We start from the raw sequence: 72089 nt of genomic DNA, 5'->3' as shown, positions 1-72089 counted from the left end.
TGGAAAAATGTGCTCATAAAAGGGAATGAATACACCCCCTAAAATGCAGATTGTTGTGTGTTACGTAGTCTTATGCTCTGCTATGTGTTCATAGTCTCAGTGTAATTTCTGCTATGTTAAAATAGGGGTTGGAAAATATGCTCATAAAAGGGAATGAATACACCCTTGCTATGTTAAATAGTTGTGTGTTCGTACCTTTTTGCTATGTTCATTGTCTGCTATGTTGAAAAAATGCTCATAAAAGAGAACGAGTATACCCTTGTTATGTTATATGTTCGTAGGGGTTCAAAAATATGCTCATAAAAGGGAACGAGTTCACCCCTTAAAATGTGCTCATAAAAGAGAACGAATACACCCCCTAAAAGTGCTCATAAAAGGGAACAAATTCACCCCTAAAATGGAGGTCGTAAAAGACCGTGGGTTCACGGTGTACGGTGTTCAATTTCCCAGGGGCTCGTGAGTTGAGCGATGTTGTCCGAAGGTGTTCCAGATCGATCCATTTTCTACTACTGAAGCCACATATTGAGGTACTGTTTCGACCCTCGGAGCAGACTACGTGCAACGAGTAGGTCGTAAAAGACTATGACCTATTTTTATCCCCTAAATAACATAGTATACACACTTGTTACCCCCCACTTCCGGTTCTGATTAACCACCCCCACACACACACTTGGTTGCGTATGCCAAATCCGATTTAGTAGAAATAACACGCATGCGCAGAAACATTTACATTTCCGATTCGATACGCCCTTTGAACCGATTCGGATAAAAATAGACATATGGGAGTTTTCGGACATGCTGATCACGAATATCATATTCATTTTTACCTGGGTCTTATAGTTTATGTGGGGTACGCCCTTTCTATGACAATTTTAACCGATTTGGATGAAACTCGGTATATGGGGGTTTTCGGATATGCTGATCACGAATATTATAATTATTTTTTACCTGGGTCTTATAGTTTATTTGGGATACACCCTTTCTGTGACAATTTTAACCGATTTGGATGAAACTCGGTATATGGGAGTTTTCGGACATGCTGATTACGAATATTATATTTATTTCTACCCGGGTCTTATAGTTTATGTGGGATACGCCCTTTATATGACACTTAAAGCCCAATCACTCGTAAATGGAGCAACATATCGCGATGTTGTTTCCACATTTAGTAATAGTTTATCAACTACTACAAGTTCCAAAAATTATGACCATCGAGGTCAAAGGTCAAAATACTTAAAACCTAATAACTCGGAAATGGAGCCACATATCGAGATGTTGTTTCCACATTTAGTAATAGTTCATCAACTACTACAAGTTCCAAAATAATGATCATCGAGGTCAAAGGTCAAATATTTAAAATCTAATAACTCGAAAACGGAGCCACATATCGAGATGATGTTTCCTCATTTAGTAATAGTTCATCAACTACTACAAGTTCCAAAATAATGATAATCGAGGTCAAAGGTCAAAAGACTTAAAACCTAATAACTCGAAAACGGAGCCAAATATTGAGGTGGTGTTTCCATATTTAGTAATAGTTCATCAACTACTACAAGTTCCAAAAATAATGACCATCCAGGTCAAAGGTCAAAACTCGAAAACAGAGACACATATTGAGATGACGTTTCCTTATTGAGTAACAGTTTATCAACTACTACAAGTTCCAAAATAATGACCATCCAGGTCAAAGGTCAAAACTCGAAAACGGAGCCACATATTGAGATGACGTTTCCTTATTTAGTAACAGATCATCAACTACTACAAGTTCCAAAAGTGTTGACCATCGAGGTCAAAAGGTCAAACTCGTAAACGAAGCCACATACGCAGCGAACTCTGGTTTTCATGAACGTATTTAACATAGCGTATATTTCAAAAAATAATCAGTCTTGGGTGAGGTTATGAGGAACACTTAAAAATCACTCCCTCGAATTTTGACAAAGTCCAGAAATATTTAAATTTTTAAAAATCAATATTTCAGTTATTTTTAACCGCAGCGAACTCTGGTTCCTCAGTTAGTAACAGATCATCAACTACATGTACGAAAATATTGACTATTGAGGTCAAAAGGTCAAATAACCCGTAACAGAGCAACGGATAAATTTGTGTGATCTCTTCAATTTTGTACCAAGCAGAAAAAGAGTGAAGAAGGAATAAATTTGAGTGGCTTATTTAGTTTTCTATTAATGAGAAAGAAATCAAAGAAACACAATTTTACCTAGCTCAGAAATTAACTTATATGCCACTCAAATTCATTTATTCTTCCCTTTGACCTCTAAAATAATAATAATAATGACTTAAAATTTAATTTTCCATTTTTTCACACACTCTCTCTTCATCTCTACTTAATTAAAAACTATCGTTTCTACTAATACTGTATTTACCCATATGGAACTGTCTCAAAATTATCTATTCGTTTTCTTTTACTAGATGTAACCTGATAAATTCTAAGATGTGGATAAAGTTAACAGATGCTTATTGTGCTAGCCAGATAAAACAGAAGATCGAGAGAATCGAATTTGTATCCAGCAGAAGTGTTATTTAAAGCAGGGGAATACAAATATTAATCTTGCTGCTCTTGGTGTAAAATGCAAGCCGAAGATCGCAGAAGAAAGATTTTGTTTTCTAATTTCTGGAGTGGGGCTAAAAAGCTTGTTTGTTGTATGAAAGGTATACTCCAATATGGATTTTGTTTTTTAAAGCATAACGGGTTTTATTGAATCGACGCTAACTGTTGGTTAGAATAATGCTTGGTCCTCTCAATAAACATAACGAGAGAGTAGTATTTTTTGCCATAGTGGTTAAATCCGTATGTATTCGAAAATGAAAGTCGCAATTCGTTTCTTTTGTTTTACGTTAATCTATGTACTAATTGATCTACTCGCAGCAGGATTAATTAAAATTAACCTCCTTCTGATTGATACACAAATAGACCACTCAAATTTGTTCCTTCGTTACAAAAGGCACATAAATTCTAAGCTAGTTAAAATGGTCTCTCTTTGCTTTTCCTTCGTTTATTTGTAGAGCACAAAAAGTAGCTGGAAAATCTGAATAGGTTTCTTTATTTGAGTAATACAAAAGATAAAATGGTCTTTCTAAAAAAGCCAACAAATTTTCTGCTTAGTACAAAACTGAATGGGTCACACAGATTTATACCTTTGTATATTTGAGTACTACAAAATTAAATAAAATGACTCTTCTCCGTTTTCTTCTGTAGAACACCCAAATTTATTCCTTCGTTTATTTTAATAGTACAAAATGTACATAAATAATGAGCTATTTAAATTTTACCTTCTTCGCTTTTTAGTGCAAATTTTATTCATTCTTCATTTTTTTCTGCTTAGTACAAAACTGAATAGGTCACCCAAATTTATTCTTCCTTCGGTTTCTTTTTTGTCGTTGGTACAAACGTATGTATGCCACTCAAATTTGCGCAATTTTTTTGTAAGTACATTAGAAAATAGTCCATCCAAATTTTATTCGTTCTTCATTTCTTTTTCTTATTTTGCTTGGTACAAAACTAAATATTCTACCCAAATTTATTCCTTCATTTATTTGATTAGTACAAAATGTTAGTTCCTTCCCTTTCTGCTTGCTACAAAACTAAATAGGTCACACAAATTTCTCTTCGTTTGTTTAAATAGTCCAACATGGTCTAGAAATTCTGAGCTAGTTAAAATGGTATTTCTTCGCTTTTGTGGTTATTACAAATTTATTCCTTTGTTTATTTGTGTAGCTTTTTTCTGTTTGGTACAAATATTACAAAAAATGCATAAAAATCTAAGCCTGTTATAAATGGTTCTCGTTGGAACGAAAGGAAATAGGAATGGCAAAAATGGTATAAAATGGTCCTTCTTCGCTTTTTTCGAATGAGTACAAAAATAAAATGGACCACCCAAATTTATTCCCTCGATTATTTGAATAGCACCAAAAGGTATAAAATGAACCTTCTTCACCTTTGCTGGTAAGTAAAAATTTATTCCTTCGTTTATTTTAATAATGGCCCTTCACTTTTTCCAGTTGGTACATAAGGAAATAATCCAATCAAATTTTTCTGGTTCGTACAAAACTAAACACTCCATCCAAATTTGAGTATTACAAAATGAAATGAAATTCTGCGTTAGTTAAAAAATGGTCCTTCTTGCTACAAAATTGGAAAGCTCACTTAATTGGACTTCTGAGCCAGTTAAATTTATCCGATTGTTTGTTTATTTAAATAGCATAAAATGATTTAAAATACGCAGTTATTTCTCGTTGGTGCAAAATTGAATAGGTCACTCCAATTCACCCCTTCGTTTGTTTAAATATTAGAACATTGTCTAGAAAAATGGCATTTCTCATTGGTACAATATTCCCTCGTTTATTTAATTAGTACAAGAAAAGTTAAAACAGTACTTAGCACAAAAAGGCACATACATTTTGAGCTAGTTGAAATGGCATTTCTCGTTGGTAGAAAATTGAGTAGGTTCCCTTTGTTTCTTTCAATACTACAAGATTATATAAAATTCTCAGCTAGTTAAAATGGCATATCTTTGCTTTCTTTTTTCGTTAGTCTAAAAATAAATACTCCATCCAAATTAATTTTTTCGTTTATTTAAATAACCCAAAAATGTACAGAAATTCTGAGCTAGTTAAAATTGTGTTTCTCCTTGGTACAAAATGGAATAGATCACTTAAATTTATCCCTTCGTTTGTTAGTTAATATGGCATATCTTTCCTTTCTTTCTCGTTAGTACAAAAATAAATACTCCATCCAAATTAATTTTTGCGTTTATTTGAAAACCCAAAAGGTACAGAAATTCTGAACTAGTTAAAATTGTGTTTCTTTGATTTCTTTCTCATTAATACAAAACTAAATAAGCCACTCAAATTTATTCCTTCTTCACTTTTTTCTGCTTGGTACAAAATTGAAGAGATCACACAAATTTATCCGTTGCTCTGTTACGAGTTATTTGACCTTTTGACCTCAATAGTCAATATTTTCGTACATGTAGTTGATGATATGTTACTAAATGAGGAACAAGAGTTCGCTGCGGTTAAAAATAACTGAAATATTGATTTTTAAAAATTTAAGTATTTCTGGACTTTGTCAAAATTCGAGGGAGTGATTTTTAAGTGTTCCTCATAACCTCACCCAAGACTGATTATTTTTTGAAATATACGCTATGTTAAATACGTTCATGAAAACCAGAGTTCGCTGCGTATGTGGCTTCGTTTACGAGTTTGACCTTTTGACCTCGATGGTCAACACTTTTGGAACTTGTAGTAGTTGATGATCTGTTACTAAATAAGGAAACGTCATCTCAATATGTGGCTTCGTTTTCGAGTTTTGACCTTTGACCTTGATGGTCACTATATTGGAACTTGTAGTATTTGATGAACTATTACTAAATGTGGAAACACCATCTCGATATGTGGCTCCGTTTTCGAGTTATTAGATTTTAAATATTTGACCTTTGACCTCGATGATCATTATTTTGGAACTTGTAGTAGTTGATGAACTATTACTAAGTGTGGAAACACCATCTCGATATGTGGCTCTATTTCTGAGTTATTCGGGTTTAAATATTTGACCTTTGACCTCGATGGTCATTATTTTTGGAACTTGTAGCGGTTGATGACCAATCGCTAAATGTTGAAACACCATCTCGATATGTGGCTCCGTTTTCGAGTTATTAGGTTTTAAGTATTTTGACCTTTGACCTCGATGGTCATTATTTTTGGAACTTGTAGTAGTTGATGACCAATTGCTAAATGTTGAAACACCACCTCAATATGTTGCTCCGTTTACGAGTGATTAGGTTTTAAGTGTCATAGAAAGGGCGTAACCCACATAAACTATAAAACCCGGGTATAGAAATAAATATAATATTCGTAATCAGCGTGTCCGAAAACCCCCATATACCGAGTTTCATCCAAATCGGTTAAAATTGTCATAGAAAGGGCGTATCCCACATAAACTATAAGACCCAGGTAACAATGAATATGATATTCGTGATCAGCATGTCCGAAAACTCACATATGTCTAGTTTTATCCAAATCGGTTCAAAGGGCGTATCAAATCGGAAATGTAAATGTTTCTGCGCATGCGTGTTATTTCTACTAAATCGGATTTGGCATACGTAACCATGTGTGTGTTTTGGGGGGTGTTTAATCAGAACCGGAAGTGGGGGGTAACAAGTGTGTATACTATGTTATTTAGGGGATAAAAATAGGTCATAGTCTTTTACGACCTACTCGTTGCACGTAGTCTGCTCCGAGGGTGGAAACAGTACCTCAATATATGGCTTCGTTTACCACGATGGTCAGTACTTTGGGACATGCAGTAGTTGACGAATGCTATGTTACACAGGGCTTGATAAGAGGGAACGAGTACACGCTCTTATATTTTTGCTATGTGCAAACAGCGGTTGAAAAATAAGCCATACTCTTTTATTAGCTCTGCTATGTTACATAGGTGGATGGAAAATGTGTTATCGATCTGCTATGTTAAAAGTGCTCATAAAAGGGAACGAGTACACCCCTTAAATATTATCTGCTCTACTATGTGTTCGTAGTCTCCACTGCAATGTTAGAATAGGGGTTGATAATAAGCCATGCTCTTTTATTAGCTCTGCTATGTTATATGTGCTATGTTAAATAGGTGGATGGAGAATGTGTTATCGATTTGCTATGTTCATAGTCTGTGTAATTTCCTGCTATGTTAAAAGTGCTCATAAAAGGGAACGAATCTTATGTATTATCTGCTATGGTATGGGTTCGTTGTCTCCACTGCAATGTTAAAATAGGGGGCTGATAATAAGCCATGCTATGTTCATAGTCTCTGTGTAATTTCTGCTATGTTAAAAGTGCTCATAAAAGGGAACGAATCTTATGTATTATCTGCTATGTATGTGTTCGTAGTCTCCACTGCAATGTGGACTGTTCGAAAACCCCTATATCCCGAGGTGCGCAGTACGTGAGTCCAGTGGGCGGGGAGCGGCGCCGGCCAATCAGCGCAGCATGACCCGAGGTGCGCAGTAGGTACTCTAAAATGGAGGTCGTAAAAGACCGTGGTGTGACGGTTCAAGTTTGGCGTGGTCGTGGGCGGGGTCACGGGTCCGGCGCCAGCCAATCAGCGTGAAGGGGCGTGGCCGGTCCCTGCACCAGCCAATCAGCCTGCAGGGGGCGGGGTCACGTGACCTGCGCCAGCCAATCAGCTTCAAGGGTTTGCGCATGCGCAGTAGGAAAAAATCCCCAAGTGTCCCCACAGTAGAGTACATATGTATGTTCTGCAGACACTTTTCCCCTCCACCCCTAACTAACAAAAACTATGAAGCCGCCACTGTGCACTTTAACACAGAGGGATAACCCAAAGTGAGATTGAATATGCTTTTATGACATTTAAAATCATAAAAACTTACATCTAAAAACTTATAACTAACTTACATCTAAAACTTATAACTAACTTACATCTACTTCTTTTCTATCTTATAATGACCCCAAGCTAGTGTATTTACACCATCTCGTAGTATATATCTTTTATCGTCTGAGGAATCTAATGCTAGCTTATGAACGGTTATGCTATATATATCGTGCTTATAACTTCTAATGAGGTTTATGTCTTTATACGTTTTAACATTTTTAAATAAGCTTTCTTTATAATCATCAAACTGCAACTCCTTGGCAACTACACATTTAGTTACTCCTTTAGCTTTTTTCTCTTCTTTATTTTCTACTCTATAAGCATACATCTTTGATCTCAATCCAATAAACTCTGTCATTATCTTACCTTTATTCTCATCTTTCATCTTACCTATTACTTTTTTGTTTATTAGTGGTAGTCCATATATGTTATTTTCCTTGTATTCACTCGTGTCAAACTGGTCAACTATTTCTGCTATATCTTTGTAAAAGTCTTCAGTCTCAATCTCATATATAAAGCTATCGGTGTCCATATAACATAAATCTATATTGTTTCCATATTTCGGCTTCATCGTGTTATAATGAAAATCATACATTAACAGTTTTGATAGTTCTAATACACTCATACCAACATATATTGACTTATTAAACGTTAATCGCTCTTTTTTCATATGTATAGCACACAAGTTCTCACTAAATATTGTTCTGTAATCAAAGTTAGGTTTAGCAATTAAAGCTTCTACCCTCTTAGGATCACATTCTAATTGTATGGGCTGCCTCTTTCTAATATTTTCCATTGTTTTTTCCGAATACCGAGTTATTCATGAGCTTATAAAAATCTTTTTCAAACTCATTTTTAGCTTGCGTCCTCATTTCTGTATTTAAATCAATGTATTTCTTTAGCCAGTTTGATTGTTTAAACTCTAATACCCTATGCACTTTCTTCAATCTCATTCCAAGTGACATATAAAGTTTTAAGTTTCTATAGTGAATTACATATCTTTCCTTATTGTAAAGCGTTGTTAATAATTTCGATTGTTCTGAGCCGGGTGGACACATGTTCTCTGTTGCTAATGGTAAATCAGAATGCTTGTTATGTAAATGCTTTGGATATTCTAAATCTACTTCTAATATGTAGCCAGTTTCTGAGTCATCTGGAATGTTCTTTATATCTATATATGGTTTAACCCACTTAAAGTCTTTATAAGGCATGTATTGACTCATCGCCAATCCATATAAGTTGTTTGCGTCTAGATATGCTAGGTATGTTGAACACTCATCCTTATTATAATCTTGCATATATTTGTTAGCTTTTACATATCTTTTACTGCATTGTGAGATTCCTCCTCGTATACCCTTTTCTAACATTAGTATTTTATCATAATCAGTCAGCATTTCTAAGTTAATTTTAGTCATCTTTAACATTGCATCCCACGATAGGCCTGGTGCTGTATAATACCAAGCAGGATCTAATCCATATGCCTTTAAACACACATCTCTAAAGTTTTCAAATATATCTGTTAACTGGAGGACATCCGTTTTGTTATAATGTTCAGTTAAGTCCTCCAATAACTCTAGATTGAATTCTTTACAAACTCGTACATGAAACTTATGACGTTCAGGACTCATTTTTTCTCCTGTTAATCTGTTTGTAAATTTGTCTGGAGATAATGGAACAGGTTCTTTCAATTTTTCAAATGAATCAACATAATCATATGGATAATCACCTTTAGTATTAACTAGATCAAGTTTATCAATCGGGAAAAACTTTAATGTTTCTCGAAATTGTTCTGGCTTTAAATTCTTTGTTAGCTCTGCTAAACTCTTTGACATAAATCTAAATGAATCAACAAATCTTAAATTTATTCCATCTTTTTCTGGTCCTGCTTTTACATATTTTTCATATGTTATGTACACCTTGTCTCAAAAAGGTTGAGCGCATTCTTTACTGGTGTTTTGAGGCAATAATTTTCTAAGTCCAGCTTCGGGTATCTTCGGGAAAAAGTAAGCCAGGTTCGAACCTCCAAGCCAGCCTTTGCAATTGGGAAAAAGTTTGCAGATGTGTTTTTCTTCTTTTAAATATAATAAGACTTGTTACCAAGTGTTTAAAAAAGCAACATTGATTGAAATACTTAATGATACAATATTTCGAAACCTTGTCAGCACATGCTTGTTTGTCATTTAGCTCTCCATACGTAATGGAACATTTAAATACGTTAAAGAATCTTTCCATATGTAAAAGAATGCTCAAAGTGAAGAAATAGAACATAATTATCGCCTGAGTACTAAAATAAAAGTCAAAGTAGAACAGAAACGGCGTTTGTAATGGATATGAATGTCATAATTATCTTGAGATCCGTTATACATCGCTAGAAGGTTGTGTTAGCTCATTGGTAAGCTGTCGGATTTCTAATCATAAGGTTGAGGGTTCGAATCCCGTCTAGGCTAATCCTTTTTTTAAAATTATATTTTCCGCAATGCATGAAAAATTATATAAAATAATTACATTAGAATACATAAGTTGTGTATATATAACATAATCATTGCAGAACATAGTAATTATTATGTTTAGAATATAACATCTGAGATAATTTTCACAGTAGGTCGGTATTATATATGAGGATGTAAATACAAGTTAAGAAACTCGTTCAATAGCAATAAATAAATTATGTAGTGTATTTATTTGCAGCTATTTGTCATATAGAGGGTAATTCTCAACATTCATAATACAGAATGTCATTTATGTTCTTGAAAAGTTATTCGATGCATAAACAGAAGGTATAAACAGAGAATCCAAAGTCGGAACGCTCGCAAAAAAAATTCATGAACCCCAAAGGTCACGTGAGCAGACTGGAATTGTCCTTATGAAGCATGCCACAGCAGAAAGTCTTTACATAGATTTTCAATTCAATTCCTGATATATGCTTTTGCAATGTGGAGGTGGTGATGCCTTGAGTCGCCCTCTCTCGCTCGCTCGCTCGCTCACTCTCTATTTATACAGAATATAAAAGTGGATTTATGTGTGTATTTCAACATAATTCTGATATATCTAGAGCAATTTTAACTATATTTCTTACAGTCTGGAAAAAGAGTACTGTCGGGATACATATCAAAAATGCTAGAAACGGGTCGATATTAGTATCGAATCTATAGTTTCGTGGTCGCTTAGGTGAATAGTTCTACTTTCAATTCAAGTCCAATTAAGCTTCCATTAGCACCCAGGGTGGTTACGTAGCGACATAAAGATATCGAAATCATTCGATATTAGAATCGAATCGTAAGTTTTCAGCGCCGCTAACAGTGCAGCATTTCCCATTAGTCCACATTAGTCCACATTTCACATTAGTCCCATTGCCTAGAGGGCAACATATTTGCAGAGTGCAAAGTTTAAAACTTGAATAATATTTTAATTTTTTCCGTATGAAAAAGTTATAAATCAAGAGCAAATATACTATTTCACGAACAATCCTCTTTTACTATTCTAATATGTTTAATAATAGCGTAAGAAATCTAATAGTAATTCAGAACATGTTTCACAGTTGTTATTTTTTGTTACATAGTTGTAGCTGTAGCATGTAGTGAGTGGAATTTAACTGTAATAAATTCACTAATTAACCATATTCGAATTAAGTTTTATTTTTAAGTTCGGGATGAAGGGGTGGAGAAATATGTAGTTATTGGGGGCACCGAGCTTTTCTACATTTTACTTTCAAGATCTCCATTTTTCTTTTGTCATTTGTTCCTAATAAAAAAAGTTCAGTCACTTTTGGATTGTCATAGGATAGTAGGAGTTGGATTTTGGGATGCAGCCTGTGAGATTCTAGAGGAGCTAACTGCTTGAAAAAATATTTTTGAATCATCTGTAACATATGAAATAAGGATATGTATGATAAAAAATTGAAAGTAACTATGTCTGCGTAATCATCACGGTCAAATTGCAAAGTCAAATGAATTGACGCTTGGTATATAATCAGGCTCCATTCCCAAATGGGAAGTTACCATACGCGTGTCACTTTCATTATAATACATATCCTTAGGGGGAGTAGAAGTCCGAATTTTTGCGAAAAATTTAGTATCTTACAAGCCGTTCAACTGAGAGCTGAAATTCAGCATATAACTCTTTATTAAAAATAAAGAGAATATGTCCTGGCATTTTTTAAAATTGTCTTTTATGAGCGGGGGGACGGGGGTGCATTTTCTATATATTGGAAATTGGTAGTGGGTTGATTTGTAAAAATAATCGAAAACGATTGATATTAGTTGAGAAACAAATTGAGTAATGCAAACTAAAGTTCTTTTTGAATTTTATACCCACTGCTTTCTATTTATAATTGCTGAAGCTGGTGTTTAATATATGGAGCGTTCCGAGCATAAGGCAATCAAGCCATAAAGTTAGAGAAAAATGGCCATAAAATTTGTATTCTAAACTTAATTACATGGGCATTTTCAATTAGTACGGCATGCTTAATTATATAGAAAATTAGTTTCTCTCTCTCTCTCTCTCTCTCTCTTTTTTTTTTTTTTTTTTTTACCTTGGTCTACTTTTCCTTGATTTGAAACTTTCAAATTTCACCCTATTTTCTACTGAAATGTGTCTGTAAGGCAACAAAGAAATAATTATATATGATAAATTTAAATTCATTTTAATTTGGAAGATGAAAAACACTTTGCCATTATATATCGTAAAGGTCAGACCCACCAGTATTGTAACAGAGAGGTGCTTGAGCCATTGACGGTAGAAATTCAAACTCCGATAAGTGATAATTTCACAGTCTTGTTTTATTACAAGTGTAACCTCTTTAGTCAATGGAGAGGAGAACGTGGGCCATCGGTCAGAGTTGATGTCGATGGGTTTTGGTGGGTCGGAGTTGGTCGCAATGGTTCAGAGTGGTTCATAGTTGGTGCTGGGTCAGAGTGGATCACGATGGTTGATGGGTCAGAGTGGGCCAATGGGGCATTTGGGTGGTGGGTGATAGTGGGTCATGGTGGGTCGTGGATCAAATTTTCATTGACCCACACCATCTCTGGTTAAAATTGTACTAAAGATAAGAGGCACTGAAGATGCATGTCGGCTATTATGCTCAAATTTTGCTCATGGATAGTACTCCACCAGGAAGCAATAAATCTGAAACGGTTCACGGTATCACCTTCTAGAACTCGAGATGTAGGGGTTTGTCTGATTGGCTAAATTAAGACGTCAATGATTTATCCTTCAACAACCAAGCTTTTTATGATCGTTTCCGTGGGGAAGTCAGGAGAACACGTGCCTAGTAATCGTAATATTGATAGTTTGCGTCCACCCCGGGTATTTGTTTTGTGTTTTTTTGATTCACCTAAATATAAACAAATCACACATATAGGCATTTTGACATATTTTGGGAGAGTAATTTTGTGGTTCGTTGTCGTTTCATCGCGTCTCTGCTGCTGGTGGTAAAGTTTTCAAAATGGAACTTGGGCCACCACGGATCGTCGCTGCGGGGCCACCAATTTCTGGCGAGAGGTCAATAGTTGACCATCTGTAGTCCACCGACGCTTACAGCTTAGAATAATGAACGATGTCTTTGCCTTGTAGAGTTCATGACTACCGACGTCGGCAGTCAATTAGCTTTTAGTATTCCTTTACTAACCATCTATTGTTCATGTTTGTACACGGTGTTGTAATAATAATAATAATAATAATAATAATAATAATAATAATAATAATAATAATAATAATTATTATTATTATTATTATTATTATTATTATTATTATTATTATTATTATTATTATTATTATTTGTAGTAATAGTAGTATAATTGATGATAGAATAATTATTGTCTATGTATTGTCTAGGTAGGACTACACACAGGATTTGGCTCGTTTTGGTTCGACTTGACTCTAATCCGAGTCGAGTTGGAAGATATTTTTCGCGCCGAGTCCAAGAGTAGACCTCAAAGATGTCTGTTTCGAGTCGAGTCGAGTTTCAAAGAAAAGTCGTTCGTGCCCATCCCTACTAATGAGAGCTTAATCGGAGTTAAGCGAAATTGAAAGTCTCACTATTTATCTAAGCGACCCCGAAAACTATGAATCTAATATCGATCATTTTCTAGCAATCTTTTATATGTATCCCCCTCCCATTCACCATAGGTAACCCGACAGCAATCTTTTTGAAACTATAAGAAATGTGGTTAAAATTACTCTAGACCAGTGGTTCTCAATCTAATTCCTATCACGATCCCCTTTTATCACACGCTCTTGCCAGCAACCCTTTTATAATTTGTTTTATAATAAGCTTGTGTGAGATTTTTAACATACCTATTTCTATAATAGTAGAATCCATTTTTTTGTTTATAGTGAACAGTGCCATGGAAAATCAGTGCCCGGGGCGAGAGTATAGTACGATGTCACCGTATATATGAGTGACGTCAACAGACTAGCTACGAAGCGCCACCATGGTTGGCACGAAGCTCAATAACATTTTCAAAATAAACCCTACCTTTCCTTAATTTTGAGCACATTTTATTACGTTTTTCCTTCTATTTTACACATGTGTACATGTACTTTCCTAACATGAGTAACACACTTCCTCCGAAATGTATGGCCCCTTTTTTCGGCGCCCGGCACTGACAGTGGATACAGTAACTGTATTATCTATATTCCCAATGACAAAGGTGCTGGTTCAAGATGGATGTTAAACTCCTTCATTGAAGAGGCCATTAACGTATCCGATCTAAGCCCACAACTTCTTGACTAAATAATAGAATGATCATGCGACAAGTCTTTGCAACTGGTTTTTTGTAACGAAGACTTGGACAAGTTCTGCCTGATGAGGAGAGAAGAATATCCTGGTCTGGGGATTGCTGCTTTAAAAGTAATAATTCCATTTGCTATATCGTACTTGTGCGAAAGTGTGTTTTTTTTATGGTAAACATTAAAACAAAGATAAGAAATCGCTTATCAGTTGAAAAACAAAGATAAGAAATCACTTATCAGTTGAAAATGGTTTGATAATGTTCGTCATGAAGATTGAACCGGACATTGCTGCACTAGTGAAATTACACCATGCTTAGGTATCTCATTAGGTTTTAATTTTAATTGTATTTCAATGTGCAGGTTCTGTTGCATGTGTATTTTTCTAGTATTTCTATATACAGTTCTCATTAATTTTATATCATACCTCTTTGATTTAAATTCATTTTTAAACAACTCTACTAACTAACTAACTCTATGGCCTATGGAACCCGGAGGTTCAATGCCGCGTTCACAAAAGCTCTAGACTGACTTCTATCCTTAGCCAATTGGATCCAGTTTCTACTTTGTATTCTTATCTCAGCGAGATCCATCTTAATATTGTCCTCCCATCTGCGCCTAGGTCTTCCTAATTGTCGTTTTCCGATTGGTCTTTCAGTCAAGATTTTGAAAGCGTTTCTACTTTCTTCCATTCTAGCTACATGACCTGCCCACCTAAGCCTTCTAGACTTGACGACCCTAACAATGTTGGGTAAACCGTATAAATTATGTAGTTCCTCGTTATGAAGTTTCCGCCATTCCCCATTCCCGTTCCTCTTGGGTCCGAATATTCGTCTAAGGATCTTGTTCTCAAATACTTTCAGTCTATGTTCTTCCCTCAGAGTAAGCGACCATGTTTCGCAACCATACAGAACAACAGGCATGATTATCGTTTTGTATATTTTAAGCTTCAAATTTCTCGACAGAATTCGCGACGACAAGAGACTTTGAACCGAATAGTAACACGAATTCTACACCCTTTAAAAATGTTCAGGAGACTTATTTTTTATTGTTCTTTACAGTGTGTTTAAAAAATAAAAGTATGCTTATGAGAACAAAATTAAAAATAATATTTAAAAATAATTTCTGGTATTAGATTCTAACTATATTTATCTCTTCCGCCTATCTTCGCGATCCCCTAGGGGCCGCGACTCCCAGGTTGAGAAACCCTGCTCTATGCATACATGAGTTATGTTGGAACATACATACATACACTTTTATGTGTATAAATGCAGATAAGAGAGAGTTGAGAGAGAGCGATTAAGGAATTGCCGCTCTCAATCTCTTCACTTTACTTTTGCGATTCGCGTATTTCTTGCGTGACAGTTTGGGGCTAGCTAGTTTTTTGTCTTGGACCACGATCCGAGTTTCGATATGCTCTACCTAAATGCTGTAATGCGAATATTGAGAAGTTATCTGCGATGAAAGTAGCTGCAAATAAATACATTACATAACTTATTTATTGCTATTACACGATTTTTTAAATTTGTATTCAATATTCACACATAACACACCGACGTTCTGTCAATACCTCAGATGTTATATTTTAAAGATAAGAATTACTTATGTCGTGAAATGATATGAATATATATATTCAACTGATATATACAACTGATGATATGAATATATATATTCAACTGATATATACAACTGATGAATTGTAATGTAACTATTTTACATAATTTTCATGCATTGAGGAAAGTAGAATATCATAAAAGAATTTCACCTGAACGGGTATCGAACTCACGATTTAAGCGCTCGGTGGTGTACCACTGAGCTAATATGACCGCTTTTCGGAAGCTGCTTCTGAAATATAACTGAGCTCATACGTAAATGCTCTTTTCCGTATGGAAATCGCAATGACGAAACGAGAGTGTGAATACATAGTCTCGAAATATTGTATCATTAAGTATTTCAATGTTACTTTTTTCTACACTTAATACCATTTCAACATGTCTTATTATATTTAACAGAAGGAAAAACATATCTGTACATCGTTTCCCGATTACTAAGGTTGGCTTTGGAGGTTCGAACCAGCAGCTTTAGTTTACTGTTTTCAGAAGATACCCGAAGTTGGACTTCGAAAGTCTTTGTCTCAAAACAGCTATCATCATATCGCTCAATCTGTTTGGTATATGGTATATGTTTTTATACGTGTAAAGTCAGTATAACAATTCATTCTTTAAACAGCTTTTTGTATGTATTAATATTCCTTTATAAAAACTGTTTTTAATATTATTATTACGGCGCACCATTTTAAGATTTCTTTCGCGAGTCGTTGACCAAGTCGTTCCCCACCAGCGTTGCCAGACTTACAGCTCGGAATTATTCCAAAACCTGATCGAACTTATGCTAGATTCGGTCAAATTATCCTAGATCCTCATAATTACTAATTCAGGAGTTTAAAAAAACGAAGTTGAGATACGATAACGTAACTTAAAATACACAGAGAGCAAGAATGCATGGATAGAACTCAATACTTCACGCACCAAAATTTTAACTCAACTAAATTAATGCAGTCGTTGCCAGATTCAATGGCGTATATGTCGTATAAATGAATGCAAAGTTTTTGTTTACATATTTTGAAAGAAAATTACTTCGCAGCATAAGCGGAGTTGGGAATCGTCTGCTGGGGGGGGGGAGGGAAGATTTTTGGTCGGTCTCGGAGCTGTCATTTCAGGAATAAATATGATCATGAAGTCAGAAATAAAGATGGTGAAGTTGTCAAAAAGTTGGGGGGAGAATGGCCCCCATAGCTCCGCCCATGCGTAGGAGTTAAAGGATTAGAAAACCCTGGGTGGAGCCACAAAAAAGCCCAAAGACGTTTCGAACTTACTTCGAAAAATAAGACTGCCTGTATGGTTTACCGACTGTATGAATCAATGGAAGAGGATACATTTCTGCCGTTCTTTTTCTTCCCACGACCAACTTCTTTCTCATCTCCAGGTTTTACGGCTTTTTGATAAACTTGCTGAAATTGTGGTAGATTTGGGCAGGATGCTAAAAGCAAGATGCTAGATGCTAGACATGCAAATTATGCTAGATCTAGCATCATTATGCTAGATCTGGCAACGCTGTTCCCCACAATAGGCGTGTCGTGCAAGTAACCAATCACACGTCAGGTACTAGCTTTTACCTATTGCTTCCTTCTCACAGCTCAGAACATTGGTAACTATGGATAGACGTACAGCAGTAATTACTTTATGGGAGTTGGAAGGTTATTCTGCAACTGCAGCTAGCAGGCGAGTAGGTGTCCCGGCCTCTACAGGAAGGCGATGGGTTCGGAAATATGGTGCTACAGGTCAGCCTGATAATTTACGATCTCCTGGTCGTCCGCATGTGTCAACCGAAGCCCAAGATGCGAGATTAGTAAACGAAGCCCGGTTAGACCCACTAAGGACGTCTAGACAGCTAAGGGAATTTTCTCTCTTTCCTGGTAGTAAGCATACAGCTCTGCGAAGGCTTCGTCATGCTGGGTTACGTGGCTGTGTTGCTGCCGTGAAGGAAAAACTCTCAGGCGACCACAAAATTTACCGTCTCGCGTTTGCACAGGCGAATGTGGGTCTCAATTGGGAAAACGTAGTTTTCTCAGATGAATCCATATTCACAACATCAAAGGAGGGACGCCGTTTTGTGTATCGTCCGAGAGGCACCCGATATGACCATGGATATGTGGCTGCTTGCAATCGCAGTGGCCATGTATCTATTTTATGTTGGGGTTGGATTTCCAGTCGCGGAGCAGGACAGCTTCATAGAATTGAAGGACATCTGGACAATGCTCAGTACTTAGACATTATCAGTAATATCATGGTGCTATCTGTACGAGTATTTCAGCCTGATGGTGTAATTCAGTTCCAGCAATACCAGTCGCCAATACATACTTCCCGTGTGATTCAGGAATGGTTCGCAGGGCACCCTGAGATTGATTTAATCGACTGGCCGCTCGTGGAGCAGACCTCAATCTCATGGAAAATATGTGGGCAGAAGTGAAGCGTACTCTAAGGGAAAGTTGGCCTGAGGCAGATCCACCAAGAACTCAGGATGACCTGTGGCATCTTGTTTCCGAAGCATGGCTGGAGGTAGGGGAAGGAGATAGATTTGTCACCCATGTAATAGATTCCATGCCCAGAAGAATGGAGCGTGTAATAAATTCAGAAGGGTCTTGGACACAATATTAATGTCCCCGCCTTAACTCCCGAAAACAGCCCTTTTCAGGGCTACCTAAACGCTTCTGAAAATATTTCTAGAAGTAAACCACTCCTTGTATCCGATTTCTGTGCAATCCTACCAACAAAAGAATGATAATTAGCTGTAGGCTTTGAACTCAAGACCTCTTTATTGGCAAGTCCGTACTCTACCAGTGAGCTAACATGAACACGCAAACCCAATCTGAAGAAACACGATTTTCAATTTCTGGTATTCGATGACAATGATGCTCATATACTTGGCAAATGTTGTATTCAACTTGGGATATTCCGCAACACACACACACACACACATAAACAAAGCGAAAGAGAGAGAGAGAGAGAGAGATGAATATACAAAAGCATATTCAACGTATTCGAATGAGACTCTAAGTAACGACATTCCGTTCTAAAGTGAATTTGTGTTTCTTCCCGTGACGTTAAGGGGATCGGGAAAAGTTATGTGTCTTGAAGCAGGATACGACTTTGGATACTCTGTTTATACACTTTCTATATCCGTAGGAATATATTGTATTTCACGAATGTAAATGACATGCTGTAATGAGAATATTGAGAAGTTACATCTGTATGATGCAAATAAATACACTACATAACTTATTTATTGCTATTAAATGATTTTCCTAACTTGTATTTACATCCTCGTATATAATACCGACCTACTGTGAAAATTATCTCAGATGTTATATTTTAAACATAATAATTACTATGTTCTGCAATGATTATGTTATATATACACAACTTATGTATTCTAATGTAATTATTTTATATAATTTTTCATGCATTGCGGAAAATATAATTTTAAAAAAAGGATTAGCTTAGACGGGATTCGAACCCTCAACCTTATGATTTGAAATCCGACAGCTTACCAATGAGCTAACACAACCTTCTAGCGATGTGTAACGGATCTCAAGATAATTATGACAGTCATATCCATTACAAACGCTGTTTCTGTTCTACTTTGACTTTTATTTTAGTACTCAGGCGATAATTATGTTCTATTTCTTCACTTTGAGCATTCTTTTACATATGGAAAGATTCTTTAACGTATTTAAATGTTCCATTACGTATGGAGAGCTAAATGACAAACAAGCATGTGCTGACATTGAAAAAAAAGGTTTCGAAATATTGTATCATTAAGTATTTCAATCAATGTTGCTTTTTTAAACACTTGGTAACAAGTCTTATTATATTTAAAAGAAGAAAAACACATCTGAAAACTTTTTCCCGATTGCAAAGGCTGGCTTGGAGGTTCGAACCTGGCTTACTTTTTCCCGAAGATACCCGAAGCTGGACTTAGAAAATTTTTGCCTCAAAACACCAATAAAGAATGCGCTCAACCTTTTTGAGACAAGGTGTACCTTTCCTCATTATTAGCGATTACTTTAATTTTCTGTGTATCATAAGCTAACTCCTTAATAAACAAATGCGTATCATAGCCAGTTAAGTTGTGAAGAAATACAGGAACAAAGTTGGGATTTTTATAGTTTGAATTGCAATAACTGTGAGCTGCACCTCTAAACTTTCCAGTTAAATGATCATGATCTCTTACCTTTGCTTTATTATTATTTATCTTATACAAACATTTTTTTAAGTCATGCTTCCATTCTTCTATTTTTTCACTCATATCATCTTTATCCTTGTAGAATTGTATTTTCTTCTTCAGTATATTTATTTTTTTCTCAACAGCTGGTGGTAAGTCATTCAAGTTTTTCTCACATATATGACAAGTATCCGAACTGTTATAAACTTCTATTTCCTCCTCACTAAGCGGGGTCATATTAACTACTCTGTTATATATTTTCATAATTTCTATTGCTTCTTTTTGTAACATTTCAATAAATACTTTCGCAGCATCTGGACCTATATAACTAACAGGGGCTTTGTAGTCTCCATTTGAATACTTGACATAGTAACAAAAACTCATTGGCTTATGCTTTTGATATTTTACTGTTTTACTACAATTATGCTCTATTTTTAACTTACATAAGATGCATTCAAAGTCAGCAATTATCGTAAATGGAAATCTTAATGAACGATTATAGTCTTGAAACTCTATTTGATTGTCGTATGGTTTTGGAAGTTCTATTCTAACAGCCTCATGCTCTTTACAATATAGCTCATGGTTTTGCAACTGCTTCTCATTTCTAAAGTGCCTTGTTAAACATCTATCACAAAAGTATAACTGCTCAGTATGTTTTGTCACTTGACTTCTTATTAACCGTGATAGGTCTTTTATCCAACAAAAATGATTGTTTTTTTCATCTTTTACATATAATAAATTGATATGAGTTTCCTGCTTATTTTTTGTGATTTGAAGTGGATATACATTATAGTTCTTGTCATAGCTGTAAACATTGATAGAAATATTACTTCTTCTTTCAAATTTTGGAATATCTTTTAATTGTACAGCAAATTCAATGTTATCACAATACTTCTTTTGCAACTCATTAACAAGCTGTTTATAATGTGAAGGTCTTTGATACTGAGAACATCTGTCTATAGGTTTTAAATAGCTTGCAATAGAATACAAGAAACATTTGTTGTCTTTATTTTTAATATTAATCACTGCTTTCTTATCTTTAATTGGTTTAGGAAGTTCAATATAGGAAGAAGCTCTTAAGGGTACATACTTGTTTAATCTGATTTGTAAATATTTAATTTGATGCAATGTCCATCCTGATCCTCTACCTTCAAATTCTTCCATTTCTCTACGAAGTTTTTGTTTTGCATGATGTATATATTCACTTAAGTCAGTTGATTCTAATATTCTCTCGTTTCATGTTTTAAAATTGCGCTCCTGTATTTCTTTATCTTTAATATAGTCGCAAATGAAAACAAGGTTAACTTTAACAGGGTGAAATTTTAATTCCTCTTTGATTTTGTTAATAGCAACTCTTCCACTTGTATCTAAAAATTTTATTGGGTCTTTATATCCTGCTGTGTTTTCGACTTTAATGGTTTGTAAACGCTTCTTGAGTGCTGTTTCTTCTAATTCAACTTTGATGGGTATACGTGCTGGCTTCGGTTCTTCAAATACTTCTTGTTTAAAGGGGAATATATCTCTAATCTGCCTTCTGCTTTGTTCATCGTCATGTTGTTTAAGAAGGTCTATCAGTTCTGCTTTTCTTAATCGGGAATATCTTTTGATTCCCTTCTCTTTACATTGGCGTCTTAACTCTACTACAGTAAATTTATTATAATTACTCATCTTATTTATTATATAGAAAATCTTCGTTAGTACTCTTTACCGGGTTATTTCAGTTCATTTTCATTTGTCCTAATACAACGCTTAACATTGTACACCCCTGCTATTGTCTACATATTACGCGTTGTATTAGAACACGGCTTTTATGGGATTAACCCATCAAAGTCACATATACACATTTAAAACTGAATCATTTTTGTAAGCTTACTCATCATCATCATCATCATCATAATCATCACTACCATATTTGTATTCATCATCACTACTCAAATCAGATGTTTTTGTTGCATTATTATTAATTCTTTTTCCTTTAACAGTATTTGCTTCTCTAGTAGTGCTGCTAAAAGTTTAAGATCATGATGAATTAGTTCAAGTCTATCATGTAATAACTCAAATTCTTTCTCCATATTTGTTATATAGAAAACCAACAAAAATGAAATAAATTTAAAAATCTAAGAATAAAAACAAACATGACTAGTGCTAAGGAAATATTATCTTACAAACCTATATTTGATTGTGTATGTAAATATTTAGATATTGGTGGTTATAATGATAAAGACAAAATAAATTTTAGCGTGTCCATAGGTATGTTAGATCATTTGTTCAAGAAAGCCACTAAAGAAAACAACTCATTTCTTACACAACACATTCTCTATGCGAACGTTATGAACTTGTCTGATGAAATATTAGATTCACTGACTGATGAACAATGGCTATCTATAGGCTATGATGATTATGAGGAGGAATATAACTATGATCACATTACAGAAGATTTCATACGCAAATATCTGCATAAAGTTAATTTGAGTGAAATATGCTTATGGAAAAATTTGTCGGAAGAGTTTATAAGAGAATTAGCTGATAAAGTTGATTGGGAGATTATTTCAGGAAGCCAAGACTTATCAGAAGACTTTATAAGAGAATTTGCAGATAGAGTTGATTGGAAAGAAGTATCGTATCACCAAAAGCTATCTGAAGAATTTATTAATGAGTTTATAGATAAAGTTGATTTTGATGCTATATCTTACAAAAACGAACTCTCTGAAGCCTTTATACGAGAACATGCAGATAGAGTTAATTGGTGGTACATATCTGGAACTCGTCAATTATCAGAAAACTTTATAAGAGATTACGCTGACAAAGTAGATTGGGAAATGATTTCAATGTCTCAAAATTTAACAGAAGAATTTATTGCAGAGTTCAAAGACAGAGTTCGTTGGCATAACATTCCAATTTATCAAGACCTCTCTGTAGATTTTATATATATATTTAGACATTACGTAGATTGGAGAGCCATAATAAGAAAATATCATAATAATCCTGATTTAGGTAGTATGCTGAATTTAGCGTTCGATGTTGCAACAGATGGTTTGTTTAACGCTTGAAATTGTACTTTGATGGTTTAAACCATAAAAGCAATAGTATATTTAGTTTCTCGTATTTTTTATACTTAAATGTCTCTTAACTGAATAAACCTGTCAACAAGATCTATATCACTTAAATCTGTGTTCATATGCGAACCGTGCCAAGTTATTCTATCATCATTTCTTTCTTTAGCTCTGTTGTATAAGTTGATAGAGTTTGGATCGTCGACGTTAAACAGAATACTCGTACTTGGATACTTAAGTTTGAGTTGTTTAATCCTACTTTCGTAATTGCATGTTTGTACTCTCCCAACCCAATACTTATATCGTTCTATTCTTTCTTTTTGATCTCGTTCTTCTTCGTCATAGTAAAGGAGTATATTTTCAAGTTGTTCTTTAGTAAGGTTTTTCTTGATAATGAATAGCCTATGTATCTTTCCTGGATCTTCTGTATATGGTGCTGCAACTGTTTTAAGATAATCAACTTTGCTTTCTAGTTCTTGATTGTACAATCGTAATTGCACCATTTGTTGTTCTATTTCTTCTACTCTTGATTGTAACTCTTCTTGGTCTTCTCTATATTGTCTAAAGTCTTTTGTGTAATAGTCGATAATGATTTGATTGCATTTAAGGTAAAACTCAGGAGAAACCCATCGAGATATATCCAAAATCAACTCTTTACATACATATGTCCCTCTTATTTCGTTCCATGTTTCACCTTTACCTCTTGTTACTTTTCTAATAATTTCATCGGCCCGAATTCGGTCCCTGGAAATATAATCTATTAGCTCTTTTGATTCTTTGTTTTCTAACCATTTTTTGAATCTTTTCCCACCATCTTGACACAACTTGGTTGCATTGAAGTACCCAGTGTTCTTATCTATAATCAGCTTGAAGTCACCAAAGACGCCGTACCAATAGTTGTCCTTGATCTGTTCATAGCAAATATCATTTAAACTAAGAGAACTATCCATAGTACTCATATTTATTATATAGAAAATGTTGATTTTTAACTTCATTTTCGTGGGGTCCACCAGCACTGGACCTCTTTCAAACATGCATAATCACTGCTTGTACCTTTTTTGGCTCTATATAATACGTTGAGTTTTGCTGGCTGGGATGTAGGCAAGCTAATTGTTATCAAAATATTCAAGTAGTTTATAAGAAATTAACTCTTTAGATTGTTTATTTCGTTACCAGCTAGTTTTACTGTGTAAGATGAGTTTCTGAAGTGGCCAGCTTCCCGGCCACTTCGAAGTTTGTTGTGTTGCTAATTTTTTGATAATTTCCACAGCTCGAATACGAGCGCTAGAAATATATGTTATGGGGGTATCGTTTCGTTACCCCCTTATCTCATTTAAACCAACCTTTTATGGCATAATAACCATAAAAGACAAACATCTATATTTACACTACAACATTACTCTTATCTATCCAACTATTATGTGAATCATCAAACCCTAGCCATTTGACATATACTTTATCACCTTTCTTTCTTAACACCTTTTCTACCAAGTATTCATCTTTATGCCTCGTCTTTAATAGTTCTGGTTCGTAAAATCTACCTTGCACATCCTCTTCTTCTAAATCTTTAATTCTATATGTAGGCGGATTAGATGGAATAACTTCACTAATAACAAATACTTCTGTTGACCAATTAGGTGTATATCTTTTCTCAAATAACCCTTTCGACTTACTTATACGAACATGATCACCTAACTTGTATTTGGGCTTAACACGCTTATATTCTTTTTGATACACTTTCTCCAATATTGCTCGCTCATTCTTCTTGTTAACTTCTATAGGTTTTAAACCAATTGTTCTATGAATTTGATGATTATATTCTTTAACTAGTGTTGGTAATATCTCTATCCATTTGTAGTTCCCTTGTGTTGTGAACCTTTTCCACATGTTCTGCTTAAGCGTTCTATTGAATCTTTCAACCACAGAAGCTTTCTTACCACTATAGGTTGAGTAGTGATTAATCTTATTTTCATCCATCAACTTCTTAAACTCTTTATTGTAAAACTCTTTACCTTGATCAGTTTGTAAGTTGCTAGGTTTTCTCGTTCTTAATATGGATTCGAATGCTTCTGTAACATTCTTACCACTCTTATCTTTAACAGGAACAGCAAACGCATATTTCGAGAACACATCTATAATCGTTAGCAAATACTTATAACCTTTATTGATTTTGGAAACACCTTTTAATACTCCACTATCCATTTCTACAAGATCAGCCTGCCAAAGATCATCGATACCTTTTATAACTACACTTAATCTGTCAAAGTTTTTTCTAGATGGTTTGTGAATTTCTTCTATAATGTCTTCTCTAACACCTTTACCTTCTTCTAGTCAATCAGGCTTTTTAACGAATTGAGTTTTAGTAACACCGCATACAGAACAAATACCTTTCTTTAGATATCTTCCATTCTTTGTTTGTTCAATTCTAATAGTATCTTTCTTCGTATCTGTTGCTTTCTTACACTTAACACAATACATCCTGTTTATTATATAGAAAATCAATAACTATCGCTGTTTAATATTATGCTATCAACATTCTCACCATCATCATCACTATTTTCGTCTTCTCTTTCTACATGCATAAGAAGCAATAGTAATTTACCATGTTTCAGATCAGAACCTTTAGATGGTCTAATTGCTAATTTATCATTTGTATTAAAGTGCAATGGAAAAGTTTCAACTAGAGAATCTTTTAAATATATATCTATATAATACGTATTGTAAGATGATTTTATATGCATTAACTTACCTTTATAAAGAAATTTGTATGTGATAGATAGATTGTGTATTAAAAAGAACGGAGTTTCAACATTTTCTGATATTAATCGACTATGAAGCTCTATAACATAACTCCGCTTGATGAAGTTAAGCTCTTCTTTTAACATAGGAATATCTTTTCTCACAACTGTATTATCTAACTCTGATGTCATTTTAACATTTCCAAAGATATCCATATTTATTATATAGCAAACGTCTTTAGGGAAGCTCTCTTTCTATGTACATTACAACAAACAATAATTGTCCTTCTTCCATAGCAGAATTTTTATTTGGTTTAATCGTAATTATATCGTTCTTCTTAAAGTCAAAAGGTATCTCTTTAATCAAAGTATCACCCAAATATATATCTAGAAAGTATTTATCCAAACTTAAGTCCATGTGCATTATTTTCCCATTATAGAGAAATTTGTAACCGTTAGAGAGATTAAATATTCTAAAGATTGGCTCCTTAACGTATTTAACTTTTAATCGATATAGTAGAGGCATGGTTTCTTTCTGCATAACCAATTTAGTAGTATCCATCCTAATCTTTTGAAAATCTTCTTTCTTTATGTATGTGTCTTGTAACGTTTCTAATGCATCTTCAAATCGTTTTCTATCGTTCTCTAATTGAGCTTCTATTGATCTAAGTTGACTTAAGCTAACAATATCATTTAAATTCTCCAACAATTTTAATTTTTCTTCACTAATATCAGCATCACATTTTCTATCTTTAACATTGCCAAATATATCTATACTCATTTATTATACAGAAAATGTCCATCCTAGTTTTTCAAAACATTTCTTTAACATCTCTATTTGTCTAGGTGAGCGTTTAAAATCAATATCAACATGAACATCATGCTTTTTCAACAGATAGTGCAATACACATTTTAGGTTAATAAACAATACTCTTTCCGGATACAGCTCCCTAAAGACCTCGTGTAAGTTTTCGAACTCATTTATAAGTGTTTCCTCCATATGTTGTAATTTTAATGGTTTTTGATCGGTAAGGTGATAGTGTATTAAATAGACATCATCATAATATTTTGTGTATTTGTTTTTCTTTAGTACTTCTAGAACATCTTTTGTTGATATTAAATGTTTTGGCATATCTCCAAATTTATCATTTAACACCTTGAACACCTCTTCGGGAATAATTCTATCCTGTAAAGCTTGCAAACGAGATAGCTGTAACTTAAATCTTTTTATAGTATCGTACCATGATTTTCTTACGTAAGCAGCTTTCGTTTCTTCACAAGTACTGTAAACCCAACCACTCTCTACAGAACAATCATCACAAATGTAACTACTCATACCTTTTGTTAATGACTTACTACCACAATTACTGCATTCTAATGGTCTAGAGCTATAATTCGACAACAACTCCTTTAACGTAATTATTGGGCGTAACTTTTCAACTCTTCTTCCGTGTACAAAAATTTTGGTATTAGCATTTTCCACAAATCAATAGCATTATATACGTTGTTTTTATCTTTTAAGTCTATCTCGCTAACATCCTGAAAATACTGATAAAAATTATATCTATCTAATGCATCTAGTTCATCCTCATGCTTCTCAAAATAATCTAAAAATCTATTGTGTATAGCTTCCATATTTATCTTAAATCAAAACTTTTATGGATACAAACCATAAAAGCACTTAATCATTTTTAATCATATACATAACGTCACTAAAAGAATACCCTTGATTTAGAAGATTTAAAACCTTAACACAAAGATGACCACATATAACTGAGTTAAAGTCTTGTATTCGTTCGTCATTGTAGAATAAGTTTTCAGTACCAAGATATTGTACTAGTTGTTTAGGAGGCACACCACCATAAGAATCGAACACGTACTTTATGTTGTTATCTTTGCAATAGCATATCCAATGAGTACCAATGTTTTCTGATTTATCAAGGTTAACTACGCCACACTCATTTACGTAAGGTTTTTGTGGAAGTTCATCACTCATAAATACACCTCTAAATCGTTTTATCTTTAATTCTTTAGCCAACCTCTCTATATCGAAGTTGGTCAATGGTTTTAGTTTTTTGACTTCTTTGGTTTACCTGCTCCCTGCTTTTCTTCCATAGCCATATTGTGTCTTTTTTGTTCTTCAAGTTCTTGTTTATTCTTCTTAGCATCAAGTACAGTTTTAGTAATCGCTGCTGCACCATCAGCTAATGAGCCAACTGCTCCTAAAGCTGCTAGAATGGCTGGAATTGTAAAGATAAAACCGCCAATATGCTCTTTCTTAATCTTTTTCATTTGTGCAGTAGTTAAAGTTAAATCCATTCCTTTACCTTCTTTAATTTTCTTAGATTTATCGTTAAGCTGTTTCTTTGTTAATACATGATCAATATTTAGATCCTTTAGTTCGTTATAAGGAACACTAAACATACAACCTTTAATAGAACACATCTTCCTATTTATTTAAGAGAAAATCTTGGTTTGCAAAAGTACAGTTGTTGTAGCTCCACCAAAATCAATTAAGGAATCATTCTCATCTGTTATCCTTATCTCAAAGTTGTCAACCTTGTCTTTGGATATAGGGAAAAATAATGGATAAGTAGGCTCGTCGGGTAGGATGTTCGTTGTCTTATCGTAGGTTCGTCGGGGTCTGGTAAAACGTTTTTGCTATTTAACTTCTTATTACAGCCAGGTTGGTTAAACAATAATTACTTCTACATATATTCTAAAAGCATAAATCAGCCAAAGTATGAGCAGTTAAAAGATCGATTTGAGAAAGCAGAACTAAAGTTTAAGAAGCAAATAGCAACTTTCTTAAGCGGTAATGATTCTATTGTGCCTATTGATGAATGTGAAAAATACTCTGTTGTTGTGTTTGATGATTACATTTTGGAGAATCAAGATACTGTTAGAAATTACTTTACAAGAGGTAGGCATAGACATTTAGACTGTTTCTATCTTGCACAAACATATTCAAAAGTACCTAAACAGCTTATAAGAGATAACGTCAACTTCCTATGCATATTCAGACAAGATGATACTAATCTTAAGCATGTGTATAATGAGTTTGTTGGGGGAGATATATCTTATGATAAATTTAAAGAGATGTGTTCAAAATGTTGGCAAGAAGATTATGGTTTCATAGTAATTGATATGACAAGGAAGGTAAACAATGGTAAGTATAGGAACAAGATAAAACACTTCTTGAACGTTTGATGTTTATTGACGTTTGACGTTTTAACGTTTGACGTTCTTTGACGTTTATTGACGTTTTTTTCACGTTTATTGACGTTCTTTGACGTTCATTGACGTTTGTTCGTTTGCTATACAATAAATGGATGAGAAAGAAATTGATAAGAATATTAAGTTGAAGGAGTTCTTGATAAAGGGCTTCAAATCTTGGAAGAAAGAAAGAGCAGGTATATACGATAAATTTAAGACACAAGAGGAACCTGTAATTGATGCTATTCAAAACTTGGGAAGTGAGATCAAAGAAGTAGCAGAACAAAATAAAAATCTAATAACTGAACTTGTTCCAGTTGCACATAAGACGGCTTCAATAGATCCTAGTCTATTAGAAACACCTAAAAAGATAACTTATGATAGTTCTCCAAGTAGTAGTGATACGCCTATAACGGGAGAAATAAAACAAATGAGGGAACAAATTAAAGACAAAGTGGAAGGAGTAGAACCTTTAACAACAGCACAGTCATTTGGTAAGATTGCAACGAAATATTATAGTAAAAGAAATGATACTGTGGTTGGAATAAGAACTAGTAGAAGATGGAAAAATAATAAACAAGATAGGAAATTTGGAAGTTAAAGTGAATTGCGATGATTTGATAATTAATGGTAAAACTTATAAAGGAACAGAAGGTCTATGGGAATTGTTAACGACGAATACTAATAAATCCATTGAAGATTATGATGATGATGATTTTGAACAGTACAAGGAAATAATAATAGACTCAGATGCTGCCTTCCAAAAATATAATCGAGATAAAAAGGTAGCATCTAGTAGAGGTTCAAAGTACATTAATATTATCAAGCCTATTTGGGATAATTATATTAAACCAACTTTACCCCCAACTCCTAAAAAGAACACGACACCTAAAAGGACTGGTGAAGGAATTAAACAATATATAGAGATACCTAAAGAATATGTATGGATGGATGATGTGAGAAAGCTTATAGATAGGTTAATAGTTATAGATGGAGAAGAAAGGGCTGGTAATCATAACTTTTACAATGAGAAAGTAGGTATAGTGAGTATGATTAATAATAAGCTTTCACAGTTTATTCCTAATGATTCAAAAGGTATAGGTTATTTGATTAAGATCTTAAATACATTACCACCACGATTCTGGAATGATGAGAAGCTTGGGAAAGGACTAATGAATAAGATTTTAAACATGAAGGGGATACTAGAGTTACATATACGAGGCTTCAGATTTTGCGGGCCTTTTACGAAGCTTCAAGAAAGGTTAGAAAGAGGTGATGAAGGTATTAACCCATTAGATGAGGCTTGTAAAGAGCACGATATATACTACAGAGACAATAAAGATACAGAGTCAAGACATATTGCAGATAAGGAACTGGAAACTAAAGCATGGAAAAGAGCATTTAGTAGTGATGCGCCAATTGGTGAACGATTAGCTGCTTTTGGAGTTGGTACTGCTATGAATGCTAAGGTTAAGTTGGGATGGGGATTATAAGTTTTTGATTGTTATTATGCATGAGTCTTTTATGGGTATATCCCATCAAAGCGTTGTTTCAAGATTTTCTTTATAATAAATGGATAGTGTTGAGAGTTACGAGTTACAGAGTTTTAAAGCTAACACAAGAACATTTAATAATTTGAATGAAGCTAACAAAGATATTGAGTTCGATTTCAGTGTGGGTGATGGGTTCGTACATCCACACAAAGCAGATTGTCATATGACTTTTGAAGTTGTTGGCGCATCAGTTGGAGGAACATTTGGTGCAAACGATACTATAAAACTTGTAGATAACTTCTTCCCATTCTTCTTTTCTCAAATTGAGGTTAGAAAGCATTGAGTTGTTATAGATAAGATTGAGCTACCAGGAATAACATCTACAGCTGTCGGAACATTAAAGATTTCCAAACCAGAAGTTGAATATTTAAAACAAGCAGGATTTGAAACAGATGATAAACTTGGTCTAAGAAAGGACTTTAGTGTTTTGTACCCATTAAGATTAATTCCAGGCTTCTTAAGTGATTATAAAGAGGTTATGTGGAAAGGTGGATTGAGAATAACATTTACAAAGGCTAACAACAATAACGATGTCTTGTACAAATGGACTGGATCAGGAGCAGCTCCTCATGATGGAAAAATAACAATAAAGAGTATGGAGATAAGAATGCCTATTGTTGAATACGAATCTAATTACGAAAACAAGTTAAAGTTGAATATTCTTAAAGAACCCAAAATCATGTTTTCATTCCATACTTATCAATGTGTTCAAAAGACTGTTACAGGTTCTTTCTTGGAGTTTGATGTTACTACTCAATTTAATTCTAGACAATTTGATATGCCTGATTTCGTAGTTGTAATGTTCCAAACTGATAGAAGTGGTAAACAAACGGCAGATGCAAGTAAGTTTGATCATTGTAAGGTAAAGAATATCTATCTTAAGAATGGGAGGAATAAGGTATTTCCAAAAGAATCAAGAAACTTAGATATTGCTAACAAGGATTACTTTAAGATGTACGAAGATTATACTGCGTTTAAGAGAATAACATGTGGCAACACCGAAATGTACTATGACCCTAAAGAGTTTATAGATAACAGGCCAATGTATGTGATTAATTGTAGTAAGAGGAAGAATGTATCGATAAATGAGAGAACGAACATAAAGATTGTTGTAGACTTTGCAGAAGCTGTGGCTGCTGATACTATATGTTATGCGATTTTAATTGGGCGAAAGAACTTTACATATGATCCCAAGAATGAGAAAGTGGTAGAAGAGTTTTAGATAGTTAACAAAATATCAAAAACAGTATTCGACTTTAATGGGTATCGAAAAGATACCCTTGCATCCTCAAACCGTTTTCATTAACGATTGTTTTATGGAAATTTTTCCATCAAACGAAATTGACGAAAATGATTAAATATTTTTTTTTGGTGAAGATAAAAATTGAAAAGTGTTCATTGATTTTCTATATAATAAATACGATGGCAAAACACGTTGATTTTTTAAACAACCTTGGAAGTCTTAAGCAGAAACAAGTTGTTGGATTAAGAGAATTAGAATTAAATACGGAATATAAGATTGTGAAAATGGAAAAGATTAAAACTAAGTTTGGAAAGAGCATTTTGGTCGAGTGTGAGGAGTCCAAGTTTTTTCTTCCACCTAGATTTACAAAACACTTAACAGATAAAATGATTGATGAGATCGTTAAAGATGGGATAAAAATCAAATACACTGGTCTAAAAGAAAACTATCCAACTATTGTATGTAAATCCAAAAAATGAACGAAAATGAACAAAAATATGTTGTCATAAGTAAAAAATGAAGTGTTTAGAAATGGATCCCCAAAAAAAGTTCATTCTTACTAATAACTTTAATGTAATTGTAAAAAATGTGCAAACCGAAGTTCAAGTGGTTTTTGATATTAACGGTTGTCTATTCAGCTTGAATTACGATCAGTGGACAGAGTTCAAGAAGTCACTGTTTCCTATAGAGAACGAGGTTAACAGAAGATTCCATTATCAGTATCCGAACTTGTAATTTTAAGTATGTTCTAAGTGTATAAGTGTTTTTATAGTATCAGCACTATAAAAGCTAAGGCCTTTGGGCATACAGAATACAATGCCGTTCGAATTTTAAAGATACATGTATAAATAAGAAAGTTATTTGAATTTTTGTAATTATATCCTTAGAGTTATGCAATTCATAAGACATTCGATAGATAGGAAATTTATTTGTCTATTGATTGTCGTTTGAATTTTGAAAATCGGTTAATATTTGACGAAGTTATAACCAATTCAAAATTTCGGGAAATTTCAGGAATTTTTTACGGGTTTATTTTTGAGTTTTCGGAAAAATGTTATTCTTTAAAAAAGTCTTAGAATTTTGTGTAGATTATGCTAGTATTTTTTATTTTTCAAATATCTGAATTTTTATTTTTGCAGTGTTGCAAACTTAGGACCAAATTTGTTACTAGACTTAGTGATTTTTTAATTTTATAGGTTGGCAACACTTATGGGTCGGCCAAACACTAATTGCCAAAAATTAAATATCAGCCCTCTATCTCTTATAGGAACCAAGATATCCACAATTTTCTTATTTTTCGTTTTAAATTTGCCGGGCAGGTGAACATATTCAAGCAGTTACTCACCTACTCAATAGATGGCGTTACATATCACTTAGTTTATCACTTTGCTAATAGATGGCGTTGCTTGTAGAAGTATTTGTTCATATATAAGGACCGATTTTCACTTGATTTCTTGAGCGTTGTGTTAGCCGAGCTCGCTCGCTTGCAGTCTGGCCAGCTGTAAGTAGTTATCGGCGTGGACGTCGCAGGTTCGAGTCGCCTCCAAGCCAGAAGAAGGATTTTCACTCTCTCATCTATAAGCAGCAAATCAGATTGAGTTGACGTGAATGGAGACTAGCGCTAGTCGGGAAAAGAAAACGGAGGCACAAGAGAAGCAGCAACAGAAAGAGAAACGGAGGCACAACAGAAGCAGCAGCAGAAAGAGAAACAAACAGAAAAAGGAGCCTGAGAGGCAGCCAAAAGCAAACCAAACAAACAAATAAGAGAAAGGCGTAAGTCCTCTCAGGTCCACCTGTGCACAGGTTTTGCTGCTTTTTACTTTGAAAATTTATTTATGTTATAGAGTTATTATGATTTTAAATGTCATAAAAGCATATTCAATCTCACTTTGGGTTATCCCTCTGTGTTAAAGTGCACAGCGGCGGCTTCATAGTTTTTGTTAGTTAGGGGTGGAGGGGAAAAGTGTCTGCAGAACATACATATGTACTCTACTCCCCACGCTACTAACCTCGTTCTTATGTACGTCTTCGAGAACCACATGACCTCATTGTTCGGGCGGTGTTTTGATCAAAACAATTGACAAAACAGGGACTGCCAAAAGTTCCCAAATATTTCTGTATTGTCTTCAAGAAACAGTCTTTAAATTAAGACGAAATGACATTTCTGTTGAATGTGGAGTACAACTTGTGTAAGTATGGCGATGGGGAATATCATAACTCAAGATCAGGTGAGTCAATTTTTTTTTATTGATTTGTTATTTAGCAGGAGAAAATAACGGATTTGAACCTGGTTTTCTCTTTGTATTAATATGAATTCTTTGAACTTAGTTTCCTATTCGTGTTATTATGAAATTTTATTTTAATGATCCAATGTATAGAAATTAATCTATTAAAAATGTAAGTTTTTGTAAAGGAGATTGAGCTGCAGAAATGAAAGCTGGGTACATCGAACCAGTTACTCTTGCTAATAGTTGCGTAACAAAATATACTGTTTTCTTTGAGTTTGTTTAAAAATATATATTACTATTCTGAGAGCACTTCCCTTTTATTTTGAACACCCTCCCAATTAAAAATTTCTGGCGTACTTACTGATTACGTGCAATTGACGACATGGTATATTCTGGAAGTACTGAAGTACTGCAATCAGTAAATTCATCTGATTGTGAGTATTCATAAAAGCTGATTTGTGTTTGCGTCAGCGGTATGGATCTATTATATGGCCTGGCATTGATAATTTCTTTACAAGTAGCAAATCTCTAATTTCGTTGTTTGGGTGCACTTCTGATGAAACAGATAAATTGTATGCTTGAGATACTATATCAACACAAAACCTGTACATCTGTTCAGCTATTAAAATCGCGAATTTCACATCATTGCAACAACTTATTTATAACTCAGAAACTACTCAAGGCCCAGTATTGCAATTTTATTCACTTGTTACTGAATAACTATCGTCTATTTTGTACAAATTTGAGATTTTTCACTTTTGTCCTTCCTTAGATATTTGGTGGAGAAAATTCACGTATTTTCGAAAATTCGCAATGTTTAAACATTTTCAAAAAATCAAGTATATAGTTCTCAGATCTGAAACTTGTTTGGGACGTTGTCTATTATCTAGTCTCTGTGTAGGCAAAAACTTGAAGGTGAGTCTCATTTATTTCGTTTCAAAATGTACATTCCAAAATGGCCATCTCTAGGTTTCCAACCTCAATGTTCAGATCTTTTTCTTTCGACGTTCTGAAGTACGTCCCAATGTGCACAGAACAAACAATGTTGTCCATTCCATTAACTTTCATACGGTTTTGGTTTGAACTCATTATCTTTAAAACCTAAAAAAGTTACAGTGTTTAACAGGACCCTCTGAAAAGTGCAAAATATGCGCACGCGCCTATACAAAATGGCCGCTACAAACAAACCTGTACTGAAAAAAAAATGTAGGTGGCATACTTAAAAACGTAGGTTACATTCGTAATTCCTGTAGTTTTTGGACTTAACGTACAACCGTATATAACATCCTGCAGCAAACGTATAGCTGAAAAAGTATATATTATACGTACTGTCTGCATAAGTGCAATGACGTCAGTCACGTGGCGTCATCTGCAGTAACAAGTAAATACGGAGGTAACATCTAGCTTCGTGACGTCAGGACCATGTGTAGCATGTGGGTTAATAATAATTACACACACTGACTATCAGGACGGAGCATAATTTCAAGAAGTATGCAATATACGTTCTGTACGTATGTTTCTTGAGTTCAACCCCGAGACAGCATCTATATTGCGCTTATGCCCCGTACGTATGACAGGGGCGGATCCAGGACCGATTTCTTGGGGGGGGGGGCAGTAGGTTGTCATAATGCTACTTTTAAGGGCTCCAAACTCTGGGATTGATTTTATTTATATATATAAAATAAGAAAGTTTCCTCTTCTGGGGGACGATCGCCCCCCCTGTATCCGCCCCTGACGTATGATTAGATAGAGTATACGTATTGCACGTATATATTATACAGATTTTCCTTATGTCGCACACAGCTTGTCCAAATACAGCATACAGAATATCCGTATACACCATACAGAGTGCACATATATAGCTTATACAGACTGTCCGCATGCAGTATATAGAGTATACTTATGTCGCGTACTGGTTGGCCATATGTAATGTATGGATTGGATGTATGTAGCTAATTGGTTCTCTATATGAAATATATGGATTTTACCTGTATCGCATACGTATTGCGTTGTTGTAATATATGGATTGGACATATGCAGGATCTGGATTGTAGGTATAGTGCACCCTTATTGAAGTGCTGCAAATACTGCAAAATGCATGATGCATTTTTGCTGTAATGTTGTCACATCCTGTTTTACTCTGTATGAAAACAAAAATAGTTTAAAATATAGTTGATCTCCTTTGTACCAATAATAATAAAAATAACAATCCTACACATTTCAAAACATAGTTTGGAGCAGTGAAACTGTCCAGAGAAGTGTATTTACCTATAGGGTGTCCTATAAGTATGGACTTCCTGCTAATTCGTTGGAAAGCTACTGCAAAGGCAACTGTTGAATAGTGACACAAGCGTTAATTTTAAAATTATTGACACAAAGAACCTCAACCATATGTTAAACTATTTTCGTTTTCATACAGAGTAAATTAATATGTGACAATATTACTATAAGAATTTATCATACGTTTTGCAATAAGTTAGCTGCAGCACTTCAATAATAACGCAAAATGCACAACCATGTATATACATAACTGCCTAATACATAAGTAGCAAACAACGGAATTAGTCCTTGCAGAAAAATTAACCTAGAACATCATTAACAATAAGGTAATTCAACTTAATCAATACATAATAAATAATAATAATAATAATAATAATAATAATAATAATAATAATAATAATAATAATAATAATGATAATGATAATAATAATAAATGTAAATAATAATAATAGTGCGACTACTCTTTCGAATGTAAGCGAAGAGTTTATTACAAGACCACTTCTAAAAATCGGCTGAAATATTGCCGGTCCAGCTCCGGGGAGTAGAGCTTTCGACGTGTACGTTTCAGAAAGTCAAAATAAGTGCACCCATCCAACAAGGGTACATAGCGCTGGAAATATGTAAGAGTGCATGCAACAAGAAAGAGCACTGCCTGATGTTTAGTGTGGGGAAAAAACGAAAATCAGGAAATAACAAGAGGGAGGACGGCGGGTAATAGGCCTTAACAATTCCTGTAAAGCATGCAGATAGGGGGTGCTCCAACGCATTGTGTATAACGATGAGCCAAAGTGTCCTCTTGCTGGCAGTTATCACACGACGCATCAGGGACACGTTGAATATCAATTAAGCGCGCGCGAGTAGGAATAAGCTGATGTACTGTACCTTTGAGCAACGAGGCTATATGAAGGGAGTAACTACAGCTTAATGCTGACACTGAGAACAATTGTGCAAAGGAGTTTAAATCTATTTATGCGAATATACGTCTAAATAATGAATTATAGCGGAGTAGCTTAATGTGAATTATTATATTGATCAGAAGTTTGAGGAACAGCTGGAGTATCAGGAAGCATGTGCGTAGTGGATTACAAGAATGTTCACGGAGGCCAAGTTGAAGCATTATCCGCCTTTTGAAGTCGGGTCCGATAAATTTATCACGTTCTGTAAGCATATTAACCTTTATAGTTTGAAAATCTACCGTAGTTTCACACAGTGGAACAGCACTTGCTTTTTATTTGAAATAGATGACGATTTTAACAGTTCGATTTTACTGACTTCTTCTTCACGGTTATTTAAATGTGCTTTACTTTGTGAAAGTAAAGATAATACATAATTTCAAGATATAAAATTCAAATTCAATTTATTCGATAGCAAATCCACATATAATAAAAATGTGATGTTTGCAAACCAAAAGACATTTAACTAAACTTGAAGAAACAATGAACTATGATAGACAATAGAAAGGATCACGCACTAGAAGTTTCTATTTTGTCCGATAGATGTCGTCTGTTGGACGGTGCTTGTTACCACCTAATGGTGAGATGCGTAACTCCTACTACTTTTATTTCAAAAGTAGAAAATGAGATGCGGATAGCTGCTGTTAATGTCACCGTTACCCGCGAAGATGTCAATGGATTCACTTCAATAACAAACTCTTTGTTGATCGTCGCTCTAGCTATTACAAAGAACAGAGTTGTAAGGTCACGGACGGATGTAAGGTCACTCTAATAACTACTCTCGTCGTTACTCTAATAACAAATCAGACCCAGATAATTGCTCTAGATGTCTAATGCGAAAAAAGAATTTAAAAATTCGCTTACATTCGAGAGTTATTTGAAATAACGGATTAACTTAAGTTACCCTTACCCATTAAGGTATTAACGAATTGACTCCATTAATGAACTGAGCAGAGATATTTGCTCTAGTTATCCATTTAAGATAACAGACTTAAAAATTCGCTATCGTTTAATAGTTATCGTGACGGACTAAGTAACCGTTATTGTGTGAAGGAAGAGTTATAGTTTTGTTCAAGAGTTATTGTGTGGAATAACGGGGGAAAGTGAGGCACCATTGCCCATTAAGATGTTAACATATCGACTCGATTGCCAAATAAGGCCACACAGTTAAAATGTCATGTTTGATGTATTAACAAGTAAGAAACTGCGACGTTTGAAAAATGATTTGAGCTACCATAGAACACATGCATAAAGGTACTTCCAATTGGTGTGTATGGGCATAAGAAAAATATGAACAATATCATAAAAGGTCAAAGGTCACGTAGTTAAAATGTAGTGTTTGATGTGTTAGCAAGTATGCAACTCCGACGTTTGAAAAATTATTTGAGTTACCATAGAACACATACATAAAGGTCCTTCCAATTGGTGTGTATGGGCATAAGAAAAAGATCAACAATATCATAAAAGGTCAAAGGTCACGTAGTTAAAATGTAGTGTTTGATGTGTTAGCAAGTAAGAAACTGCAACGTTTGAAAAATTTTTGAGTTGCCATAGAACACATGCATAAAGGTCCTTCCAATTGGTTGTATAGGCATAAGAGAAAGATCAACAATATCATAAAAGGTCGAAGATCACGTAGTTAAAATGTGATGTTTGATGTGTTAGCAAGTAAGAAACTGCGACGTTTGAAAAATGATTTGAGCTACCATAGAATACATGCATAAAGTTCCTTCCAACGGGTGTGTACGGGCACAGGAAAAAGGTCAAAAAATGTCATTACAGGTCAAAGGTCACGTAGTTAAAATTTCATGTTTGATGTATTAGGAAGTATGAAACTGTGATGTTGCAAATAAGGATTTGAGCTGCCCTAGAAAATATGCAGAAAGGTCCTTCCAATTTGTGTTTATGGGTATAGAAAAAGGTCAACAATGTCATAAAAGTTCAAAGATCACGCAGTTAAAACATCATAGTTGATGTGTTAGCAAGTATTAAAGTGGGACGTTTGAAAAATTATTTGACCTGCCATAGAATACATGCAGAAAGGTGGCCATAGAATAGATGCATAAGAAAAAATCAACAATGTCATAAAAGGTCAAAGGTCATAAGAAAATAAGAAGTTCATAGTTCGTACATTGGCAAGCATGAGACGACAATGCTTGAAAACTAATTTAGTTGGTATGTAATTTAAAACTAAGGATATTTTATTAGGAAAATGGGGTGGGAATAGTTCCGCTTTTAACATCTTATAGTACAATATTAATCCAACCACAGAGGCGACTGAAAACATGCGTTAAATAATTATTGAAGGTTTAGTTTCAATCAAAAATGAAGCTCTGGATGGTCATAAGAAGTCAAAGATCACGAATTGTTTTTTCGCATATTGGAGGTATGAAACTATGCGAAATGTTAAATTGAATCCTTATAATGTTTGAAACTAAGCACTCGGCTCAGTTTTCTTTGCTCTCGGAAAAAAAATTCTTTTCAAATAAAAAGAATACGTAATTTTAGGAAGTCATTATTGTGTGCAGGACATTCTAGGACATAGTAGGTGCACGATTTTCCTTCGTCTCCTAGATTATAAAAATCATATTATTTGGGTAGCCTATTCCAATGAAAATGTCACGTGTAAATGCAAATCACTCAGGAGTTTTCAAAAAACAGACATATCCTGAGAACAAACTGTACGACAGATTGTTCGTTATTTCTTTGTATCCATATCAAATAGGATAATGCATTGAAAATAAACTGTTTCCAAAGAATGTATTGTGTTGAGAAGTTTGAGGGAAGAGCAAAGATGTTCCGTATTATCATGAAAAATAAATATGGCAGCCTTACTATTGCCTTGATGCTTACCCAGGAAATCGAGAAGAAAATAAAAATAACTCCTCTGGAAATAAATTGCTTCCCCTATGTAGGAAGGGACGCACTCTTATCGTTTATTTATACCCTTTCGCAGTGGCGTATTTACGATTTTATTTCGGGGAGCTTTGCTAACTTTGTTCCTGGAAATGTAAAAATTCTGCTATATATTCCATTTAATTTAGTATAGTAAATAATATTTCTGATGAAACATCATAAATTGTATGCCTGAGATACTTGTAAATTATTCATTGTAGCTTAGCAAAATTCAAGATTGCTAATAAAACTCGAACTGACCAAAGCAGTGTGTGTATATATAATCTTAAAATATATACACTGCTTTGGTCAGTTGAAGTTTTATTAGCAAGCCTGAGACACTATATCAACACAAAACCTGCATATCTGTTCAGTTTTTAAAATCGCGAATTTCACATCACTGCAACAACTCAGAAACTACTCAAGTCTTAGTGATGTAATTTTACTCACTTGTTACTGCACATCTATAGTCTATTTTGTGCAAATTTGGGATTTTTCACTTCTGTTCTCCCAGAGATATTTGATTGTGAACATACAGGATTTTCGAAAATTCGCAATGTTTAAAAATTTCCAAAAAATCAAGCATATAGCTCTCAGATCTGAAACTTGTTTAGGACATTGTCTATTATCTAGTCTCTATGTAGGCAAAAAATTGAAGGTGAGTCTCATTTATTTCGTTACAAAATGTATATTCCAAAATGGCAATTTCTAGGTTTCCAACCTCAATGTTCAGAGTTTCTTTTCTTGACATTTTGAAGCACGTCTTAAAGTGCACAGAACACAGAATATCCCACCCAACCAGGAACCAGGCGCATTCTAGGAACGTGCCATTTAAGTTCCATATGTATCGTTTACGTACCTGGTACTTGAGAAATTTACATTTCATATGCATAGCATGTGTCGCTAGGTACGTGCCTTTCGAGGAATTATGACACTTGAAAGGTACTTTTACATGCTTCACTGGAATGTGAGGAAAATGTGAATGGCACATATTCCATGTACCATGGCATGGTTGTGCGTAAGTTGCTTCGTATTGCGACTAGGGTTGCCAATTTAGCCACATTGTGACTAGATCTGGCCATTTTGAGAAAGTCGTTAGTCACAAAATTTCCAAAGAGCCAATAGTGGCTTTTTTAGCCATATGCTTTTCACTTCTATAGCCACTTTCTGAGTTTAGCCACATTTTAATATATTCTGTGTCATTTTGCAATTTTCTGACGTTTGATGCGTTCTCTAGGTTGTAACATTCTAAACCCCACTGTCAGAATTGTCCTCATAAAATTAGCATTGATGGTTATATTGTGACGTTACACAGCAGAGAATTAGCTCAAAACCTGTACGTTAAAACTAGACGTTAAATAAAATTTTCGGGAAGACGTAAGTTTAAGTATAAACTAACTCCTTAAAGAAATTCAGCCTGATAATATAGACATCCTTCAGGAAATGTCGCTTTTCAGTGGCAATAAGCCTGAAACCGGTGAAACATCTTTTACTGATTTAGCTTCTTCTTTCACCTTTTGTGGAATTTTAAGATAATATCGACAAAATTGAAAATCAATGGCGATTATAAATCTTCAATTGAAGAATTTTTGCAAGAAACTAGCTGAACCTGCGCTCTCTACACAGCGCATTATTCGCATATGAGCATAAATTGCCTTATCATTCCTTACAACATCTGTACATGTCTCTTTACAGACACAAGTTAAAGACGTATTGATTAAAAAATAGCCAAGGGGTATCATAAAGGGGAGATTTTTCGATTAGTTTTCTGAATATCTCGCACCGTTTGCAAGATTTGAGCCTACTTCCGGTTGGAGTTTCTAATTCATGTATGACCAGTGTTTTCTTTGTTCTTGCATGCAGTATGTAATAAGCAAATACATTACATACAAAATTAATATAATGTCAGTTATATATGGTGTTCATTGGGCAAAACACTCCCAAAAAAGGTTCATCTTAGACTGGAGAAATGGTTATCCTTCCTTTTCCATTATTATTTGGCTATGAAACAAATGCCGGAGACATATACAACCCCTATATACAACAGTGTGGTGTTGGAATGTATAATGATTATGATGTGTGGTATTATTTTTTTTTTTAATTTCAACACTTCCAATGTACCCGTAAAAATGTAATAAAGAAACAGTGTCAATGTTTTTTTTTTAAATATTCAATTAGAACTGGACAATCTACATGAAATTTGCAATCGATCAGTGAAAACGTCATCTTTCTAGAGCCTGTAGTTTCTGAGATCTCATTGTCGAAAGGAAGGGCCGCAAATATATATGCGTATTTTAAAAGAGCTCCAAAGATGGCAGCACAATTCATTTGCTTTTATTTCGGAGAAGGCTTACTAAAGGCAAAGGCCTTTGAACAATAATTTAAAAGGATAAACTTTGTGAAAAATATTTCTTTAAGTAATTTATTTAAAGTACACTCTTTTAAAAGTATTTGTCTTTGTTATAAACGTGAAATCACAAATAACCGTAAATCAAAGGTTTGAAAGCTAAAGTTATAGGTTAGAGCTCGGTCACTCTTACAAAGCGCCACGGTGGCTCAGTGGTAGAGCTTTCACCTCTGATGCTAGAGGTCCCGGGTTCGATCCCAGCCCCCGCCAAGTGAACTTTGTGGTGGACAAACACCGTGTGCGTGGGTTTTCTCGGGGTTCTCCCGTTTCCTCCCACTTTCTTCATTCCACCATTTCATTCATTACTCATCATCACCGTCTCCTTTAGCCTAACCGGCATAACCGTGGGACGTAAAACTCAAAGATTTCATTTGGAACTGGCCACCTGGAATCTCTAACCAGGTAAAAAAATAGGGTATTCGTAGCTGGCGAAGAAAAATAACCAAGTCACTTAGACATTCCATCCCCATTGGTTTATTTTAGTCGCGATCTTCGTATATACGGTTGGATTACCTACCTCCTAGAGGTGAAGGAAACAACCGTCGAATTATTATTAAACCTCCACGGAGGTTGGAACACCACATTGATATTATCTGTTGACGACCCTGCTATTTCTATTGGCTAAACGATTTATTAAGTTACTCTCCTTTTCGTTGGGTAGCTTATATTTGTGACATATCATTTTCACTCATCATCTCTGCTCCTATGATGGCTACATCCAACCCAGTCATCTCGAAAAAGAAGACTAAGATACCCACAAAGAAAGTCAGCAGATCTCAATACCGGCCTGAGGACTTTCTTGTCCCACTGGGGCGGCCCACCACCTCCGGCGCTACTACCGAGCCACGACCATCTTCAACTAACCTGTCAGCGCCTGACGTTCCATCCCTTGATCCACCGCAGGACGACAATGCTATGGACTTTACACTGGTTACTACACCCAAGCGACGTCGCTCGTCCTTGGAGTCCACACTGAGCCAACGACAATCATCAGACTTCCCTCCTTTGCCAATGAGCAACAGATTTGAGCCTCTCTCTAGTGTCACAGCTAACGAAGCTCCTGTGATAGAGCCAAGACCCAAACCCACGAAAGAGGTTAAACCACCACCTATGTACATTTACGGCATCCAAAATACTTACAACTTTACCAAAAGCCTTTGCAAGACCCTCAGAGAATCGCCTCAGGTCCGGCATAACAAAGAACGTATTGTGATTCAGGTATCTTCTAGGGACGATTTCACAACTATAAAAAACTACTGCGAACAGACGAAAACTGAATACGCTACTGGCATCGCCAAAAGTGACCGACCCGTAAAGGTTGTCGTTCGCAAATTACCCATCGATACCGTCGTCGCTGATCTTCAGTCTGCATTATTCACTTTAGGTTTTAAGCCGCTCATGATTCATCAAATGTCTCGTCGGGGCCCCACTGGTGGAGATAGAGTCCTCATGCCACTTTTTCTCATTTCCCTCCAGAAAACTCCAAATATACAGGAGATCTACAACATATCAGGATTGCTTCATTATAAAGTTTCATTTGAGCCCTATCGGCCGCCGAGTGTTCTGCAGTGTTACCGCTGCCAACGTCTTGGTCATTCACAAGACACTTGCAAAGCTCAACCTAAGTGTGTCAAGTGTGGGCAAAGTCATTTTACGAAAGCCTGTGCCAAACCAGATGCATCTACGCCAGCAACCTGTGCAAACTGCGGAGGGGACCATCCAGCCAATTATCGCGGTTGTCCCGTCTTTCGCTCCTACTCAGATGCTCTCAAGAAATCAACTCCTTCTGGCCGCAGCTCCGGCCCTCCTGTATCGACTTCACTGGACAATAAGGCAACTCGCAGCGACCGACCTCCACCACCAAATCAGGATGCTCCCTCTACATCCAGCACACCAGATAGTGCGTCTACACCATCCGTTAATGACTTTAATCTCCATTCACTCCTCACTTACATCAAAACCTTCAACTTTGGCCACATTATCTCTCATATCAAGAAAGGATTTACTAGACTTCGGGAAGCCACGGATCTTGCGTCCAAGGCTGCTGTCGTCATAGAAACATTTGCTGACATGATTGCTGATGGCTGCTTCTAACCAACCACTCATTCATCACACTGTAACTGTTGTAACCTGGAATGCAGATGGTCTTACCGACCAGAAGCGTCTCCTAATTCGTTTTCTAGCAGAACATCAGGTAGATATCATACTTATACAGGAAACTCACTTCACTGCCCAGGTTACACACTGGAGACTGCCCAACTACCAATTATTTCGCCTCGATCGAGTTCAAGGACGGAAAGGAGGATTACTGATTGCCCTGAAACGAAGTTTCAAAGCTAGACAACTACTTTTACCCCCGTTACACACACTAGAAGCTCTTGCTATAGAAGTCTTCCTCCCCGGGATTCCTCTCATATTGGTCACGGGCTACCGTTCTCCAGCACATGACTTAGATCCCAATGATTTCGACGCCATCTCGACCTTGGGTCCCAAAATCATATTGGCAGGGGACTTCAATGCAAAACATGGGGAATGGCACTCCAGACGTTCCAACGAAAACGGACGAATATTACACCGGTATCTGCACACATCTCCATTCATCGCCTATGGGCCACCTGATCCAACTCACCATCCTAAAGCAGGCGGAGAACCGGATGTGTTGGACATAGTTCTAAACAAAGATACCATCTTAGCTACACGTCCTTACGTGATCTCAGCACTGGACTCAGATCATGATCCGGTCCTTTTCAAAATTTCGCATCATCATATCTCCCGTCCTGCACCCGCTCATATCTCCCGAACTACGAACTGGGATGTCTATAAGCAGGAATTAAACTCTTTGCTCGACATAGCCGCTCGTCCAAATTCTCCTGCGGAAATTGATCAGGCGGTCGCCCATCTCACACTTGCTCTACGTACGGCTGACTCCCTCAGCACATCAATAATACCTGACTCGCAGTCCGATCCACCCTGTGACTCTCCATTACTTCGTCTTTATATCCATCTCAAACGCTGGGCTCGAAGTACTTGGCAGCGCACCAGACATCCACTCTACAAAAAACTATGGAACACCTTAAGCCGCAAAATCAAGACCATCACTAGACGACAAACCGAGCAGTACTGGGAGACACTTTTTCGTGGGGTCACACTTAATGACACTAAAATCTGGCAGTATTCCCGCCTTTTCCAGCGCCGAGAGACTTCTCGTCAAACTCAAATACTGCAAGGTCCGCATGGGGTCATACATGACGACCAAGGGCAAGCAGACCTATTTGCTGCATCTCTAGAGCGCCAGTTTACACCTAATGCGACTCCTGTCGTTCCTCACATTCGGCAGGACGTTCAGGCCAATATGCGCATGCTCCATTTTCAACCAATACTTCCCCTGCCTGAGGTCGTAACACCAAGGGAAGTTGAGCGTCAAATTTGTCACTTGCCCCAAAAAAAAGCGCCTGGAGTTGATCAGATCCGCCCGGAACTACTGAAACATGGGACACGGAAGCTACTCCTCTATCTTGCTGCTTTATTTACAGGCATCCTTCAGGTTTGCTACTTTCCCCGTGCTTGGAAAGAAGCGAAAGTCATTCTTCTCCCTAAACCAGGTAAAAATCCGACTCTCCCAGTAAACTATAGACCAATTAGCCTATTATCTCATGTGAGCAAACTCTTCGAACGAGTGCTTCTCGCCCGACTTCACGAGCACGTCACCACTCTAGATATACTCCTCCACTATCAATTTGGTTTTCGTGCTAACCACAGCACAACAAGCCAATTAGTGAGGGTAGTCGACCACCTGACTACCTCTTTTAATCGACGACAATATGTTGTAGGTGTATACCTTGATATCTCGAAGGCGTTTGATAAAGTGTGGTTACCAGGCCTCATTTACAAACTTCGCTTACAAGGCTTCTCTTTACCTTATCTGAAACTCCTCACTTCATACCTCTTTCATCGCTTTTTCCATGTCTCTGTGGGACAGTCCAAGTCTGCTCCCAAACCAATTCAAGCTGGTGTGCCTCAAGGTGCGGTTCTTTCGCCTCTGCTTTACACCTTATACACCGCAGACTTACCCATTGTGCCACACTGTTTTCCTGCAACATACGCCGATGACACTGCTTTCTTTACGAATAGCAGCAATCTTCGTCTTTGCTACCACTACATGCAGCGCCAACTCAATGTCTTTCAACGTTGGGCTACCATCTGGCGCCTAAAAATCAACGCGGATAAGAGCGTTGCAGTCTGCTACAGCAAAAGACGCAGCAGAGCCATCCATCATTTATACTATGACAACATTGAAGTTCCGCACCGTCTGCATGCTAAATACTTGGGAGTTATATTAGATCGAGGCCTTACTTTTGGTCTTCATATCAGGGACATTAAACACCGAGCCCTTCGAAAATTGTCTGCCCTTTATACTATTCTGCGTTGCAGTGCCTTAAGTCATGAAACAAGACTCCACGTCTTTAAAATGGTAATTTTGTCCACAATCACCTACGCATGTCCAGCATGGCAACATGCGGCACTCAGTCACTTGCGCACGGTCGAGAGTGTGCAAACCAGGGCAGCTCGTATCATAACAGGCCATGACCGATATACGCGTAATCGTCAACTTTTAGAGGACTTAAACATCTATCCTATCCGGGACGTGTTACATCAACACCATACTCGTTTTTGGGCCAACCTCCCCCGCCACGTCAACCCCGCTATAGCAGCCATTGGCACAGCGCATACACACCGACGAACTTACAGAACGCCACGGTTGTAGCATAACTATTTAACCACACTCTCCCCCTCACTGCGACAGTTGCAGCTGAAGGTCACATGACGTCGTCGTATCTCATATTCTAACTCACCCCCCACAGGTCTATTCATTTTCTTTTCTATAGCTGTCATCGAGTCAGGGACTTTTGTCCGATATTCGACACAAAACCACACTTTCAAGCTAAGCAAGCTAAGCTAAGCTAAGCTCTTACATCATTCTTTCCTGGTATCAAGGAGCCTAACCTCTCTTGTGTCAGTTAGTGTACTAGCTAAGACCAAGTGTTGCAATACGCATTTGTGAGCTAAAGTACACATACAGCACTTAGAGGGTGGACGGAAGTTTTCACTTTCGGAGGGCAAACTTGCTTTTTGAACTTCATCTCATCATCTTTTCTTTCACATTCATCTTCATTTGGGCTTCGGCCCTAGGTTACCTTCTTACGATGGCGGACTCTGGCATCACTAACGGGCAATCTATTCTCGGTAAACACATAGGATTACCAGCCTCTGTTCCTACAAACACAAGCTCTTCGCTTGCCCAAGCTGCATCCGTTGGACCTTCCAGACGCACTAGGCATTTCTCATGGGGTAGTCAGCCGGTAGCGAATTCATCTAGGGATAGACATCCATCCAGTGATTCTACCCAGTCTGCAAAAAGATTCCGCGGTGGACTACATCCTGCTAACATTCAATCAATCCAAGTTGACAACGCCATGGACACGGGACCACCATGTACAGAATCATCATCAGCTTTTCTCGGCAGAACTCCAGACCCGGTTTATAACTTTCTACTTACCGATTTTGACGCTAAATATACCCATCCAAAGATGATCTTTCTGCAGATAATTAAATACGTCCCACGTGCTAATGTTGAGCAAATAGTTCATACTAGAAATGGCTATATCATAAAATCAAAAGACCCGAATTTTGGAACCTACTTGAGAAACAAGGCATCCTATGAAATCTTTGGGAAAAATGCCAAACTTGCTAAGAAAACGAATTCTAGAATCAAACAACCTCCACCTCCGAAGAAGATACCAATGCTGTCTGTGGTCATTCGTGGCGTCCTACCTGAATTCACAGATGAAGAAGTTCGTGAAGAACTTATTCAAGAGGGCATCAATGTTGACAAATGCATTCGTATCAAGAATAATTCAGGACCTACTTATATGGTTCGGGTATTATCTCAAAACCAGCAAGCTATTGATCATTTATTAGCCTACGGTGCACCCATTTACAAAAAGATCCATAAGGTAGAACCGTCAAAGACTCCTGGACCAGTGCCTATTAGATGTGAGAAATGTCAAGTTTATAATTCTCATTTTACGAACTCGTGCCCTAATCAACCTAAATGTGGCTATTGCGGTGAACAACACAACACTAGATTGTGTAAAAACCAACAGCAACCTCCAAAATGTGCCACGTGCGGAGACTCACACCCCACTTACAGCTATCGCTGCAAGGTAAAACCTCAGGCAGAACCTACTCGTCCAGAGTTTACAGCACCCCTCCGAAGTTCTGACAAGCCAACACCACCAGCGCAATCAATTTTACACCCTTTCAGTGTTGAGGATCTTCTCCGCTGTTTGACTATTGTGCTTCAAAACATACTGCCTTTTCAACGTGATCATATCCTTCGCACTATTAGTGACACAGCTAAATCACTCTTCAATATCAATCTCCATGCTACCTACTCCAGACAATATGCCCATTTTCAAATCGCACCACTTGAAACAACCGTATAAAACCATGGCACTCGTATTTCTCATTATGGCAATTATGAATATTCTATTTCTTAATATTCGATCGTTTCTACAACATAAACTTCTCTTGGAACAGCTACTGCTAGAGGAACACATTGATCTATTTGCATTAAATGAAACTGCACTCAAACCTACCACCACAGTACGTCTACCAGGTTATCAAATATATCGCCATGACTATTCAGGGCATGGTGCAAGAGCACAGGGTGGGGTCGCAGTTGGGTTTTCCCCTAAGGTATCGTTTCGCCAATATCATCCACAGATTTTCATCAATCATCCGGAGCATCTTCTTTTGTCAATTTATTACCCATCATTTGTTATCAATATCACTACAATCTATATACGGCCGCGACACCCCATCCCATTTGATTTTCTTCATTACATAGCACATAACTTCCGAAATGTCATCATCATGGCCGATATGAACATTCATAGTCGAGGCGACCGAGAGAAACAACACTTCTTTGACTATGTAACTCAAAATTTGAATTTACATGTACATCGTTTACCTAGTCATTCACGACCAATTAGTCAAACAACACCCGATGTAGTGATAACGTCTCTTAATCTAGTCAGTGACTGCACTATACAAATTCTTGACACTATAGGCAGCGATCATGCACCAATTAAGCTATCGTTGACTAGGGGCCGTTGCCCACAGCGTAAAACCGAATACCGTACTGTCAAGCGATATGATCGAGCAAACTGGAGCACATATAGGCAGAATATTGACCGAGATATTACGGATATTGCTGCACCAAGTAGCGAACACGAATTATATAATACTCTCACTCATCTTACTGGCACCTTAACAACAAACGCACGTGTAAGTATTCCTGAAGACAAAATATGCGCGTACAAACCAAAATTGCCACCTCAATATCTTGCACTTGTAAAGCGCTCACGTCAACACATTAGAGAATATCACCGAACTGGTAATGTGGAAGAGCTCCTTTACCACAGGCAATGGCAAAGAGCAGTTAGGAACTACCTTATTGCATACAAACGGAAGCACTGGATTAGTACTTGCAACAAACTGCGAGACGAAGTACATCCAACCCGATACTGGAAGAAATTTCACCAACTAACGGGTAAAAGTACAATAAATACGTATCCGCTTCAACTTAATGGTGTACCGCTTCATACTGATATCGATAAGGCAAATGTTTTCGCTGACCAATTGCAGACAGTCTTTACTCCATCAGAATCTCCTTGTCGTGATGAGCGGATTGATCTCTCCACCATCTGTTCGCTACAGCCTTCTACATCACATCACATTGATCACAATCATCCTCTTACAAGGCCTATTACACCGTCTGAATTTCATTCAGCTCTTAGTAGAAAACGAAACACAGCACCAGGCATGGACGGAATTTCTTATAGGATGATAAAAGAATCACCGGACTCTTTTATCATTTTGTTAATTTCTGTTTATAATTTCATCCTCTCAACTGGTTATTACCCGTTACAGTGGAAGGTTTCCAAAGTATGTATATTCCATAAACCAAATAAGCCCATTCATGATGTCAGTTCATATCGGCCGATTCAGTTGACTTCCGTATTTAGTAAACTATTCGAAAAGATTCTAGTAAATAGACTTCATGCACATCTTAAGGCATATGATCTATTACCAATACATCAAGCAGGTTTTCGACCTAACTTCTCTATCAGTGATCAACTGCTTCGTTTAACTACAGTCATCACAAATCAGTACAATAAGGGACTTCCATCCTGTCTAGTCCTCATGGACTTAGAAAAGGCATTCGATAAAGTGTGGCATTATGGTTTACTACGTAAACTACAGTCACTCGGCTTGCCCACTTGTTACCTTCGACTCATATACTCTTTTATAAGTAACCGTATTGCATATGTTTCAATAGGAAATGTACTATCAAGGCCCATTTTCCCACATACAGGTGTACCACAAGGTTCCGCCCTTAGTCCATTATTATATATATTATACGCTTCCGACATGCCGAGCCCACCGCCTAATGTGTACATCTTTCAATACGCAGACGATACTGCATTTTTATCGCTTGGGAAAACAATCCTTCAGGTCAGCAGAAACCTACAAATAACATTAAACAACTTTCTTAATTGGTGCAGTAAATGGAAATTAACTGTTAACACTGCGAAAACACAAGCCCTTGTTTTCCTCCCTTCGAAACGACGCAGTAAAGTACACAGAAATCCTGGAAATCTTCGTGTGTCAGTGGATGGTCATTTCCTTAGACCAGCAGTTTCTGCAACATACTTAGGAGTGATCTTTGATTCGAAACTCTCTTGGAAACCTCACTTCCAAAAACTTGCGTTGCAAGCAAAGCGCAGATTAAATCTCCTCCGTCGTCTCACTGGCACAACTTGGGGACTAAATGCAAAGTTACTACTGAATACCTATAAAGCATTTTTACGGCCTATATTAACATTTGGTAACATTGTCTGGTGCCATGCCTCACCTACGCTATACGAAAAGCTTGCGATTCTCGAACACCATGTTATTCGCCTTGCATATCGTATTAAATTACCATATCCAAATTACCTCACGTATGAACACATTGATTTTCCCAACATCATTGATCATCTTTCTACTCTTAGGGCACAATATATACAGTCTCGCATCACTACTTCTCATCCCTTATATCTCGATACATTACGAGTTGATGCCCTTACCGACGCACCGTACAGATTTCTACACTCGCCACTCAACATTCTAACAACGATATATATTCAAACATCGAATCTGGACGCAGCTGAAAGAGATATCTTTGCCATTTACATGATTCACGAACATTTACCTCACATTCTACCATCTTAGCACTTGTTTTTCATTCATAATTAACATTCAGCTTTCATCCTGTCTACATCAGTCTCGAGTCGCCCCGAGACAGAAGATATAACCCTCACGTGTTTAAACTAACTTACCCATTGTGATTGTGGCGTGAATGCACTTCATTTCATCTATTCATATCCACATTATATTTATTTACACTTTTAAATGTATTATTTTTCATATCCAGCACCTTAGTACCTTGAATGTATTTCCTGCACTTATGTTTTCTCAGTATTCCTATTCTTATTATTATTCTTGTTATTATTATTATTATTATTATTATTATATACATTTTTTCTCATCAAGATTAATGTATTTATATTTTATGTTAAATATTAATTTACTCATAGTAGCACTTAGACCACCTCCAATAGTTTAAAATCAATTAACTTGTCTTAACATCTGTGCCAAAGAGAGGGCGTAACCCTCTAATGGGTGGGAGTGCAACATCTCTTCCTCAAAATGGATGCTCAGAAATGATGAATAAAGATATATTTTATACCTTTACTCCCTCACCTTAAAAAAAAGCTCTTACATCATCAACTCAGAATTCAGGGTCGAATCATCGATTCATACTTCTGAGCTTGATTCTTAACGCTCTGTGAGCATCTAATTGTGTTTTTGTTCATTTAGGGAGGATTGTTCTGCTCCAGACAATCGACATCCCCTTGCAGTCCGTATTGCTGACTCAAGTGGGAACCCGTGGTCATCATCATCTAATCGTTTCTTCATCTCTTGTTGTGGATCCGCGAGGACGTATTGCTTCCTCAAGTGAGAGCCACAGTGGGCTTCCTCTCGCTCTTCATTCATACTACTGCCTAACAACACTTTCATCTGAATCGCATCGTTGCTAGTTTAGATCATCATCATGCCCCCTCCCCGACGGGAGCGAAGGGTACAACCACGAAACCAGGTCACTCTGCTGGTACGAAGACCACTAAAGCAGATACCTCTAAGCAAACTGAATCTTGATCTCGCTCACGATCTCCGATTGGGCACTCCAAGGAATCAGACGCTAAGAAACCAAGACACTATAGCTCTGATGGAGAATGTTCCAATGCCACAGTGACTGCGAGAAACTCCGAGATGGACTGGGCTAATGCGCCATCCTCTCATACTTTGCCAGCTAACAGAGAAACCATGTATAATTTCATCCTAAAGAATTTCGATACCAAGTACCGGACTGCACGCGCCATCTTTATGGAAATCAATAAATATGTTACGCGCGCTGATGTCCACCAAATCATTCCTACTATTGATGGAATCATATTGAAATCGCCTAACCCTAACTTTCATGTTAGAAACAAAGCTACCTATGAAATTTTTGGACCCCAGGCTGTGTTATCACCTCTCAATCCGAGCCAACGGAAAACACCTCCGCCACCTCGTCGTCCACCACTTCTCTCAGTCGTTATCCGAGGCATTGAACCCGAACTCACTGACGATGAGATCTTTGATGAGCTGCGATACGAGGGCCTGGAAATCAAAAAATGTATTCGAATTCGTAACAACAATGGCCCTACCTACTTTGTGCGTGTTTTGACCGACCAGCAGCAAATAATTGATCATCTTTTGGCTAACGGTGCATATATATATCGCCGCCGCTACAAGGTAGAGCCTTCTCGCACGCCTCCACCTCTTCCAATACGATGCGAGAAATGCCAAACCTAAAACGATCATTACACCCATAATTGTACAAACACCGTCAAATGCGGGTACTGTAGTGGCAATCATCTGACCAGAAATTGCCCCAATTCAAGCGCACCTCCTCAATGCACCACTTGCCCTGAAAAGCACCCTACATACAGTTACCGTTGTCGTGCCAAGCCCGCACCTGCACCTGATAAGCCAGAATTAGTAGCACCTATCAAAACTTCTGATGACAGCACCCCACCTGCAAACTCGCTGACACATCCTGTCACAGTAGAAGACCTCTTACGATTCATAACTCTTACTTTACAGAACATCCTGCCATTTCAGCGCCAGCACGTCCTCAACCAAATCATTCACTCCGCTAAACTTCTTTACAATCTCACATTACACGCCACATACAGTGGATCCAACGTTCATTTCCAAATTCAACCCATTGAAACGGCTGTTTGAACATGCTCCGTAGTATCAGTGCTATTTCCATGCTTCTGGTCCACATCATCATGGCTTACAATTTCTTATTTTTGAACATAAGATCTCTTCTTACGCATCAAGTACTGTTTCAACAACTTCTTCTGGAGGAAAACATCACCGCTTTTGCTCTCAACGAAACGTTCCTGGCTCCCTATATACCCTGCTATATTCCTAAATACGTTCTCCACAGACATGATGGACCGAACGGCGCTCGCCTCCATGGAGGTACAGCTATTGGCTTGCAATCTCGCATTCCCCATCGGTCTATTATCCTACCTCCTGCTTTTCAGTTGCCCGAATACAATGTTGTTCTCTTATATCTCAGGAATCATACTATAGCTTATGCAACCATCTATGTCAGGCCGAGACAGGATATACCATATCAGTTTTTTCAGTACCTCTCTGACACCTATCGTAAATTCATTATCATGGGAGACATCAATTTTCACAGCCGGCCTCAACACGAACAACAACGATTTTTGAATTTCGTCACGCTTAATACGACCGGCCACTTCCATGTACTTCCTCGGCCAACTCGGCCATCTAGCAATACCACACCTGATATCGTTACATCCTCTACAACACTCAACTCTCATATCAATATTGACGTTTTGGATTCCTTGGGGAGCGACCACGTTCCTATCAAGCTGTCTCTTGCTACCAACACTTCTTCACACCATACCATACCGAAGAGAAAAGTTTATATGTATCATCAGGCCAACTGGCCAGCGTACCAAGCGACCATCACCGCAGCACTTTCTGATACTTTAGAGCTAACATCACAACATGACCTAGACACTGCCGTGCAACATCTCACTCAGACCTTACAAACAGCAGCTGATCACCACATTCCAACAGCATATATTTCCCCGCACAAACCGAAACTTCGTCCACGATACCTTTCTCTCATAACTGCAGCTCGACGTGCCTACAGAGAATACACTCGCAGCCGTAATTTAGAAGCACTTCGCCTTCATAGACAATATCTTCGAATCACTCATAACTACATAATCGCATACAAACGCCTTCACTGGACCAGAACTTGTAATAAACTCAACGAAACATCCCATCCTACCAAATATTGGCGACAGTTCAATCAACTCGTTGGCAAATTCCAAAGGACACCATACCCACTAGTTGTAAACCAGCAAGCACTCTCTTCAGATCAGGACAAGGCCAATACCTTTGCCGCACACTTCCAAAATATCTTTACTCCCTTACCTGGCTGGCATACTCCACAACGTTTACTTACAGAAATCGATCGGTTATCTGATCCTAACTTAACACATTTGCAACCACATCATAGTCACGCTCTGGAACTAAATAATGCACTCACAGTACCCATCCAACCGCCAGACTTCCAGTCTACTCTCCTTAAGAAACGAAATACAGCACCAGGCTTCGATGGGCTTACCTATACTCTGATCAAAAACGCTCCTCCTGTCGTCTTCACCATCCTAAGCTTTATTTATACATTTATACTCCGTACTGGGTTTTCCCCATCACTTGGAAGTACTCAAAAGTATTACTCTTTCCCAAACCTAATAAACCGCCCTCTGACGTTACCTCTTATCGACCTATACAACTGACGTCCACGTTCAGCAAAATATTTGAACGTATCTTAGTGCATCGTCTCCACGATCACTTACAGGCTCACGCTCTTCTACCATTGCATCAAGCAGGATTTCGCCCCAATTTCAGCATTCTGGACCCCCTGCTACGTCTCAGCACCTCTATATACAATCAATTCAACCAGGGTCATCCATCATGTCTGGTTACATTCGATCTTGAAAAGGCATTCGATAAAGTTTGGCACCAGGGTCTTATATACAAGCTATACTCTTTCCAACTACCTCTCTCATACATACGAACTATACACTCCTTTCTCACAGCCCGACTTGCCTACATATCGATCAATGATGCTCTGTCATTTCCAATATTCCTTAATTCTGGCGTTCCTCAGGGATCTTCTCTCTCTCCTCTGTTGTATTTGCTTTATGTCTCCGACTTACCAACCACTCCTGGTATACAACTTTTCCAATTCGCTGACGATACTGCATTTCTCGCTGCTGGACGGACAATTGCTGGTATCCAACAACGCCTTCAACAGGCAATTGACACATTTGTTGACTGGTGCAACGTTTGGCGTTTGGCAATCAATGCTACTAAAACGCAAGCTATCGTCTTCTTACCATCTGGTCGTCGATCTCGAGTACACCGAAATCCTTACTTATTACGACTTCATGTTGATAACTCACCAGTCACCATCCATAACACTCTTAAGTATCTAGGCATTGTGTTCGATTCCAAGCTTACTTGGACACCGCACCTTCTCACTGTCATCGAAAAAGCCAAAAACAGACTTAACTTACTGAAACGACTAGTTGGTACCACGTGGGGTCTACATTCAAATCTCCTCCTAAACACTTACAGAGTTTTCATGCGTCCGGTCTTAACCTATGGTCACACAGCTTGGTTGCCAGCTCCTCCGAAGTACTATCGAAAACTAGCAATACACGAACGCCATGCATTTCGCTTAGCCTTTCGTATCCAGCTTCCCCCACCCAACCCGTCTACTCTACGACCGTATCCATTTTCCACCGCTCTTATCCCATCTTGAGGCTCTCCGCTTAAAATACATTACAAAACGCATTGAAACTGCTCATCCCGTATTCCTGAACATTCTCCGCTATGATAGAGACTTCGATACCCCTGCTGTTTATTATCCGACACCTTTACAACATCTGATGACCTTGTATCATTTGAACCTCGGCCGCGAGAACGTCGATCCGGAAGTTTTCGACATTTATCATCCTGGCACAGTTTCACCGCTCATCTATCCATCTCATGCACAGTAACCAACCACTAACAGGGCTGCCTTTGTCTTCATTAGTTCCTGAGTCGCCCCAGGAACAGAAGCTAACAGCATTCGTTTTACTAACAATACCCATGTGTTGTGGCGTCATAGCACTTCACCTTCATGACATCTACCACTCCTCCTGTCTTGCTTACCGACTTTTTTTGTGATTGCACCGTATGTTTTTATAGCTCCTGATGAACCTGAATCACCGCAACTGTGTTTTGGTATTTTCTCTTCATTTCAGGCACCGAAGTTAAGGAACGACTACGACTTATGTCAGCCAGACGATCTTCCTTAGCATCCATGGCACATGAAAATTGCCCTCACTTAATTGATGCCCATCCCTCTGAGTAAACTGAATAAAATGTTTAATAAAGATGACTAAACAACACCTAGACCCTCTCATATTAAAATTGACGCTCCTATACCATCCGACCTCTTACCGAAGAAAGGGCGCAACCCTTTAAGCGGGTAAACGTAAAAAAACGTCGCTCTTACGAACTGGCCACCTGGAATCTCTAACCAGGTAAAAAAATAGGGTATCCGCAGCTGGCGGAGAAAAATAGGCGAGTCACTGAATTATCCATCCCCATTGGTTGAATCGCGAACTTCTGAAATACGGTTGGATTACTTACCTCACTGAGGATTAAGGAAACAACCGTCGAATTGGTTTAAGCCTCTACGGAGGCTAACACATCTAATTGACTTTACTGTTGACGAACTTGCAATTCTCTTGGGCTAACGATTTGTTTTTGATATTCTCCTCTTCGGAGGCCTATATCACCGAAACTAATTGACGACTTTGGCACCTCCACCGGATACCGATTTTATTAGTGCTTCCTCTTCGGCTTTGGCCCTAGGACTTCTCATCCCTATGGCGGACTCTGGCAATGCTTCCGGTCCATCGACTCTTGTTCAAACAACTCCATTGAACATTCGCCCACATGGTCGCCAAAAAACGCAACCACGTATTGTTACCGGCACTACACGGCTAGTACCAACTACCACCACTGTTCCTACCACTTATGCAAACTGTGTCACTACCGGACAACGAATTCGATCCAGATCTCTTTCTGACGGCGAACAAACCTTAGATCCCAAGAAACAACGGCTTACACCAATAACAGATCCTACTGCTACTAATGTCAGCAACAATATGGATTGGGCATCCACTTCCAGAGGAAATCAATCAACTTTACACCAAGAAACAATTTATAACTTCCTACTAACTGATTTCGATCCAAAATACGACACAGTGCGCGCTGTCTTTCAACAACTAGTAAAGTATGCTCCTCGTCCAGAAATACGAGAAATCATCAAGACGCGCCGGGGTATCATTCTGAAATCGACAAATTCGAACTTCGCTACACATGTCCGCAACAAAGCTACATTCGAAATTTTTGGGTTAAAAGCAAAAATATCAACTTTAAGTTCCAGCGGATGAAAAACACCACCTCCACCACGGCGTCCTCCAATGTTATCTGTCGTCATACGGGGAGTGGAACCTGAATTCACTGATGAGGAAATTTACTCCGAATTACACCAAGAAGGACTATCTGTCAAGCGTTGTATACGTATCAAGAATAACCAGGGTCCAACATACTTAGTCCGCGTTCTTACTGATCAACAACAACTGATCGACCAACTGCTTCTCCACGGTGCCTATATATACCGGCGTCGTTACAAGGTGGAACCATCTCGCACACCAGCACCTCTGCCTGTTAGATGCGAGAAATGCCAACAATACAATTCCCATCCGACGTCTGAGTGTCCGAACACCATCAAATGTGGCTACTGTTCACTTGACCATCCCACAAAATGCTGCCCTAATCTTAAGGAGCCACCACATTGCGTTCGATGTTCTGAGGGACACCCTACCTATAGCTACAAGTGTAAAGCTAAACCTAAACCCGATCCAGCTAAGCCAGAACTCGTTGTTCCCATACGCTCTGTTGACACTCCAACACCGCCAGCAAATTCGCTGCGCCATCCAATAACTGTTGAAGACCTATTACGCTTCCTCACTATTTCTCTACAAAATATCCATCCTTTTGATCGCAATCATATCCTGAATCAGATCATGTATGCAGCCAAATTACTGTTTAACTTACAACTTCATGCTACTATTCCGAACCTACAGTTCACTTTCAAATTCAACCACTCGAAGTCTACGTTTAATATGGGTACTTCTGCATACGCTAGAATAATACGTATCATTATGGCTTATAACTTACTTTTTCTTAACATTCGATCAGTCTTAACACACCATGTGCTCTTTACACAACTTCTTCAACAAGAACAAATTGCAGCCTTTGCACTTAACGAAACGTACCTCGCACCACATTTGAACTGTTACTTTCCGAAATATCACTTGCTCCGACATGATGCTCCATCTGGTCCAAGAGTCTACGGAGGTACAGCTATAGGTGTTAGCCAACGCCTTCCTTATAGAGCAGTCACGGTTCCACTTCCGCTCACACTCCACCTTCCTGAGCATAATGTCACGACTATTTATTTTCGAGGCCGCACTGTTACCTTCGCTACCATATATTTTCGACCAGGCAAACCAATCAACTACGACTTCTTTCGATACATCGATTCTACTTTTCGGCACTACATTATCATGGCGGATCTAAACATTCATAGTCGGTCACAGCGGGACAAAACTAACTTTTTAGACTTTCTTCACACTGAAGCAGTTGCTGAGTTCCATGTTCTACCGAAACCTACACGCCCCGTCAGCAATACTACTCCTGATGTTGTCATCACATCAACATCTCTCTCGCAGAGTATTCATATCGATGTGCTTGATTCAACATCGGTAGTGATCATGTGGTGGTAGTGATCATGTGGTGGTAGTGATTATGTGCCTATCAAACTTACACTTCACTGTTCTCCTCGCTCTCAATCTAACATACCTCCTCAGAAAGTATTCTGCTACAAACGAGCCAATTGGGAACAATATCGCTCCGATCTGGACACTGCTGTTAATAACTTGCTCATGCCTACTACACAATACGATCTTGATCACACAATTGCTAATCTTACTGAATCTATTCAAGAAGCAGCACACCGTTCCATTCCAACAACAGAAGTACAATTACATAAACCAAAATTGCCTCCGCACTATTTACCTTTCATATCCGCTTCTCGTCGAGCACATCGTGAGTACCTCGCTACGGGTAATCTTGAAGCGCTTAGACTTCATCGCCAATACCTTAGAATTACGCACAATTATATTGTTGCCTATAAGAAACGTCATTGGATTCAAACTTGCAACACACTTGCAAGTGAATCACACCCCAGTAAATATTGGCGCAAATTCCATCAACTCACCGGTACAGTATCCCGCACACCATACCCCATTGTTCACAATAATCAGGCAGTGATCACTGATATGGATAAAGCGAATACGTTTGCATCATTTTTTCAAGATATTTTACACCTCTTCCTGGTTGGCATACACCGCAGCGCCTACAAAATTCAATAAACCGACGTACAGATCCAACATCTGCTTCTCTGCGCCCATCTATCAGCCACTCTTTAGAGCCCAATAATCAACTTACCACTCCAATCCAACCAGATGATATTCGCCAAACATTGCTCCGTAAACGAAACACTGCAACAGGCTTTGATTCTATTACCTATGTTCTCATCAGGCAAGCATCACCTGCTTTTCTACTTTTTCTCAGCACCATATATACTTTCATCCTGCGAACTGGATTTTTTCCAATCGACTGGAAATACTCGAAAGTTCTTTTATTTCCCAAACCTAACAAACCTTCAACTGACGTACAGTCCTATCGCCCTATTCATCTCACCAGCTGCTTTGCAAAATATTAGAACGCATTCTAGTCCGCCGCTTGCACGCTCATCTTGCAACTCATAATCTACTTCCTATTCATCAAGCCGGTTTTCGACCTCATTTTAGTACATTGGATCAGTTATTACGACTATCTACGGCTGTTTATGATCAATATAACACAGGTTTTCCTCCTTCTCTGGTAGCCTTTGATCTAGAAAAAGTTTTCGACAAAGTTTGGCACCCTGGTTTACTATACAAACTCCATAACTATTTTCTACCATCCTCTTATATCAGATTCATCCATTCTTTCTTACTAGGGCGACTAGCATATATCTCTATTAACGGAACACTTTCTCATCCGATCTTCATCCAATCTGGCGTTCCTCAAGGCTCGTCACTGTCTCCTTTATTATACCTACTGTATGTTGCCGACCTTGTGGTTCCAAACAACATCAACATATTTCAGTTTGCTGACGACACCGCCTTTTTTACGACAGCCCGCACAGTACAATCCATTAGTAAAACTATGCAAACGGCAATTGATGCATTCGTTGACTGGTGTAATGTATGGCGATTAAGTATTAATTCTACCAAAACTCAGGCTATTGTTTTCCTGCCACGTAGACGCCGTTCACGTATCTACAGAATCCAAGTCGATTAAACCTCCAAGTAGACCATACACCTGTCATGCCGTCAAATACTCTTACTTACCTTGGTGTCATATTTGACTCCAAACTTAGTTGGACCCCACACCTCACCAACATCATACGCCAAGCACAAAATCGGATCAACCTCCTCAAGCGCCTAGTTGGTACAACCTGGGGTTTAAAACCGTTAACAGTACTTCATACATATAAAGCATTTATGCGCAGTACATTAACATACGGTCACACTGCCTGGACATCTGCACCGCCCAAATTCTATCAGAAGTTGGCTATCTTAGAGCGCCATGCTCTACGCCGAACACATCGCATCAGCTTATCGCATCCGACACGGTTACTTTACGAGCTGATTGACTTTCCACCTTTATTGCACCATCTCGAACAGCTTCGTACTCGGTACGTTTGCAAGCGAATTGACCAGCAGCATCCCATGTTACTTGATATCCTACGGTACGATCGGGATCACGACGCACCCTCAGCTTACGTTGATACTCCCCTACAGCACTTCATGACTCTTTATCATTTGCAACTCGATGATGGTGTAGTGGATCCCGAAATCTTTCACATCTACGAACCACGTGAGCTTTCATCATTCATATACCTATCATACGCACCGTAACCACCTATTAACATGGGCTTCCTCTGTCTCCATCAGTTCCTGAATCGCCCCAGGAACAGAAGATAACTTGCATTCGTCTGTACTAACAAATACCTTGTGATGTGGCGTTCAGAGCACTTCATTTCATCTTCATCTACTTCTCTCCATATTGCCTCCTGTACAATATTCATTCCAGTTTTGCACTCGTCTTAACTCCGCACTACATGGTAATAAACTTATTATTTTCTACAATATTGCTGTCTCATGCTTATAGTATGCTTGTACTTCATTAGATGTTATTGTCACCCTTCCATCCCCTCTCTTTGTATATGTATTTAATAAATAAATAAATATTATATACTTGTGCACTTCTTAGACCGACCACATTAAACTGCAAACTACATTTTATATAAAGCATTTACCCGAAGAAAGGGCAAAACCCTTTAGCGGGACGACGAACAAAAAAAGTCGCTCTTAACACATACTGAATCAAGAGGCCTAACCTCTCTCATGTGAGTTAATGTGCGAGCCAGGATCAAGTGTTGCAATACGCATTTGTGAGCAAAGCACACGTACTGCATTTAGAGGGTTGACGAAAGTCTTCACTTTCGGAGGGCAGCTTGCTTTTTGAACCTCATCTCATCTTATCAAACTTTCTTTCATCTTCATCTTCATTTGGGCTTCGGCCCTAGACTACGTACCTACGATGGCGGACTCAGGCAACACCACTGGACAGACGAATCTTGGCAGACATTCTGGCTTACCATCTTTATCTCCTTCAATTCCCAGCACTTCAGTAGCACAACCAGCCACTCGCACTCGGTATTTTTCTTGGGGCCATGAACCGATCAGTGCATCTAGAGATAGGCATTCATCAAGCGAATCTACACAATCCGCGAAACGCATCCGGTCTCGCTCACCAATAACATCCATGGATATCTAGGTTGAACGACAAAATTCTGGTGTATCTTCTGCAGTTTCATCAAATCACGCTTCTCTTTTCCGTTTCATATTTACTGATTATGACACTAAGTACACAAACCCTAAAATGATATTTCTACAAATTGCTAAGTATGTTCCTCGGGTTCGAGATACCCTAGTACAAATCGTTAAAACCAAAAATGGCTACATCTTAAAATCGAATGATCCAAATTTTGGAATTACAATCCGTAATAAAACTTCTTATGAAATTTTTGGTAAGAACGCGAAACTCACTGAACTCACGGACAAGCGACCGAAACAACAGCCATCTCCTAGAAAACCTCCGTTTCTGTCGGTAGTCATAAGGGGTGTCTCTCCTGATCTAACTGACGCCGAAATTCAAGAGGAATTAGCACAAGAAGGCATTTCAGTGGACAAATGTATTCGCATTCGCAATAATACTGGTCCTACATATATGGTAAGAGTTCTATCGCAGCGGCAAGATACTATCGATTATCTTCTCAGATTTGGAGCACCTATCTATAAGAAAATTCATCGCGTCGAACCATCTAAAACTCAGGGTCCGCTACCAATCCGGTGCGAAATGTGTCAGCTGTACAATGACCACACTATGGGCAATTGTCGTAATCAACCTAAATGTGGTTACTGCTCCAGCCTTCATGAAACCAAAACTTGCCCCAACTTAAAAGGACTACCTAAATGCAATACATGTGGCAGTGGGCTTCACCCCACATATAGCTATCGGTGTAAGGCTAAACCAGCACCTACGCCTGAGCATCCAGGAACTTACTGTTCCATTAAAAACAGCAGACAAAACTACACCACCTACTCAATCAGTATTACCCTCGCTCACAGTTGAAGATCTCATACGCTATGTTAGTCTAGTGCTGCAAAACATATTTCCGTTTCAGCGAGCTCATGTCATACAACATATCATTTCTGCAGCCAAATCGCTTTTTAACATTAATCTTCATGCCACTTATTCTAATAATTATGTTCATTTTCATATTGGATCGCTGGAAACCACGGTTTAAAACCATATACACCGTCTTCTTCATAATGGGGATTAGTTTTTTATTTGTCAATATTCGATCCTTTAAGCAACATAAACTATTACTTGAAACTCTGTTATTTGAGGAGCATATTAGTGCTTTTGCTCTTAATGAAACCGCCTTGAAGCCGAATGTATGTGCTCGTATTCCTGGATATCAATTACAACGCTGCGACTTTCAAGATCAAGCTGCTCGTGCCCAAGGGGGAGTTGCAATCGGATATTTTCCAAAATATCCAGTTCGGACATATACTCCGCAAGCTTTAGGGCATCTCCCGGAATACCTGTTAGTCACTTTATACTTTCCATCGATCATAATCAATTTCAGTACGATATACATTCGACCACGACAACCTATACCATTAGAATATTTCCGTTACATAGCCACTAACCATCGGAATATTCTCATCATGGCGGATATTAATATTCATAGTCGTACTGATCGCGAAAAAACAGAATTTCACGAGTACCTAACTAATAATCTTCAGCTTTATCTTCATGTTCTTCCTGCACATACCAGACCTATCAGCCAGACTACACCAGATGTCTTCATCACCTCTATCAATCTTCTTAGTGACTGTCAGCTTGCAGTTCTAGATTCCATCGGAAGTGATCACCATCCAGTTAAATTAACCTTAACTCGAGGAAAACCCCCACGTCCTATACTTACACCTCGTAGGGTTCCGAGGTATGATAAGGCGAACTGGGCTCATTTTCGGGAAGACCTGGAACATTCACTTTCTAGCATTACGCCTCCAAATACTGAAACCGAACTTACTACCTGTCTTACAGCTATTACTACGGCTATTCAAACCAGTGCCCATCAGAATATCCCGATGCAACAAGTGCATTCCCACAAACCGGCTTTACCACCGACATATCTTACGCTCATCCAGAAAGTCCGACAGCATCTTCTAGAATATTATCGAACCGGGAATGAAGCATGTCTTCATCAACATCGCCAATGGCAAAGAGCTGTTCATAACTATCTTGTCGCTTATAAACGCCGTAATTGGATCAAGACCTGTAACACTTTATCCGAGGAAGCACACCCTTCTCGCTACTGGAAGCGATTTCATCAACTTACTGGCAAGACCACCACGATAACCTACCCGTTAGTTGCAGATGACATTCCTCTGTTTTCTGACGAAGAAAAAGCCAACGCCTTTGCTACACAACTACAGACCGTTTTTACGCCAACAGCTGCCTCTAAACGCTCTGAACGGAAAGATCTGTCTTGTATTCCTGCACTACAACCTTCCACAGAACATGTAATTGACCCGGAACACCCACTCACTGCACCTATTACTACCAACGAAATCCAATTGGCTCTAAAACGGAAAAGGAACACAGCACCTGGGATTGACAACATCTCTTATAGACACATCAAAGAAGCGCCATACTCATTTCTCCTGATACTGACAACAATATATAATTTCATACTTCAAACTGGATTCTATCCTTCTGAGTGGAAAGTCTCTAAAATTTGTATGCTTCCAAAACCAAATAAGCCTGCCCATTCTGTATGCTCTTACAGACCAATCCAACTCACATCAGTATTTAGCAAGATTCTGGACAAAATTCTTGTCTCTCGACTTCATAAGTATCTTGAAACTACTATTCTACTGCCTATCCACCAAGCAGGTTTTCGGCCTCGTTTCTCCATAAATGACCAGCTTCTTCGTCTCAGCACCATAATTACAAATCAGTTTAACAAAGGGTTTCCATCATGCCTCATTCTTATGGATTTGGAAAAGGCTTTCGATAAGGTATGGCACTATGGTCTTATTACAAAACTACAGTCATTCAAACTTCCCACATGCTATCTCAGGCTTATTTACTCGTTCATTACAAATCGCATTGCATATGCCACAGTTGGCAAAGCACTCTCCTGGCCAATATTTCCGCTTACTGGAGTTCCACAGGGGTCGGCTCTAAGTCCATTATTGTATATTCTTTATGCTTCTGACATTCCAACAGTACCACGTAATGTATTTACTTTCCAATATGCAGACGACACAGCTTTTCTTGCACTTGGTAACACTATCCATCAAATCAGCGCTGTACTACAGGCAACTCTGGATAATTTCATCAATTGGTCCAAGAAAAGGCATTTAACCATTAACAACGACAAAATGCAAGCACTGGTTTTCATACCACCTCATAGACGTTCCAGAGTCTACCGTAACCCGAAACTGCTACGAATAACAGTTGATGGATACCAAATACGCACTACCAGCACTGCTACGTACTTGGGCGTTGTTTTTGATTCCAAACTAACTTGGAGTGCACACCTGCAAAAACTCAAAACTAAGGCGACTACTCGTTTAAATCTTCTACGTCGTCTCACGGGCACTACGTGGGGCCTCAAACCCGATGTTCTACTCAATACTTACAAGATGCTTCTCCGTCCTATTCTCACCTTTGGACATACTGCCTGGTGCAATGCCTCTGTTTCCTTCTACGAAAAACTTTGTATATTGGAGCGTCACACTATTCGTCTAGCCCACCGACTTAAACTTTCGTATCCTACGTGGCTCACGTATGAATACATCAACTTTCCAAAGATCACAGAGCATATTGCACAACTTCGTAATCGGTACATTACATCTCGCATAGAAACGGGTCATCCACTTTTCTTGGATATTCTTCGAACGGATGCTCTCACTGATGCCGCATATCGTTACAAGCATATACCTTTGAATATACTAATTTCATTATATGTCCGCCATGCAAACCTCACAGTAGCAGAACGCGACATCTATGCCATTTATATCATTCATGCTCATATTCCTCATGTTTTTCCATCTTAGCACAGACATCTTCACAAATAACTAGGGCTTCCCCTGTGATCATTAGTCCCGAGTCGCCCCGGGACAGAATATTTAACCTACATCTGTCTTACTAACTTCTTTGTGTTTGTGATGTGATGGCACTTCATCTCATATTACATCATCATTATCTTTTGTTTTGCTCACCGCCACAATTATCGCACAGTTTTGTCTTATCGCACATTTGCACTTATTTTTCAATTTATATTTCACTCTTTATCTTATAATACAGTATTTATCCTTTTCTTATCTTATATTTAAAATTCATTATATTTCACTTTTCGCACCTCCATTTCACAGCCTGTTCTTGTATACTTTATAATAAAAATATGTTTAATTAACATAAATTATGGAAAATAAATGATGATATAACCTTTTTTCTCAACTGATGACATTACCCAAACTTCCCTTAGCCCATCAAATTATTTTCCAAATTGTATTTTTGTTTAGAGAACCGCATGCCAAAGAGAGGGCGTAACCCTCTGGGAGGCTGGAGAAGTAATACAGTTTTTGAAAACCATCATCCTTATAAGAAGCCATTTCTCTCTTCTCCTTTCAAAAAAAAAACGCTCTTAACGCCCGAAGAAAGGGCACAACCCTTTAACCGGGATGACGGACAAAAAAAGTCGCTCTTAAATGTTACTGTAGCATTTTAATAGATAGATAAATTGCTACACAGATGCCGGAGGAGAGAATCTATTTTCAGAGTTAGTTTCGTGGCTTTTTTTTTTAAGTACATGCTTCTACATTCGAACGTAAAAATGAAGCGTTAAGGTTTTAGGATTTAAGTACGCGTACCGCCGAGTGAATAGCACTGCCCTAAGGAACATTACTGACATGCCTAGTACATTCCTGGCACATGCCAAGTAAATGTGTCAAGTACATACACGGTACGTGATATACACATAATAGATACATTCCTCGGTATGTGTCATGCACGTACTTTTGGGCGGAAGTAACCTTATTCCTTACATGTGTATTTCACATTATTGCTCTATTCACGTACCTATCATGTACATTCCAATGTACCTCGAGGAACATTCTTTACACATGACCAGTATGCAGCTGTGTTGGGTGGGATTGCCCATTCCATTATCTTTCATGTGGTTTTGACTTAAACTCATTATCTTTCATGTGGTTTTGACTAGGGATGCGCTCGAGTCGAGACATGTCTCGAATCTCGACTCGACTCGACTCGAATTCGAGTCGAGATTCGAGTCGAGACACACTTTGTAAAATTCTAGACGAGTCGAGACAAACGCATTTCTCGACTCGAATTTTCGAGTCGAGACAGCTGGTAAAAATCTCGACTCGACTCGAATGTCTCGAAAATTTTTCTATAATTTTTAATATTATTTTGAAGAAAGTGCTCGATCAGAAACACTCGGCACGAGAATTTCGGAAACTGCAGGATTTGTCAGGTGTTCGAGGAGTGCTATGGTGATTGTCTTCAGCAAGTGGCGAAACCAAGGGGAAAAGACGTCCAAATGTCGAGGGGTTGGGTGCCCCACCTCATTACAGATGTCGAACGTCGTAGGCTGGGCAGACTGGTAAAACAGAACAGGCGGCGAACTGCGTAGGAACTAAGATCAGAGTTTAATGCTGGGCAAAGTACAAGTGTGTCTGAACTAGTGTTGTCAAATTTCCGGAAATTTTGAGCCTGTTTTTTTTTAAACGTTTTTTCGATTTTCCGGAAAAATTTAAAAAATATATATGTTTGTATTAGGTTAATTTTACTAGTAATGATATATCTTTTTTTTCAAACACGCGAAAAATTTAAGTTCAAAAATTTCAATATTGCGAATATTAAAAATTAGCACTCGAAAATAAAACTATTCTAATTATTATCTATATATTAAAATACTAGATTTACGCGTATATGTTTCTCCTCACAGAAAAGTTTATATGTTTGTCTCCAATCCTTTCAACAATGAGATCTCGAACCCACAAGTGCTAGAAACGTGCCGTCTTCATTTGTCGATTCCAAATTTTATGTAAATTGTCCAGTTCTAATTGAATATTTTTATATTAAAAAAACATGGCCATTAGTTCTTTATTACATTTATAGGGGTACACAAGAAGTACTGTGGGGGCGCGGTGACTCAGTGATAGGGCGTTCATTTCCGGTGCATGGGGTCCCTGGTTCGATCCCAGATCTCGCCGTGTGGACTTTGTGGTGAACAAACACCATGCTCGTGGGTTTTCTCGGGATTCTCCCGTTTCCTTCCACTTTCTTCATTCCACCATTTCATTCATTTCTCATCATCACCGTCTCCTTTAGCCTAACCGGCATAAGCGTTGGACGTAAAACTAAACATTACATTTCACTAGAAGTACTGAAATTTCTGAAAAAGTAAAGCATCATACCCTACGAGTTATATATTCCAACATCACATAGTTGTATATAGGGGTTGTATATCTGTCAGACGTTTGTTTCATGGCCAAATGATAATGAAAACGAAGGATAACCATTTCTCCAGTCTAAGATTAATCTTCATTGTTTGGAGAGGTTTTTTTTTTCAATAAACACCGTTTATCACTGACATAATTAATTGTGTGTGTACTTTATTTACTTATTAAATAATGCATGCAAATGCATGCATACACGATATGGGCATTCAGTAAATGGATACTTGAATATTTGAATTCAATTATCTATACAAGCCGGCTACGAGTCTTTTGTCCAAACTACTCTTTGGGATGAGCTTCTTACCAGATGTGTAGCCTACCGAAGGACCACACATATGTTATCGACACTATTCTGCTATTGCTTTTTTTTATGCTTTGGTAGAAAGTTCTGTAGATATCGAAGCCCGCCAGAAAAAGAACGAAAATTTAGATGGCTCACTGACCGTTGGGAATTATCCCTTAGTTAAAGCGATGGTTGGAGTAATAAAACCAGTTAGTATTTCCGCTGTTGTATTGTTGAATTCACAGAAATGTTCAAAAATAAGCAAAACGTGACTCTGTACAAGATGTTTACTTACCCATAGTTTTATTATTGTCAACTGAACCCTGAGTGTCTGGGATGTTTCAGTCCCTTCTCACTTTACAACTTGAGAGGGGAGGGGGTATGACCGCTAAAAGAAATGCTTCAGTGCTGCGTCGGAAGCGGCATGTTTTGTATATATTTCTTAAAATGTTAAAAAGTATAAATTCCCCCTTCCTCCCCTGATTCTCTTTCCAATACAGAGAACCGACTCTTTAAATGAAGAAAGAACCCTGAACCCTCCCGAAAATGCAAAAATGAATGATGCGTACAAATAACAAATCTGTGGATGAATCAAATAATGCAGATACATGAGAAGATGATGATGAAGATAACAGTGCTTGATGCAGCGCAGTCCACCACATGTAAATAGATTTGAAGGGTTCATATTTGTGTTTGTGTACGTGTGTATGTACTTGTTTCTGAGTATTTATATGCGCGTGTGTCTTGTAATTGTTATATTAGTATCCACTGGATTAAGTGAAAGTATAAAATTGATTTGATGACTGCCAAATTGACGTCACCTTGGTAAGTCATTATTTTTTAATATTTAGTAATATTAAATTAGATTATAGTTTAGCGTCGTTTTCAGGAGCAAAGCTCTACAAGACGTGAACGTACAGTTTAACGTCGGATTTGGAACACATGAGCTCCTACCATGAATCAAACCTCGTTCGAGAAAGGCGCATACGCTAACCACATAGCAACGGGGAGCTCAACATTTAGTGATATGTATATTAAGTTGTAAAATTATATTCGTTTAATTTTCACTAATATAATCTTCACAGTGTAAAGCATTCGCTAGGCACGTTATCTTGTTTAAAAACAAAAAGCCTATCTCTTATGTTTCCGTCTCGGGGTTGGACTGCGGGATGATAGAAATCCGAAAGAGATGTTTTTATTATATTTTGTACAGTAGATCTGCTCCTTCATAATCTTCGTGTTTGATAAGAATGAATCTCCCTGGCTCACGTATACGTAATATAACAAACCATGCACATTAAATGCAAGACTAATATAGCAAACATTGAAGATGCCCCCTAGAAAATTTTCTTCCACCGCCCATATCTCGAGGTACACAATTTCGCAACTCAGTGGATACGATGTGGATGTATTCAAAGTCTACTGATTTACCCATAAAATTTAAATTTTATAACAATATTCTCAGTGAATACTAACCTGAGAACTATTTTTTTAATTCGATCGCTAAAGGAGTTTTTTTTTCACCAGGTCTCGGTAATCGTCTGGCACGAAAACTGAAGTTTCTACAAGTGTTTCCCCAGCAATTTTTTTGAGAAAGGGGTCCTCCAGGAGCGTTATTTAGGGTGTAATTCCTGCGTTTGTTATATACATATATAGATATAGATAGATATAAATATAGATATACTGTGTATATATATAAAGATAAGTAGGAGCGGGTCTTTAAAATTAGTTCGGAAAGATAATATGAAAATCTGGCATAATTTGCAAGAATATGTCTAGTCTAATATAAATAAAATAAATAGTTTGTTTGTGTTTGTTTGTCTGTATGCAGCCTGGGGACCAGACGAGTGGACCGAGAGTTACCAAATTTTAGTCAGGGGTACCCTGGCCCAGGCCCCAGATCAAGACGAATCTTTTTTTTCAAAATTCGAACCAGGGGGTCTCAGGGTGCGCTTACAGGGACATGTAAAAGTGGTAGAAAATGGCCGATATTACTGTCAAATTCAGTTTTCGCGGTCGCTGAAATCAATGGTGAAACTCTGATCACATTAACTTACAAATTCACCCTATTCGAGCCGGTGGTCACCGGAGGGGGTGGTCGGATACCGAGACATGTAAAAGTAATCCAAAATGACCGATATTAGTGTCAAATCCATAGTTTTCGCGGTCACTAATATCGATGGTGACACTTCCATTTGCGATGATTTGCAAATTAAGCTATAATTGTATGCGGGCCGGGAAAAAATCTTTAAGTTTTGCGTCTCACGGTTATGCCGGTTAGGCTAAAGGAGACGGTGATGATGAGAGATGAGTGAAAGGGTGGAATGAAGAAAGTGGGAGGAAACGGGAGAACCCCGAGGAAACCCACGCACACGGTGTTTGTACACCACAAAGTTCACTTGGCAGGGGCTGGGATCGAACCCAGGACCTCAAGCACCAGAGGTGAACGCTCTACCACTGAGCCACCGCGGCCCTCAATGAGGTTGAAGCTGGTCAGTCATGGCGGGAGGTGGCACATGCCATAGGAGTGGCACAGAGTGTGATTTCCCGATTGTGGAATCGATTTCAAACAACTGGAAGTGTTCAAAGAAGACAAGGACAGGGCCGTCCACTAGCAACCAAAGCCAGAGACGATTGTTATCTCTTGTTAACAGCCCGTCGAAACCGGCGTCAGAATACAACTCTGCTG

The 72089-nt window shown here is 37.7% G+C and overlaps 1 protein-coding gene across 1 annotated transcript; it reads left to right on the top strand.

Annotated features, from left to right (window-relative positions):
* Window positions 1–62932: 62932 nt before the first annotated feature.
* On the top strand, window positions 62933–63685 carry LOC145687480 (uncharacterized). The gene has a single exon (XM_081760939.1). The coding sequence runs from the start codon at window positions 62933–62935 to the stop codon at window positions 63683–63685; it is 753 nt and encodes a 250-aa protein (XP_081617065.1).
* The last annotated feature ends 8404 nt before the right edge of the window (window positions 63686–72089 follow it).

This window comes from Thermobia domestica, chromosome 6 (assembly GCF_964235325.1).
Source record: "Thermobia domestica chromosome 6, izTheDome1.hap1.1, whole genome shotgun sequence".
NCBI classification, from domain to species: domain Eukaryota; kingdom Metazoa; phylum Arthropoda; class Insecta; order Zygentoma; family Lepismatidae; genus Thermobia; species Thermobia domestica.
This window is presented reverse-complemented; position numbering and strand designations above follow the sequence as displayed.

What these genes read in the sequence shown, in the direction of transcription:
- LOC145687480 (XM_081760939.1), top strand. Translation starts at nt 62,933, where the DNA reads ATGATATTTCTACAAATTGCTAAGTATGTTCCTCGGGTTCGAGATACC.